This window comes from Rana temporaria, chromosome 11 (assembly GCF_905171775.1).
Source record: "Rana temporaria chromosome 11, aRanTem1.1, whole genome shotgun sequence".
In the NCBI taxonomy this organism is placed as follows: Eukaryota; Metazoa; Chordata; class Amphibia; order Anura; family Ranidae; genus Rana; species Rana temporaria.
The window spans coordinates 2,711,553-2,783,279 of record NC_053499.1 but is presented as its reverse complement, the minus strand read 5'-3'; the positions used below and the strand labels follow the sequence as shown (position 1 = coordinate 2,783,279).

At 42.6% G+C, this 71,727-nt stretch overlaps 6 protein-coding genes across 6 annotated transcripts in view; all 6 read right to left on the bottom strand.

The window, feature by feature from the left end:
- The window catches only part of LOC120917413 (vomeronasal type-2 receptor 26-like), a 17,310-nt gene extending 11,187 nt beyond the window's left edge, over nt 1-6,123 (bottom strand). The window contains exons 1-2 of the mRNA XM_040328688.1: nt 6,112-6,123; nt 4,593-4,805 (exon numbers count right to left, since the gene is read on the bottom strand). Of these exons, the coding sequence (XP_040184622.1) occupies nt 4,593-4,805; nt 6,112-6,123 (225 nt within the window). The remainder of the gene's footprint in view (nt 1-4,592; nt 4,806-6,111) is intronic.
- A 6,546-nt stretch (nt 6,124-12,669) lies between these two features.
- On the bottom strand, nt 12,670-16,797 carry LOC120916775 (vomeronasal type-2 receptor 1-like). Its single transcript, XM_040327712.1, has 2 exons — nt 16,199-16,797; nt 12,670-13,535 (listed from the first exon to the last, which is right to left on the bottom strand). Exons 1-2 carry the CDS (start codon nt 16,457-16,459, stop codon nt 12,687-12,689), a joined length of 1,110 nt encoding a protein of 369 aa, XP_040183646.1. The 5' UTR covers nt 16,460-16,797; the 3' UTR covers nt 12,670-12,686.
- A 10,355-nt stretch (nt 16,798-27,152) lies between these two features.
- Nucleotides 27,153-34,244, bottom strand: LOC120917412 (vomeronasal type-2 receptor 26-like). The gene is made up of 4 exons (XM_040328687.1): nt 34,233-34,244; nt 33,477-33,689; nt 31,827-31,950; nt 27,153-28,170 (listed from the first exon to the last, which is right to left on the bottom strand). The coding sequence occupies exons 1-4, from the start codon at nt 34,242-34,244 to the stop codon at nt 27,263-27,265; spliced, it is 1,257 nt and encodes a 418-aa protein (XP_040184621.1). The 3' UTR covers nt 27,153-27,262.
- Nucleotides 34,245-37,396: 3,152 nt separating this feature from the next.
- On the bottom strand, nt 37,397-45,598 carry LOC120917411 (vomeronasal type-2 receptor 26-like). Its single transcript, XM_040328686.1, has 3 exons — nt 45,272-45,598; nt 42,709-43,000; nt 37,397-38,245 (listed from the first exon to the last, which is right to left on the bottom strand). Exons 1-3 carry the CDS (start codon nt 45,484-45,486, stop codon nt 37,397-37,399), a joined length of 1,356 nt encoding a protein of 451 aa, XP_040184620.1. The 5' UTR covers nt 45,487-45,598.
- Nucleotides 45,599-58,435: 12,837 nt separating this feature from the next.
- Nucleotides 58,436-61,423, bottom strand: LOC120917410 (vomeronasal type-2 receptor 26-like). Its single transcript, XM_040328685.1, has 3 exons — nt 61,362-61,423; nt 60,448-60,578; nt 58,436-59,833 (listed from the first exon to the last, which is right to left on the bottom strand). Exons 1-3 carry the CDS (start codon nt 61,421-61,423, stop codon nt 58,926-58,928), a joined length of 1,101 nt encoding a protein of 366 aa, XP_040184619.1. The 3' UTR covers nt 58,436-58,925.
- A 7,541-nt stretch (nt 61,424-68,964) lies between these two features.
- The window catches only part of LOC120917409 (vomeronasal type-2 receptor 1-like), a 10,171-nt gene continuing 7,408 nt past the window's right edge, over nt 68,965-71,727 (bottom strand). The window contains exon 3 of the mRNA XM_040328684.1: nt 68,965-69,822. Coding sequence (XP_040184618.1) covers nt 68,965-69,822 — 858 coding nt within the window. The remainder of the gene's footprint in view (nt 69,823-71,727) is intronic.

The window sequence follows — 71,727 nt, the reverse complement described above, 5'->3', positions numbered from 1 at the left end:
GGACCGCTTTCATCGTACATGTTTGCTCGTGTGTACCGGGCCTTATACCTAAATGGATTTTTAAAGCCAACTTATTATCTGGAATATTCACATAACAAGGGATATTTTTTTTACTGGGATTGTAACGGTGCCGAATATAGAACAAAAAATATATACTTTACAGTAAAAAAAAATTCACATTTTATTAGAACATCAATAATTTTTTTTAAAATCCAACAACTTGTCTTTTATATGGCCATGATTTGTGTATTCACAAATATTGGTGGTGTGGCATTTGTTCCTGACATGTTTTGCCACTTGGTGCTTCTTCAGGGACCTTAGAAATCACTGTTGATACAGTTGCTATATCAAAAACAGAACAATCAATAATAAATTACACATAATACACAATAAATTACACATAATAAGGTAATTACATTATTGTGTGTAATTTATTATTGATTGTTCTGTTTTTTGATAGAGCAATTGTATTAACAGTGGTTTCCAAGTCCCCTGAAGAAGCCCTCAAGTGGTGAAACATGTCAGGAAGAGATACCACACCACCAATATTTGTAAATACACCAATTATAACCATAAAAAAAGTTGTTGGATTTGAATATGTTGAAAATAAATTTTTTAATGGTGTTCTAATAAAAAAAATTTTTTTTTTACCATAAAGTATATTCTTTCCTGGTTAGCAGATAACCTAAAATGTGTGATTTTTTTGTTTAATACTGCGAGTTACACTTATACCTAAATGGATTTTTAAAGCCAACTTATTATCTGGAATATTCACATAACAAGGGATATTTTTTTTACTGGGATTGTAACGGTGCCGAATATAGAACAAAAAATATATACTTTACAGTAAAAAAATTCACATTTTATTAGAACATCAATATATTTTTTTTAAATCCAACAACTTGTCTTTTATATGGCCATAATTGGTGTATTCACAAATATTGGTGGTGTGGCATTTGTTCCTGACATGTTCTGTCACTTGGTGCTTCTTCAGGGCACTTGAAAATCACTGTTAATCCAGTTGTTATATCAAAAAACAGAACAATCAATTATAAATTACACATAATACACAATAAATTACACATAATAAGGTAATTACCTTATTATGTGTAATTTATTATTGATTGTTCTGTTTTTCATATAGCAACTGTATTAACAGTGATTTCCATGTATAAATTACACACAATACACAAAAAATTACACATAATAAGGTAATTACATTATTATGTGTAATTTATTATTGATTGTTCTGTTTTTTTTGTTATAGTAATTTTATTAACAGTGGTTACCAAGTCCCCTGAAGAAGCCCCACGTGGCGAAACATGTCAGTAAGAGATACCACACCACCAATATTTGTAAATAAACCAATTATAACCATGTAAAAGACAAGTTCTTGGATTTTAATAGGTTGAAAATAAATTTTTAATGGTGTTCTAATAAAATCTGTTTGTTTTTTTACAAGTATATTTTTGTGGGATTTTAACAGTGCCGAAAAACATAACACAAAAAAATACTTCATAGTAAAAAAAAATAATCACATTTTATTAGAATATCATTAACATTTTTTTAAATCCAACAACTTGTCTTTTATATGGCCATGATTGGTGTATTCGCAAATATTGGTGGTGTGACATCTGTTCCTGACATGTTTTGCCACTTGGTGCTTCTTTAGGGGGCTTAGAAATCACTGTTGATACTGTTGCTATATCAAAAAACAGAACAATCAATAACAAATTACACATAGTACACAGTAAATTACACATAATAAGATAATTACCATATTATGTGTAATTTATTATTGATTGTTCTGTTTTTTGATAGAGCAATTGTATTAACAGTGGTTTCCAAGTCCCCTGAAGAAGCCCTCAAGTGGTGAAACATGTCAGGAAGAGATACCACACCACCAATATTTGTAAATACACCAATTATAACCATAAAAAAATTGTTGGATTTTAATATGTTGAAAATAAATTTTTTAATGGTGTTCTAATAAAAAAAATTTTTTTTTTACCATAAAGTATATTCTTTCCTGGTTAGCAGATAACCTAAAATGTGTGATTTTTTTGTTTAACACCGCGAGTTACACTTATACCTAAATGGATTTTTAAAGCCAACTTATTATCTGGAATATTCACATAACAAGGGATATTTTTTTTACTGGGATTGTAACGGTGCCGAATATAGAACAAAAAATATATACTTTACAGTAAAAAAAAATTCACATTTTATTAGAACATCAATATATTTTTTTTAAATCCAACAACTTGTCTTTTATATGGCCATGATTGGTGTATTCGCAAATATTGGTGGTGTGACATCTGTTCCTGACATGTTTTGCCACTTGGTGCTTCTTTAGGGGGCTTAGAAATCACTGTTGATACAGTTGCTATATCAAAAAACAGAACAATCAATAATAAATTACACATAATACACAATACATTACACATAATAAGGTAATTACATTATTGTGTGTAATTTATTATTGATTGTTCTGTTTTTTGATAGAGAAATTGTATTAACAGTGGTTTCCAAGTCCCCTGAAAAAGTCCCTAAGTGGTGAAACATGTCAGAAAGAGATACCACACCACCAATATTTGTAAATACACCAATTATAACCATAAAAAAAGTTGTTGGATTTTAATATGTTGAAAATAAATTTTTTAATGGTGTTCTAATAAAAAAAAATTTTTTTTTACCATAAAGAATATTCTTTCCTGGTTAGCAGATAACCTAAAATGTGTGATTTTTTTGTTTAATACCGCGAGTTACACTTATACCTAAATGGATTTTTAAAGCCAACTTATTATCTGGAATATTCACATAACAAGGGATATTTTTTTTACTGGGATTGTAACGGTGCCGAATATAGAACAAAAAATATATACTTTACAGTAAAAAAAAATTCATATTTTATTAGAACATCAATATTTTTTTTTTAAATCCAACAACTTGTCTTTTATATGGTCATAATTGGTGTATTCACAAATATTGGTGGTGTGGCATTTGTTCCTGACATGTTTTGCCACTTGGTGCTTCTTCAGGGCACTTGAACATCACTGTTAATCCAGTTGTTATATCAAAAAACAGAACAATCAATTATAAATTACACATAATACACAATAAATTACACATAATTAGGTAATTTTCTTATTATGAGTAATTTATTATTGATTGTTCTGTTTTTCATATAGCAACTGTATTAACAGTGATTTCCATGTATAAATTACACACAATACACAATAAATTACACATAATAAAGTAATTACATTATTATGTGTAATTTATTATTGATTGTTCTGTTTTTTGATATAGTAATTTTATTAACAGTGGTTACCAAGTCCCCTGAAGAAGCCCCAAGTGGCGAAACATGTCAGTAAGAGATACCACACCACCAATATTTGTAAATAAACCAATTATAACCATGTAAAAGACAAGTTCTTGGATTTTAATAGGTTGAAAATAAATTTTTAATGGTGTTCTAATAAAATCTGTTTGTTTTTTTACAAGTATATTTTTGTGGGATTTTAACAGTGCCGAAAAACAGAACACAAAAAAATACTTCATAGTAAAAAAAAAAATCACATTTTATTAGAATATCATTAACATTATTTTTAATCCAACAACTTGTCTTTTATATGGCCATGATTGGTGTATTCGCAAATATTGGTGGTGTGGCATCTGTTCCTGACATGTTTTGCCACTTGGTGCTTCTTCAGGGGACTTAGAAATCACTGTTGATACAGTTGCTATATCAAAAAACAGAACAATCAATAATAAATTACACATAATACACAATAAATTACACATAATAAGGTAATTACATTATTGTATGTAATTTATTATTGATTGTTCTGTTTTTTGATAGAGCAATTGTATTAACAGTGGTTTCCAAGTCCCCTGAAAAAGTCCCTAAGTGGTGAAACATGTCAGAAAGAGATACCACTCCACCAATATTTGTAAATACACCAATTATAACCATAAAAAAAGTTGTTGGATTTTAATATGTTGAAAATAAATTTTTTAATGGTGTTCTAATAAAAAATAATTTTTTTTTACCATAAAGTATATTCTTTCCTGGTTAGCAGATAACCTAAAATGTGTGATTTTTTTTTAATACCGCGAGTTACACTTATACCTAAATGGATTTTTAAAGCCAACTTATTATCTGGAATATTCACATAACAAGGGATATTTTTTTTACTGGGATTGTAACGGTGCCGAATATAGAACAAAAAATATATACTTTACAGTAAAAAAAAATTCACATTTTATTAGAACATCAATATTTTTTTTTTTAAATCCAACAACTTGTCTTTTATATGGTCATAATTGGTGAATTCACAAATATTGGTGGTGTGGCATTTGTTCCTGACATGTTTTGCCACTTGGTGCTTCTTCAGGGACCTTGGAAATCACTGTTAATACAGTTGCTATATCAAAAACAGAACAATCAATAATAAATTACACATAATACACAATAAATTACACATAATAAGGTAATTACCTTATTACATTTTCTTTCGTAAAAAAATTCTCGGAATCAAGTCGACTTTTTTTCTGGAGAACCTTTACCAGATCTCGTTCAGCCTTACCTGATTTTTCTTATTTTTCCAGCTAATTAATGTAGAATCAAGTTCAAGTTTCCAATAACCTAACCCATCGCTATGGAAAATCCCGACATATCTTGAAAACAAACTCCCATTAACAAAAACATGGTTCAGAACACCAAACTCCTTATTAAGATCTTCATTTCCTTTTTTTGCACTGGCCTTCGCATGTACCATTTTTTTTGACTGCCAGTTAAGCTGCAAAGTAAAAACATTGCTTATTACATCACAAATCACTGTTAGAGCCGGTTCACACTGGGGGGGCTCGTCAGGCGACTCAGCCGCCTGACGAGTCGCGTCCCGTTCTAGTCAATAGAACCGTTCTAATAGGAGCGACGCTCCCACTTAGGCCGTGTACAGACGACCAAACAAGTACGATGAAAGCAGTCCGCCGGACCGTTTTCACCGTACATGTCTGGCCGGGGATTTCTGTACGATGGCTGTACTCACCATCGTACAGAAATCCGCGCGTAAACAATACCCGGGGCGTGTCCGCGGAGTCGCCGCGACGATGACGCGGCAACGTGGGCGGGCCTGCCAGTTAAATGCTTCCACGCATGCGTCGAAGTCATTCGACGCATGCGAGGGATGGCGGGCGCTCGGACATGTACGGTAGGTCTGTACAGACGACCGAACATGTCCGACGGACAGGATTCCAGTGGACTGTTTTAAAACAAGTCCAGGAATATTTGCCCGCTGGGAAAAGGCCCGGCGGGCAAATGTTTGCTGGAATCCTGCCCGCTCGGGCCTACACACGACCGAACATGTCTGCTGAAACTGGCCCGCGGACCAGTTTCAGCAGACATGTTTGGTCGTGTGTATGGGGCCTCAGAAAAAGGTTCTTGTACGACTTCGGGGGTGACTCGTGGGGGCGACTCGTGGGGGCGACTCGTGGGGGCGACTTGCATTGACTTTTATACAGAAGTCATTTTGCAAGTCACCTCTGAAGTCGTCTTCAGGACGCCTTGCCGAGTCGCCCCCGAAGTCGTGCCGCCCCTGTGTGAACCGGCTCTTACTGAATTACTACATTAGTGCAGAGCTTTTCGCTCTCTCTCCCGGGGGATTTTTCTGACACGTTTAGACCATGGATTTTCATTATAATTTGGCTTTGAATACAGCACACTCCCATGGTTGGATGGAGTCGGGGCTCATTGGTTTATTGAACATTTCAGAGTATATTATCTTATCTACTCACCTTTCTTAAAGGGCTCTCTGTGGTCAGTCGAATTTACTTTCCCCTGTGTGAAGTTAAAACTCGAGGATATCTTTATCTCTAATCTAGGAGCCACTGGTCCCCTTGACTCCGTGTTGTTAGAACTGCGCTCTCTTTCTGTGAGCCTAGTTTTTTCCCTGTATTGGATAAATCTTCTTTAGCCACTTGCTGATCAAGACAATTTTTTTGCAAGATAGTGAGACCCCCTTTTTCTTGCTCTTGCAATTATTGAATCCTGAATGTGTCCTGAAGACGCCCAATGGTGAAACGCGTCGATGCACTCGGGCTCACATCATATACCATGTCTTTTATGTGTATGATTTTTAATTAGCTTGTATGTCTTTTTGTAGACCATGTACGTGTCTATTTTTCTATTAAATATTTATATTTTTTAACCACTTAAGACCCGGACCAATATGCAGGTTAAGGACCTGGCCCCTTTCTGCGGTTCAGGACTGCGTCGCTTTTGAATTGCTTTTCTTGGCCTACGTGTGAGCTATCCACCCTCTGTTTGTTTTGGACCCTTTTGGGGTCAGAGGACGATGTGCCTTGAGGTAGGAGACATGATTTTCAAATTCCCCTATTATGAATAATATCGGCTTGCAGGGGCTGTTTCCCACATACCCCCTGGTAAAAAAAATGATGCGCTGTTTTATTTATGTCTTGTATTATATTTTAGATTGTCTCCTGACGAAGCGAAAACAAAATTTGCGAAACTAGTTGAGACTAAGAGACTGTCTGTCTCATGGCTTCAATTCCTTCATCGATACCCCCCTCTTTCAATTGAAGGGCTTGTATGACCGGTGACCTGATTGTGGTCAAGTGTTTTTTGTATTGTATTTTAATGTCATATTTTTTATTCTGTTTTTGATGTTTTCTATGTGAATAACATTTTTCTAAATGTATCCAATGTGAATTATTCTGGTTGACCTCAACCAACATATGTAGTACCGGTATAGTCCTCCCCGCCCATTTGCTCCTGTCGGTGCTTCAGGGTCTGTGGGGAATCCCTGAAACCCCTCAATTTATTCTAGAATATTAGGACGATGGTACACCCCCTATTTTGTTGTATCTTTCTAACTATAAAAGGTTAAATCTCACACTGCGTCACTTTCATTGACAATTGCGCAGAGACGTGCGACGTGGCTTCCAAACAAAATTGGCGTCCTTTTTTTCCCACAAATAGAGCTTTCTTTTGGTGGTATTTGATCACCTCTAAACAAAAATAAAGCGACAATTTTGGAAAAAAATGCAATATTTTTTACTTTTTGCTATAATAAATATTTCCCCAAAAATATATATAAAAAAATGTTTTTCCTCAGTTTAGGCCGATACGTATTCTTCTACATATTTTTGGTGAAAAAAAAACGCAATAAGCGTTTATCGATTGGTTTGCGCAAAATTTATAGCGTTTACAAAATAGGGGGTAGTTTTATGGCATTTTTATTAATATTTTTTTTTTACTAGTAATGGCGGCGATCAGCGATTTTTTTCGTGACTGCGACATTATGGCGGACACATCGGACACGTTTGACAAATTTTTGGGACCATTGTCATTTATACAGCGATCAGTGCTATAAAAATTTACTGATTACTGTGAAAATGACAATGGCAGTGAAGGGGTTAACCACTAGGGGGCACTAAGGGGTTAAGTGTGCCCTAAGGGAGTGATTCTTAGTATAGGGGGGGGCTGTAGGCATGAAGTCACTGATCGTAAGGGTAGAGACGTCACGCGTCACTTCCACACAGAAGAACGGAGAAGCTGTGTTTACACTCACCTCTCCCCGCTCTTCAGCTCCTGTGACCGATAGCGGGACACTGGTGGAGATCGGGTCCACACGTCCCACGGGCGTGGTCACGGAGCTTCAGACCGGGTCACGAGTGCGCCGCCGCCGGCGTGCTCGTGACCCCGCGGCTGGGCTCTTAAAGGCAACGTACAAGTACGTGCCTGTGCCCAGCCGTGCCCTTCTGCCAACGTATATCGGCGTGAAGGGGTCCTTAAGTGGTTAACAACCTTATTGTTTACTGTGCCATTAGCTACCTCAATACCTCCCTCTCCTCCTCAGCTGACTCCTCATTTTCCGATGCTACCGTCTCTTCCGCTGCGCCGCCCAAGATCTCCAGAACCTATTCGACTTGCCAGGTGAGACGTTGCCATGCTGTGCTGCGTCTGTTGTGCCTGGAAGACAAGAACCACACCGGTCCTGCACTCCTTTCATCTTTGCGTCCACAGGCAGATCAGTGGCTAACACCGCCCAATTTGACAGTTGGTAAAGTGGTGTGCGACAACGGTGCCAATCTGCTGAGCGCGCTGAAACAGGGCAAAATTACACACGTGCCATGCATGGCACATGTCCTGAACTTGGTCGTGCAGCGATCCGTTGCCAAATACCCTGGGCTCCAGGACGTCTTGCAGCAGGCCAGGAAAATCTCGGCCCATTTCAGAAGATCTTACACGGCCATGGCTCGCCTTGCTGACATTCAGCGGCGACACAACCTGCCCGTCAGACATCTTATTTGTGACTGCCCGACGCGATGGAACTCAACATTGTATATGCTTGATAGGCTGCTCCAGCAGAAGCGTGCAGTTAATGACTACCTGTACGAACTCTGCGGCAGGACAGGTTCTGGGAGCTTGTTTTTTTTTTCACAGCACCAGTGGCTGCTTATGCACGACTCATGCAGACTTCTGCGGCCATTTGATGAGATCACCAAACTGGTAAGTCGCAGCCAGGGCGCCATCAGTGACATCGTACCTTACGCCTTCTTTCTGGAGCGTGCATTGCGTCGTGTCATTGATCAAGCCATCGAGGAGCAGGAAGATGAGGAAGTCGCAATGCTGGATGAATTCCCAGGGGGGCTACTCCACCTGAGACAAGTCAACAACGGGAGTCTGAAGAGGAGTCAGAGAAGGATGGTGCCGGGGTGGAGGAGCAGCAAGAAGAGCATGCTTTAAACCTTTCTGGGATCCCTGGTGTTGTCCGTGGATGGGGGGAGGAGAACGAGGACGACATTATTCTGGATGATGTGCAAGAGCCAGGCCGGTACAGTGCTTCCAGTTTAGTGCAAATGGGGGCCTTCATGCTCCAGTGTTTTAAGAGGGACCCCCGTATAAAAAGCATAAAGGGCAAGGACCAGTACTGGGTGGCAACGTACTTAGACCCCCGGTACAAACAAAACATGGCAGAAATGTTACCACCATCACAGAGGGCTATCAGAATGCAGCACTTCCAGGCCTTTTTTCGAGAAATGCTGCATTCTGCTTTTGCGTCCGCTGGCAGAGGAATTTCCACTCACAGAGAAACATTTTCGGGTACCAATCCAACAGCGCCTGCAAGAAGAGGGTGGTTTGAAGATGTCTTAGTCACTAATGATATGAGATCATTGTTTCAGCCGACCCATCGACAGCTGTCCTCCGGATCCAGCATCAGGGAACGCCTAGACCGACAGGTGTCCAACTACATCGGGTTAACAGCCGATGTGGACGCACTGAGAAGTGATGAACCCCTGGACTACTGGGTGGACAGGCTTGACCTCTGGCCAGAGCTTGCACAATTTGCAATGGAACTGTTGGCCCCTCATCCAGTGTCCTGTCCGAAAGGACGTTCAGCGCAGCAGGGGGGTCGTGACTGATAAGCGCACTCGCCTAGCTCACAACAGTGTTGACTACCTCACATTTATAAAAATAAATGAAGCATGGATCTCAGAGGAATTCAACACATGTGACCAGTAGACCATGTTTCATTCAAATTCTGGTGAACGCCTGTGGGCTAATTTTTTGGGCCTCTACTGGCCGACACTTTTTTCTGTATCCGGTGAATGCCTAATGTACCACCAGTCACAGAATACAAGGTTGTTTGCTGTCAGGAGAACACCTGTGGCCGTGGGCTAATTTTTGGGGCCTGTAATGGCCGACACTTACTTCTGTATCCGTTGAATGCCTAATGTACCACCAGCCACAGAATACAAAGTTGTTTGCTGTCCGGTGAATGCCTATGGGCTAATTTTTGGGGCATGTAATGGGCGGCACTTACTTCTGTATCCGGTGAATGCCTATTGTACCACCAGCCATGGAATACAAAGTTGTTTGCTGTCAGGTGAACGCCTGTGGCCGTGGGCTAATACTATATGTACTGTCAAAGTACCTGAGCTATATTGCCTCTCATACTCAATTAATACTTGTTACTAGAAATACTATATGTACTCTCAAAGTACCTGAGCTATATTGCCTCTCATATGCAATTAATACTTGTTACGACTAATACTATATGTACTCTCAAAGTACCTGAGCAATATTGCCTCTCATATGTAATTAATACTTGTTACTACTAATACTATATGTACTCTCAAAGTACCTGAGCTATATTACCTCTCATACGCAATTAATACTTGTTACTACTAATACTATATGTACTCTCAATGTATCTGAGCTATACTGCCTCTCATGTGCAATTAATACTTGTTACTACAAATACTATATGTACTCTCAAAGTACCTGAGCTATTTTGCCTCTCATACATTTCTATTAGTTGCTAGTACAACTTGTGTATTATACGTGTATCCTCAAAGTACCTGAGCTACACTATCTCTTGTATGCAATTAATACTTGTTACTACAAATACAATTTACTACGTGCTGGACAGAAGTATAAAATACTTATAGGCCTCATCCTAATTGTTGAACATGTTCGCTCTAACTTTTCTATGCTAGGGGTTGATGCTATTTCATAGCATCTCCCCTAGTGGCCTAAATATATCTCTAAATGCTAAGGTTGATATGATGTAGAGAACCCCCCAAACTCCTGTTGCTAGGAGTGACGCCTGGGTTCCCTTACTGATAATCACCTGCATGTAGTGGTGTATTGGGATATTGACCTTGAACTAATTTTAAACGCTAAGCCTTGGTCGCATGTTGTAATGCGTCCAGGCTTAGTAGCTCAACGCCTTTCTTTATGTGACACAGAGATGATGTATAGATCCTCCAAACTCCTGTTGCGAGGAGTGACGCCTGGGGCCTAATACTGAGTTGTCACATAGAGAATGGCATTGAATTCCTTGCTAACCGCAGTTGTGATTCACTCCGTTCACCAGTGCTGTTACAATGCCTAATGTACCACCAGCCACAGAATTTCAAGGTTGTTTGCTGTCAGGTGAACGCCTGTCGCCGTGGGCTAATTCTTGGGGTCTGTAATGGCTGACACTTACTTCTGTATCCGGTGAATGCCTAATGTACTCCCAGCAACAGAATACAAGGTTGTTTGCTGTCAGGTGAACGCCTGTGGGCTAATTTTTTGGGCCTGTAATGGCCGACACTTACTTATGTATCCGGTGAATAGCTTAATGTACCTCCAGCCACAGAATACAAAGTTGTTTGCTGTCAGGTGAATGCCTGTTGGCTAATTTTTGGGGCTTGTAATGGCCGACACTTACTTCTGTATCTGGTTTTTCACTTCATACTTCTGGTAGGTCAGTGTCCATGTTGTGGGACTATTTGTGCACAGCTAGTAAGTATTTTGTGGCTGCAAATATGACCTGAAGGTTTTTAATTTTCGCCTGCCATTAAAGTCAATGGTGCCCGCCGCGAACTTGCGGTTCGCGGACATTTGCGAAAGTTTGCGGTTTGCGTTCGCGAACCGTCCCGTCGGATGTTTGTCCATCACTATTGGTTAGTATGCTAGTGCAAGTGGCTAAAAGCTAGGAAAGCCCCATAGGACATGTATAAAGTTGCCTACTTGCACACATTGTTTGGGAAGTTGGGAAGTTGAGGGGAAAATGTTGTCTGTATATTTTCTGGGGGGGCAGTCGTTCGGTCAGCAGCTGAGCACTAACCCCCATCTATGGTGTAGGCTTCCTCCGGGCGGCAGCTTCACACTGCATCCTCCTTCCTCTGGTTCACGGGGGTGCGGCTTCTCCTGCGTGATGTCTCTTCCTCCTAGACCAACAGGATTGCTTCTCCTTTCAGCCAGTCAGGAAACGGGTCTCAAGAATCAGTGTGACAATAGCGAAAAATGTATTCGCTATTGTCACACAACTGGGTGGGCATGGGGACGGAGTGCTCGGTGCCTCGAGCCCACCCTTTTGTGAAGCCTATCAGAGCCTCTGGCTCTAATCACATGCTTCAAAAGAAAGAAAAAAAACCCCATTGGAATCCATGCGTCTGGCGCCCCGCATGTAGATTAAGGGACTGGACGCATGGATAGGGGGTAGCGCCCCTGCACTCCTAATGGAGCGGCCGCCACTGGAAGTTGGCTAGCCTGAATGGGGTGTAGTACTACCTGTTGGTAATTTTGATTGACATCTCACGGTGGCTAGCGCAGTGGGAGGCTTTGATTATAGAGCCGAAGGCAGCACGCCACTGAAGGTGCCAAGGTCATATTCCCACTTTAGCATTTGTTAAAAATGTATGTATCCTGTAAAACATAATAGAAAAGTGAAATCTCTTTAGGTTTTCTTAGAGGGTGGGTAAAAATGTCCCAGGTATCGGGGATGGGGGGGGGGGGCATAGAGAGCGTAGGGAGGGGATTTTTGGCTATAAAGTGCACCACTGTTTATTTTTATATTTTGATAAGTTGAAAAAATAAAGTAATTTTTGTTTTGTGTATTGTTTTTGTGTATTATGTTCACTAATGAGGCTGCACCAATTTTCCTTCCACTTTACAATTATGTGCGACTTTGTGTTGGTCTATCACATAAAATCCCAATAAAATACATTTACGTTTTTGGTTTGTAACATGACAAGAAATGTGGGAAATTTCAAGGGGTATGAATACTTTTCCAAGGCACTGTACCTGATATTACAAACAGTTAGCTACAAGTTGGTCACCTCTCACAAATCGTGAATCATTGACACATCTCCACTGAAGGAATCTAATAAAGGCCTCTCCTATTTTTGGCCACATTTGCGCTCACCTTGTGTCTGTATTTTTCTTTATCGTCTGCCTGACCTTTAAGAGAAGAATAATTCTGGGATGAGTACAGAAGACGCAGACTGTTTTCCAAGAATTCCACCGCGTAATACACGGGATCTGTAGTGCAGTTAGATGAATAATCTCCGGGGTTCGGTAAATGTTCCTGACCCGTACAATTGTGAAGAGAAATATGATAAATATCTTCATACAAAGTATCTTTTTTTTTGTTTCCCGACGAGCAGAAAAGTGTCGTCATCCACAGATTTTCAAGTAACTTGTCTTTTGGGCGGATCATTGGATGGAAACCATCAACAAAATTCTTGAAATTCTTATCGGCTTCAGACCAAAAGTTTAAGGATAAGCTACAATTCAACATCTCCGGATACTTTTCTATAAGAACAATACTTGAGGCCCAATTGGGAGTGAGGATCAATGTTATGTCCCTGAATAATCTTCTCAGTGAGGATTCAAATATTAAATCATGATATGTTCCACAGAGTATGACCACTTTTACAGCTGATTTTTTAATGGCGATATATGTACTTTCCAAAGCACGACTTTCAGGCTTTGATACACTGATACCATGATTTACTATAAAGGCCACACAGATTTTAAATTCTGACAAAAAGCTTAACAACTGAAACGATGCTCTCTCTCCACTTTCATCTGCAGATGTTATTATTCCAACCCAAGTCCATCCAAACTGTCTGATAAGTTCTGATATATAACGATACATCATAAAGTAGTCATTAACTGTACTGTAAAGAGAGGGAAACAAAGCTCTTTCACCCATTGACCCAAAAGTGACCTAAAATAAAGGGAGACGTCTTTCAACATTGAGGCAAAAAACTTACAAGAGATGTCTAAGCTTCAAAGGATTTAGGTAGACATGGCTTTCTAAAATGTCATCTTGTCCCCTACATACTGGAATGCCCACCAGTACGTGGGTCACCAACCAAGAAAACTGGTGACTAGGATTAGAGAATACATTAATAAAATGATTGTAAAAGCTTCACATTTTCTTTTTTTAAATAACAGCTAAGATATACTTACCTTCTCTGTGTAATGGCTTTGCACAGAGTTGCCCTGATCCTTCTTTTCTCAGATTCCCGACTGGTGCTTACCACTCCTGCCCCATTCCAAGTGTCCCCATAGCAAGCCACTTGCTATGGGGGATGCTCGTGTTTGCTCACTCTAAACCCTGCTTTGTGTGTCCATTGACACACAGAGTGCAGCTCGGCCTTACCCCCCCCCCCCACTCCCTCCTCACAGGTTGTCATTCTCAGCAGCAAGAGCCAACGATTCCCTCTAAAAAAACTTCCGTATGTAGCAGGCCCCTAGCACCCCAAAACCCCATATTTCTTCAGCGATGTCCACGAATGTCCAAGCCATCCGGGATACTCCTCCTGATTGGCTGAGACACAGCAGTGGCGCCATTGGCTCCCATAGCTGTCAATCAAAGTCAGTCAGCCAATCAGGGGAGAGAGGGGGTGGGCCGGGTCAGGGCTCCCTGTCTGAATGGACACACATGAGTTTGATATGGCTCCAGTGCCCTCCATAGAAAGCTGAAGACTGTTGGGGCACTTGACAGGAGGGAGGGGCTAGGAGCAGCAAAGAGGGACCCGAGAAGAGGAGGATCCAGGCTGCTATGTGCAAAACCACCTGCACATAGAAGGTAAGTGTAGCACTACCCCCAAAGGAGCTGCTGGTTTGTTTTGGGCGGTATTGTTACCTCTATTTCCTCGCCGTCTAGGGTACCAGATGAGAGTTGAGAAAAAGTTCAATGTCCACACTTTAGACTTCCTTTTCTGTGCTTTATTTGTCGAACTTGGTAAAAGAATAAAATAAGTAGTTGAAGAGGTGGAAGGGTAATATGTAATAGGTTCAGGTGTATAACTTTTGTTCGGAAACACTCCTGCTTCCAGCAACGTAGCTTTCATCGCCATTCTAGCCAGAGCGGGTATTGCGCACCCGGATAGGCCTCTCTCACCAGCCTAGCAGCAAGGATGTCACACGGAAACTTGGTAAAGTCTCTGCCACAGACCATTCCAAAGATGGAGGTATATTCGGTCCAGAATCCTCTCAGCACAGGATTCAGCACCCAGATCTCTCCCGAATAACTTCTTGTGAACTTAGAACTGACAGGTGACCATCATTCAGCCTTTCAGTAATGGTGCGTCCTTCAATGAAGTTCAAGGCCTCTCCCGAGGTACCAGCCTCATGCTCGGTGCTCTCCAAGACAGCTTCTTCATCGGGTGGCTTCCTCCCTCAGGACGGACAGCACAGGACCACTCTGCGAGCGTAGACCCAGTCTGGCTACCGGGCCTACTTAGTAGATCATAACGTGGTCCCAGGAGCCAGGAACACATGAACACACACCCCCGGCCAGGAGGGCCACACACGGGGGGTGGTGGGATGACAGACCAAGATCGGTGATGACCCCGACCTAATGACGTCTGTCCCTTAAGTACTCCTCCCCAGCATGCACAGCGGGACGATCAACTCCCCCTGATTGGCTGCTGAAGGGGAAACACCCAAAACGCCTTGACCTGACTGCTGCCACACTCGGCCTGGAATGATAACAAAACCCCAGACAACAATAGTGGTCACTCACAGTACAGCCATGGCTGGAGCAGAGGCCAACATTTAGTAAAAGATCATACAGTCTGAGTCAACTAACTCTCAGACTACCCTCTAAATTTAAAGCAGTGCCGGCTAGAAAGTACATAAGTATAACATGTTTATTATTTAACCACTAATGGACCGCCCGCTGTTATTTTGCCTCACTACTTTGAAGAGGAATATCATTGTTATGGCAGCAGCTAGCTACCATAGCCCTTGTATCTTCTTCTTTAGCGGATAAAAGTTGTCTCTGCGGCAGATTCACCGCAAGATCATTTTTATCGGCTTTATTCAGCTTTTTCAAATTTCACTGTGCCCATTACATGCCTCACTGTGCCATTACATGCCTCACAGTGCCCAATACATGCCTCACTGTGCCATTGCATGCCTCAATGTGCCATCCAATGCCTCACTGTGCCATACCTTATTGCTGTACTGCGGGCGTCCATTATTCAAAATCCGCGCTTCCTCCTCGTCGTGCTGTTCCGTGATAGGCACCTGTGTTTCACCTATGACGGAGGTCCTCTCGTCCGAAGCCGAGGATGAGAATGATAGGCGGAACACCGAACAGAGGCTCTGCTGGGAAACCAAGTGTTCCGCCTATTACGGAACACCACAAGGAGGAGGCGCGGCTTTTGAATAATGGATGCCTGAGGTCTGGTACCGGCATATAAGACGCCCCCCGGGTTCTGAGGCAAGTTTTTAAGCCCAAAAGGTTGTCTTATACGCCAGAAAATATGATATATTGCAATTGTTTCACCTATTGGTAAAAATGTTTATAAAAAAAGGACATGCAAAAAAAAAAAGAGCAGGTGAGACTTAAGACATCATTCGTGGTATTATACTCACTTGCACGTGGTTTAATACAGATAATATCTGGGCCATAGGCAGGGTTGTGGTTAAACTCTCGTCTCCAATAAAACCAGCTAATTTCTGGTGGTCTCTGCAAGAATAGTTTGGGATAGTTTTTCCCGGGCCGGATAAAATCTGTAAGACACTTTTTATGGCTTTTCTGGGATCCGAACACGAGTCATAAAGATGATATCCTAGGGTCACATTAGGCAGGATTCTTGGATTTTTATTCACTTGGTCAATGGCAAAAAAGAACATTTGAAGTTTCTTGTAGTAATGAAGCAAGGGTCTGTTGATATAATGGGTTAATAGCTTGGATACAAGAGGTCATCAGTTTCCCAACACCTAGTGGTTTAGTGACAAAATGGAAAGAAAGCTTATGCCAACCAATCTCATTTCACCCTTTAAAGTTGAACTCCTGGCAGATCTAAAAAGCACTATTGTATTTGTCATAAATTTGTAAACTGGAGTATCTTTAGGGATGAGCTACTGTTCGGGTTATCCATGAGTTCAGTCTCAACCCAAGATGTTTGCAATTCACTGAATGCAGTGAATGGACATACTAAATGGCCAGTAGTGGTCAGTTCACCCACCCGCCTGCCTGATCCTTTGGCTACTGCGAGGTCACTGATCACATATGGCCATATATGTCACAGATCAACTGCTCCCCTTTCCTGGCCATCCAGGCTGCTTCCCTGAATAATGGCCTGATATAGATTTTTTTTCCATCAATAACATTTTTATTGAGTTTATATAAAATGACTACCAAATAGTCATGGCCGCCATCGGGGGGTACAGGCATTACACCTGTCAGGGGCCCGGTCAGAGGAGGAAGAGGTCAGACGGCACTGCACTGTCATTTTCGGCTTTCGGCAGCACCCCTCGCTGCAGGAGGAGAGAGAGAAGAGGAGCTGAGATGGCACTGTAATTATTGGCACCCCCCGGGTCCCAACTCGCTGCATGAGGAGAGAGAAGAGGAGCTGAGATGGCACTGTAATCATTGGCACCCCCCCCCCCGGTCTCAACTCGCTGCATGAGGAGAGAGAAGAGGAGCTGAGATGGCACTGTAATTATCGGCACACCCCTGGTCTCAACTCGCTGCATGAGGAGAGAGAAGAGGAGCTGAGATGGCACTGTAATTATCGGCACCCCCCCCCCCCCATTCTGAACTCTCTGCAGGAGGAAAGAAAAGAGGAGCTGAGATGGCACTGTAATTATTGGCACCCCCCCCCCCCCCGGGTCTCAACTCACTGCATGAGGAGAGAGAAGAGGAGCTGAGATGGCACTGTAATTATCGGCACCACCCCCCCATTCTCAACTCGCTGCAGGAGCAAAGAGAAGAGGAGCTGAGATGGCACTGTAATTATTGGCACCCCCCCCGGTTCTCAACTTGCTGCAGGAGGAGAGGAGCTGAGATGGCACTGTAATTATAATTTTCGGCACCCCCCATTCTCAACTTGCTGCAGGAGGAGAGATAAGAGGAGCTGAGATGGCACTGTAATTATCCGAACCCCCCCTCGGTTCTCTGCTCCAGGGGGCCCATGCCTGGAAGTTGTGTAAGGGGCCCCAAAATTCCTGATGGCGGCCCTGCAAATAGTATAAAGGACACACTGATAGGCCTTTGGGGTTAATACAACAATTACATCATTATACAGAGAAAACCTTTTGCAAACGTAAGTTTAGTAGCAATATAACAAAAGCAACCACAAATTGTAACGAAAAAAACAACAATATTTTTTACTTTTAGCTATAAGAAAATATCCCCAAAATGTTTTTTTTTTTAAAAATGTCTTTATCAGTTTAGGCTGATATATATTCTTCTACATATTTTTAATAAACAAAAGTGCTTGGAGGATAGCTTCATAATGGAAAAGATGTTTTTATTACAAATTATGTGAGCAGACTGCAGTTCCTCTTTAAGCTCCCCTGAAAAATCAATTTGGCAAATTTACAATGCCCATTTTCTGCTGTAATAGGAAGAAATAGTATGGGAGGTGGCCTCTGCCCTAGGAAACATTTAGCAATGCCAAATAATGTTTTTAATAAATCAATTTTGCCAGAAGCAGTGATTTTTGTTTTTTAATGCTTACTGTGAAACATAAAAAAGGTCAAATTACTTTAAATAACATGTCTGGGGGTGTCGTGATCCTACCTGTGAAGGGGCAAATGTTTGTGATGTACAGAAAGTGAATAGTGAATCTTTTAGTGAAAAAAAACATTACTAAAAAGTATATATGAGCAGTGGCGGCTGGTGCTCAAAATTTTTGGGGGGCGCAAACAAACGAAAAAACAGAACAAAAAAACAATTGCAGCCACACTGTGCCCATCAAATGCAGCCACAGTGCCCATAAAATACAGCCACTGTGCCCATCAAATGCAGCCACTGTGCCATGCTATCAATTGTCGCCACTGTGCCATGCCATCAATTGTCGCCACTGTGCCATCAATTGTCGCCACTGTGCCATGCCTTCAAATGCAGCCACTGTTCCATGCAACGCAGCCACTGTGCCATCATTTATCACCACTGTGCCCATCAATTGTCACCACTGTGCCATGCCATCAAACGCAGCCACTGTGCCATCAATTGTCGCCACTGTGCCATGCCTTCAAATGCAGCCACTGTTCCATGCAACGCAGCCACTGTGCCATCATTTATCACCACTGTGCCCATCAATTTTCACCACTGTGCCATGCCATCAAACGCAGCCACTGTGCCATCAATTGTCGCCACTGTGCCATGCCAAACGCAGCCACTGTGCCATCAAACACAGCAACTGTGCCATCAATTGTCACCACTGTGCCCATCAATTGTCATCACTGTGCCATCAAACGCAGCCACTGTGCCATGCCATCAATTGTTACCACTGTGCCCACATTAATTGTTACCACTGTGTGAACATCAATTGTCACCACTGTGCCCTTTAATTGTTGCCACTGTGCTCTTTAATTGTTGCCACTTTGCCCTTTAATTGTTGCCACGGTGCCCATTCATTTGTCCCCATTGTCCCCACTGTGCCCTTTGTCACCGCTGTGCCCCTCCCCCCCCCCCCCGCCCGGCACTTACCTTTACTGGAGTCAGCCATCCACGTCCTCGACCCTCTCCTCGATGTCTTCTCCCACCCTCGATGACGCTTCAACCAATCAGGATACCGGTAGCCAGAACCGACCAACCTGATTGGCTGAGACGCCTGTCAGTCTTATCCAAGGAACGCACACCATGTGCGTTCCGAGGATAAGCTTCCGGGGACCCGAGGGCTGTACTCGGAAAGCCTATCAGAGCCGCTGGCTCTGATAGGCACTTCCGTACAGCCAACCAGCTGCCGTTTTTCAGATGGTCGGCGCCTCATGTCCGGCCATCTGAATAGAACAGTGCAGCGGTGACAATAACATAGATTTGTGCAATGCATGAATCTATGTAATTAGACTCAGTGGCGGTGAGAGCCAGAGGGGGCGGCGCTCCAGCGCCCTCTATGGACGAACCGCCACTGTATATGAGTTATGAAAATTATTAAATATGACATAAAAAGTATAATTAAAGAATCTTATACGTGTATACTAAATCACCAAGTGAAAGTGAATTAATAGTGCATGTAAGTGATTAATATGTATAAACGTACATAAAAAAAAAACACAAATCGCAGAAAGTGAAGTTCATAAAGAAATGTACAGAAAGTACTGATATTTACAAAGGAAAAAGGTTTTAAAAATTGATAGCAAATGACCTTAAAGGAGAAGTCCAGCCTGAGCTCATTCGGCTGGGCTTCTCCTCTGGGTCACAGGAGTGCAATCCGTTTTGCACTCCTGTGACCCGTTTTCAGCGGAGAGCGGTCTGAAGTCCTCTCTCTGCTGATGTCATCAAGATCAGTCCAGGCACCGCGTCATCCCGATTTCGGAAACCTGGATCCACCAGGTGCCTGGACTGAAGGCAGTCTCCGCCTCTCATCGAGCCGCTCCCCGCCCCCTCCACAGCTCAGCGCTCCAATGAGCACGAAGGAGCCCTACAGGTATGAGTTTCAATAGACTTTAATTTTTTATTTTTTTTTGCTCAAGTTACATACTTTAGACAGAACATGGCATGGACATTGGGCTTCTCAGGGATCGTGTACCCGCCCATGAGACAGTTGACGGTGAAGACTCCTCCGATGATGATGTCTCCATCCTGAACATATTCATAATCCTCGTACGCCGGTACGATCTCCAGGTCACAAGCTGGCGATGGATTGCAGATTCTATCTGGGCATAATATTAAACACAGAAATAAAACAAGCCACATCGTTTTACAAATTCAATATTTCAATAGATCTGAACAAATGCAGAGCAAGAAATCTGTACATGACACTGGATGGTGTGAGCTGCTAGTGCAGCAGGTCGGAGCCCTCTGTGCTCGGCTTATAAAGACGTGTAGTGCAGAGATTTAGAACTAGAAGTTTATTTAGCCGTAGTAAAGAGGAAAAAAAGCTTCTGTATTTTAGTTGCCTGAAGATGCCAGAAAAGATTTTTTAACAAATGTACATTGAATAATTCTCTATTAATATGTAAAGTGCTTTTTTTCCCTTTATTTTCATTCTTCCATGTCAATTCCCTTTTCTTCTCCACCTGATGCTCTTAAAAGTTTAATGCATTATGATAACATAAAAAAGGTGAATAATATTGGAATGATTTACAGTCAAGTCCATCTGTAGGCCGCCTACATCCATCATGTAGGGTAAGGTGACCAGATTTTTTAAATTAAATCCGGGGACATTTTTTTTTCTACTAGTAATGGACGGCAATCAGCAACTCTCTGCCCGTCGCTGCCGCCGCCCACCTCACGGCCTGTCAAGTCTTACTCTCTGGGCCCTGGCTACTATTGGGTGAGGAGCGGAGGAAGATCACTCCACCAGGGAAGGCAAGGAGCCAAGGCAGAAAAAAATGTGAGTGTAGCTGAATAGGCATACACCCGAAATGAGGAAATATTCCCTCCATCCGACCAGCACATGATTATCAGAAAGAGGCACAGATAATGGAAAAAAATACACCCCCTTATGCTAGTAGGAGCGGTGGGGTGTGTAATTCAGATTTGTTTTTTATTCTGCACTGACTGTCTTTGAAATTGCCCCAGCCCCTGTTCAAATCCAATCCGGGGACAAAGTGGTGTTGGTCCGGGGACAGTGTCCTCAATCCAGGGACTGTCCCCGGAAACCGGGGATGTCTGGTCACCCTAATGTAGGGGTCTCCAAACTATGGACCTCCAGTTGTTCAAGAACTACATTTCCTATCATGCTAGTCATGGCTGTTAATGTCAGCATTTTACAATCCCTCATGGGACGTGTAGATCCACAACAGCGGGAGGGCCGTAGTTTAGAAAGCCCAAGATTGCTAAGGCCAGGCTCCCCTTAGTGACTGGGATACGTCAGAATTAAAACCCTCATCCAAGCCTCAGAATCCTGCAGGTGCTTTCCAGAAAGTTCAGATATAGGATGATTTGTAACTCAGGTCATATCAATAGCTCACCATTATACAGTTAAGCAGCAGAAGAAGAGCTTTTTGACTCAAGAGGCCTTGTCCTGGTAGAAGAGCCCGATACTATGAGGAAGGCCTTTCTTACACAGTGGAATATTTTTGGACGGCCACCCCCCTGGGCGGTCTGGTCACCCGCAACAGCCCCCCAAGCCGCCCCCGCCCCCCCACCAGCCCCGCATTTACCACATATAGGTGGCGGGCAACCTAGCTAATAATGATAATGATAATCACAGATTGATAATTATAATCTGTGATGGTTTGGTCCCTGCAGCACCAAATCATAACACTGGGCCTTCTATCCTAGTCAGAAGTACATACTTAGAAGGTCTCAGTCTTTCACACCTACAAAAATACTACTAGTTGTCACAATTAGCTGAAATTCCATGACCAAACCAAAACCCACATTTGGGTGACACTGGAGTCCCAAGTTGTGGTGACCCAGTCCATGTTGGTAATCTGTTCTGGCTCCACCCATCAGACAGATACTTTATGTAACCATATCATCAACTAATTTTAATCTCTTTTAAACGGGTAAATACTCTACTAACCTTAGCTCTCTGCACAAACTCCTTATGGCTTTTATTCCTAACCTCATGTTATCTTTAGGGCTCTCCCCCTGTTGGGCATTCCGAGAATGGACTGCTAAAAATCTTAATCAGGAAAGACATCTCATAACTGAAAAAGAGTGAAGCCCTTTGCACAACCGTAACAAGATAAAGATCTGCCTCATAGTGAACTCTTTCGATATTCCAGATAAATCACTTCCTACAAACCAATGTCCATTATCCAGAAGGACCAAGCATGCTTATATCCTTAATGCATTTGTCAACAGACTCCGTGGACCGGCTCACATTTATCAAAATGTATCAAAATGTATCAGTCCTGGATTAGCTGCAGCTATCAAGCCCCTGATGCCGATGTTGTCGATTAAGTGCTTTCTGGATCTTGAATCTCTCAAAGACTCTCTAGGCTGCCTAGCTTTGTGGGTGTTGATTTCATCCGGAAGAATGTTTTTGGTGTAGGTTTCATGGGCTTAATTAACACCCAGGAGCAATTTTTCTACATCTGTTTGACAAGTGCACATCATAAATTTTTTTGACAGCAAGGCCAATTCTTGCTTTCATTAAGAGAACCTCTATAGGGTTAAAGTGCAAAGGCTCCACCAACACCCAAAGACCAATTTTTCCACATCTGTTACTTATATCCAAAGTCTGTGGAAGAGACACCAGAATTTACCCAAAAAATCTCTAATCTTGTTCTTCATGCACATTATGGCCTCATCATAGAGATTGACTCCCCAAGCTGTTGTTCATAAAATAAAGAAAGCTTGAATAGAAAATTTCATTTTTTGGCTTTATAAATGCTAGACATGTCCAATGTTAACCCCTTTGATTTTTTATTCATTCAATTCATATTTGGGATTCGTATGCAGGATTCATATTCCGAATTTTTAGAATTTTCTTCTAATTTAAAAATAAATAAAAATTCTTGATTCAAATTGAACCAATTGATCATTTTAAATCGGTCGAATCAAAAACGTTTTTTTTTTTTTCGATTACAATGTGGCAAAGTGAACAATCAAAAGAAAAATCTTCATCAAATGATTACAATTACTCTTTAAATCCCCTTTGGCTTAACTAAAACAGCATTATTTTGAGATGGTACTCAAATAACACACACATGGGTAGATTTACGTACAATTGCCTAACTTTAGGGCGGCCAAGCCTAGTCTTTTTAGGCAACACCGCCGTAAATTAGTTAGGCTATTAGTGATTCTCAAACCACTTACCTTCAAATTTTCGGCGGCGTAGCCTAAAACGAGCGGGCGTAAGCGCGCCTAATTCAAATGACTTGGAGGGGGGCGTGTTGTATGAAAATGAGGCTTGACCTCACGTTTTCTGAAGTTTTTTGACACTGCGCATGCGCCGGGCGACTACATTTCACAGTGCGCATTGCGGCTAAGTAGGCCGTACGGGCCTACTGATTTAGACGCGTACGTAAACGACGTAAATCCCGATTCGCGGACGACTTGCGCAAATGACGTAAAAAATTCAAACCTCGCGGCGGGAACGGCGGCCATACTTAACATTGTTATTCCACCTCATAGGTGGAATAACTTTAGGCGGCCTATCGCGTACGGAAACGCAATCTAAGCCGTCCTATCTTAGATATGTTTAAGTGTATCTCTGTTAGAGAATACACTTAGGCCGGGTACTCACGAGCAAACATGTACGGTGAAACCGGTCCGTCGGACCGTTTTCACCGTACATGCCTGCCAGAGGGCTTCTGTACGATGGTTGTACTAACCATCGTACAGAAGTCCGCGCGTAAACATTACGTGGGGCGTGTCCGCGTCGTCGCCGCGATGATGACGCGGCGATGACGCGGCGACGTGGGCGGGCCTGCCATTTAAAGGCTTCCACGCATGCGTCAAAGTCATTCGACGCATACGAGGGACGGCGGGCGCTCGGACATGTACGGTAGGTCTGTACTGACGACCGTACATGTCCGAGCGGGCAGGATTCCAGCGGACGGTTTTAAAACACGTCCAGGAATATTTGTCTGCTGGGAAAAGGCCCGGCGGGCAAATGTTTGCTGGAATTCGGCCCGCTCGCGCCTACACACGACCGAACATGTATGCTGAAACTGGCCCGCGGACCAGTTTCAGCATACATGTTTGGTCGTGTGTACGGGGCCTTAAACATAGGTCGGCTTAGATTCAGAGTTAGGTCGGCTTATCTGTAGATAAGCCGGCCTAACTCTTTGTGAATCTACCTAACAGTCTATTAGCTGGATTCAAAGGGCCATATTCTCGTAGATCCTGCGGTGGCGTCGCGTAAGCCATTTACACTACGCCGCCCCAACTTACAGGAGCAAGTGCTGTATTCCCCAAACACTTGCTCCGTAGTTTGGGGCGGCGTAGTGTAATTGGCCCGGCGTATCCCCACGTAATTCCAAGGGGGCGGTTTGTATTTAAATTAAGCGCTCCCCCGTGCCGTTCGAACTGCGCATGCGCCGGGCTTAAAATAGCCCAGTGCGCATGCTCCAGTTCTCGACGGAAAACGTCAATGACGCCGACGTCCGCTCAACACTAGTGATTAGCTGTCATTGGACATGGCTGATCACATGGTAATGAGTTTCCGCCGGAGGCTCTTTACCGAGATCGGAGATGCAGGGTGTCAGACTGACACCCCGCATCACCGATCGCCACACTGCGCGCCCCCACGGGTGTGCGCCGGCATGAAATCCTGCAGGACGTCAATAGACGTCCAGTCAGGATTTCACAACCACTTCCCGGACGTCAATTGTCTATTGACCGGGCGGGAAGTGGTTAAAAATTTACCCATCTGATTTTTCCAGTTCGTGTCCCAGAAGACTTCAAAGGGTGTTCATTATGCGGCTCCAATGTTTGAAAGTTTTGCTGTGAACCGATCCATCTCTAAAAAAAATATTTAACCCCTTCCCGACCAGCCAACGCAGTTTTACTGTGGCAGGTTGGCTCCCCTGGGTGAAACGACGTTACCTTACGTCGTTTCGCCTTTTGGCCACTAGGGGGCGCCCGCGCGCCCGCAGCTCGCCGCCGTAGCCAATGCGAGTGCCCGGCGGGCACAGATCCTGGTTCTCTCAGGGGAGAGGAGTCTGATCGTGTGTTCATACTAAGTATGAACACCAATCTCTCTCTCTCCTCCTAGTCAGTCCCACCCCCCTACAGTTAGAACACACCTAGGAAACACAGTTAACCCCTTGATCACCCCCTAGTGTTAACCCCTTCCCTGCCAGTGACATGTATACAGTAATCAGTGCATTTGTATAGCACTGATCGCTGCATAATTGTCACTGGTCCCAAAAATGTGTCAAAAGTGTCTGATCTGTCTGCCGCAATATCGCAGTCCCGATAAAAATCGCTGATCACCACCATTGATAGTAAAACTAATTTTATAATAATAAAATCTACATAAATCTATCCTCTATATTGTAGACGCTATAACTTTTTCGCAAACCAATCAATATACGCTTATTGCAATTTCTTTTACCAAAAATATGTAGAAGAATACGTATCGGCCTCAACTGAGGATAATTTATATATTTTTTTGTTAAAATTGGGGATATTTATTTTAGCAAGAAGTTAAAGATATTGGGGTAGATTCAGGTAGGGAGCGCGTATTTGTGTGCGGGCGTAACGTATCCTATTTATGCTATGCCTCCGCAACTTTGACAGGCAAGTGCAGTATTCACAAAGCAAAGTTGCGGCGGCGTAGCGTAAATTGGCTGGTGTAAGCCCGCCTAATTCAAATGTGTAAGATGTGGGCGTGTTTTATGTAAAATCATCGTAAACCCACGTAAATGCCGTCCGTGAAAGCATCCCAGTGCGCATGCTCCAAATTAACTCGCAAAAAGCCAATGCTTTCGACGTGAACGTAAATTACGGCCAGCCCTATTTGCGAACGACTTACGCAAACGACGTAATCGACGGAAAATTTGACGCTGGCCCGACGTCCATACTTAATATTGGCTGCGCCTCATATAGCAGGGGTAACTTTACGCCGGAAAAAGCCTTACGTAAACGGCGTATCTGTACTGCGACGGCCGGGCGTACGTTCGTGAATAGGCGTATCTAGCTGATTTACATATTTTAGGCGTAAATCAACGTACACGCCCCTAGCGGACAGCGTAAATATGCAGTTAAGATACGACGGCGTAGGAGACTTACGCCGGTCGTATCTTAGCAACATTTAAGCGTATCTCAGTTTAAGCATACGCTTAAAGTTGCGACGGTGCAGATTCGGACTTACGACGGCGTATCTACAGATACGCCCGTCGTAAGTCTTTCTGAATCCGGGCCATTGAGTTTTTTTCGAAATTGTCGCTCTTCTTTTGTTTATAGCGCAAAAAATAAAAACTGCAGAGGTGATCAAATACCACCAAAAAAAAGCTTTATTTGTGGGGAAAAAAAGGCGTAAATCTTGTTTGGGTACAGCGTCGCACGACCACGAAATTGTCAGTTAAAGCGCCGGAGTGCCATATCGCCAAAAATGGCCTGATCATTGAGCAGCCAAATCTTCCAGGGGTTAAAGTGGTAATGATGAATTCATGATTACAGAGCTGAAATCATTTTTATCTTTCATATCTGTCTGGAGTTCAGGTTTTAAAGCGGAGTCATTTTTTCATCTTTCCATCTATTAAATCTTCTGCCCTTGTAGTTGTTTTAATTTTGGATAGTAAATTTTACAAACAAAATCACATTAAACAAAACACAACCCAAGAAAAGAAAAGAAAAAAAAAGCACACCCTAAAGACACCTTAAAGAGAGTTTTCTTTTTAATGATTTGGAAACATTTATATATTGATGATTGGATTCTTTATTATGTTTTAAGTATTTGAAATTTGATTGACATAATGCACATTTACTTATTTTTTTTAATAATGTTCTCTTACACTACAAGCGGGAATTAAATAAATAATTTTACTTTTTGCAACCTTTGCCTAATTAAAAAAAACTTATAATAAAAAAATAAATACATAACTGTCTACTTTTTTAAGTCTTTAAATAAAGAACGTTTATATATTTCCTTTACTGTGCAGATAGCGTTTTGTATTCAGTTCTGGTCTACAGAGAATTATAAAGCATTTTGTAAGAAATATACAATATAAGAGACCGTTATTGGAAATCAGGATGGCGAATATCTCCACCGCCACCGTGTATTTCCCTTTGGTGCTCAGATAGGCCGGGATCATGGCAATCCAGACACTGCAGAACACCAGCATGCTGAAGGTGATGTATTTGGCTTCATTATAACTGTCCGGTAATGTCCTGGCAAAAAAAGCAATAATAAAACTGACAGCAGCCAGGATCCCCATATACCCCAGGACAGAGTAGAACCCGATAACTGACCCTTCATTACACTGAACGATGATCTTCTCCTGGTAGGAGTGTGTGTCCAATTCCTGGAAGGGAGGAGAGATGGACAACCAACTAACACAGATTATAACCTGAACATTGGAACAAGCTAAGACTATACAGGTGGGCAGTTTTACTCCAATCCATTTTTTCCACACGCTGTTGGGTTTGGTGGCTTTGAAGGCAATGCAAACCATAATAGTCTTGGCCAATACAGAAGATACGGCTATTGTAAAGAGAATTCCAAAGGAAACTTGGCGTAGCAAGCAGGTTACATCCACAGGACGACCCAAGAAGAGGAACACACAGAGGAAACCCAACATGATGGAGACCAGGAGGACGAAGCTGAGGCTCTTGTTATTGGCTTTCACAACTGGCGTGTCCTGGTGTAAAATAAAAACGACGAGGACTAAAAGAGTCTTCCCAAAACACAACAGTGAGACGACTATAAATACTAGTGAGAGCGTGTCATCAGCGAAGGGAAGAAATTCTGATTGTTTGGATATACAGCGAGTTCTGTTCTTATTTGGCCATTCATGATCGGGGCATTTCATGCAGTTTTCACTATCTGGAAAACAAAATAAAATCAATGAGCACTGTGAGCACTTACCTTGTCTTGGTTTACTCGTATGGGCGTAATCAGATATTAATATTTGTCAAATATCTAATAAACTAAGTTTTTCTTTTCCAGGTTACAATCCTCTCTAAAGACAAAACATGAACCACTTGCTGATCGAAATACATAATAAAACAGCCTGTCAGCAAATGGTTATAACAAGATCATGGTTTAGATTTTTTTTCAGAAGTGGATCAGCTTTCTTTTAGAAGTGATCTGCATAGCTTTACACCTGCCTGATAACTTTTATGACACTGTAAACCCCCCCATCCTGTGGTGGTTCCCAGGTACTCCACTCTTTCAGGGACATCACTGGACCCTCTTATGTCTAAAATCATCCTATGTCCACTAGGGGCATAGGATGACTGAGAAATGATATCTTGGACTACCTGAGCCAGAACTAAAGAACTATTTTGATTCTGAACTCAACAGGTTAATTGTAAGAGTGACTCCTTCATACTGTTAGATGCTAATGCCATCGCCTCCAGCCATCTCTCTGTTCTCTGTGCTAATTGACCCCGCTATTGTATGAAGATGTCCTGTTTTTACACTTATGATAAGGTGTATTGTATAGCAGGTGAGCGGAGACGTGACGTCTACTCTGACAGGTCATATCTCAGAGTCACCTCGTCTGGGTAAATGATTAGTTAATTAGCTCATGTTAATTTATGTTCTGGTGGCCTCCTCTTTAAACTGTATATAAGACTGTATTCTTGGTTCTATTAAACACTCCATATTTAGCACACAAACAAGTCTTGTCTTGTTGTGTGTTGAGAGCAGCTGGAATATCTGATATCTATATCCAGACTGATAGGAAGCTGTATATGACGGAAGCACTCAAGCGGAGTGTGGGACATTCCGTTACAGTGATGATGATGCAAGATGTGTCAGCTCTACCCCCTCCTCCTCCTCCTCCATGCCCTCCTCTGCTGAATTGTCCTATAAAACTCAAGGACCCGCTAAGCGTTCAAGGGCCTATTCAATGTGTCACTTTAAGGCCTCGTACACACGAGAGGATATCCACTGGAAACGGTCCGCCGGACCGTTTCCAGCGGATAAATCCTCTGGCGGATTTGGATCTGATGGCTGTACACACCATTAGATCGAAATCTGCGCGGAATACATCCGTGGTGACGTGTCGCGCCGTCGCCGCGACGATGACGCGGCGACGTGCGCGACGCTGGAAGGTAAATACTTCCACGCATGCGTCGAATCATTATCGCATGCGAGGGAGGGGAGCGGACGGACTGATCCGTTGAGTCTGTACAGACCACCGGATCAGTCCGCTGGACTGGATTCCAGCGGATAGATTTCTTAGCATGCTAAGAAATTTTTATCCGCTGGGAATCCATTGGCTAGATTTTTATCCGCCGGGAAATGTCCGCTCGGACATACACACGACCGGATCTATCTGCTGGAACTGATCCGCAGATCAATCCCAGCAGATAGATCTGGTCGTCTGTACGAGGCCTTAAAGGTGCCCTGCAGTGCTTCAGCTGGTCAGTCTAGGGGACAGGAACCACACCAGAGCAGAGATTCTTGCAGCTTTACAGGGACAGGCCTAGAGGTGGTTCACACCACACTAGCTGGAGCCAGAAATGGTGGTGTGTGATAATGGCACAAACCTCCTGTCCACCCTTAGACAGGGAAAGTTGACACATATGCCATGCCTGGCACATGTCCTCAATTTAGTGGTGCAGCATTTCCTAAATAGGTACCTAGGGTTGTAAGATCTAATAAAGCAGGCATAGAAGAGTCTGTAGCCATTTCATGCGGTCATTCACAGACAGAGCTCTGTTGGCAGAAATTCAGCCGGAATTCCACCTGCCATAAACCGCCTGGAACTCGACTTTGACAATGCTGCAGTGGCTGCACATGCAGCAGAGGGCTGTCAATGAGTACCTGTGTGAGTATGGCACAACGACAGGCTCAGGCTGTCTCATTTTTTTTTTAACGGCTGCTCATAAAGGATGCATGCACTGTACTGTCACCATTTGAGGAGGCAACAAGGAGGGTGAGCCGTGACGCAATCCCTGTTGTGTCCCTACTAGACTGCAGACTGAACACATTATGGCATTATGGACAGGGGACTCCAGGCAGAGTAGCAAGAGGAAGAGGAGGACTTCCTTTCCTCTCAAGGTCCGCTTCATGCAGACATCATTCTTCCTACACCACAGAACACACACGAGGAGAGGAAGGAAGGGGAGGAGAATTCTGGCAGTTTTGGAAGAGTTGAAGCAGAGCAAGACATACGTCAATCCTTAATAGATGGTTTTCCATCCCCAGAATCCTTGGGAGTAGTACGTGGCTGGGAGGAGGCAGTTTCAGATACTGTAAAGTCAGTGACCCCGATGACTCTACTTCTTATGCCTCTGCAAACTTGTGGTGCATGGGCTCCCTCATTCTCCAAAGCCTGCTAAAGCATCCCAGAATGCATGGCATCAAGGAGAAGGATCACTATTGGTTGGTAATCCTCCTTGACCACCGTTACAAGGGCAAAGTGTCGGAACTCATCCCATCCCCACAGAGGGAGGAGAAGAAAAAATCTCTTGAGGACACCTTAAAGAGGCGTTTATGCAACGTCTTTCTGACTCTGGTAGTTTACAGTCTGGTGGAAAACATAGCTTTAAGGCTTCTGTTGTTCAAGAGAGAAGCGGTGGAGAAGGCGCCCACCTCAGGGATGCTTTTCACTGGCTAAGACTTGCCCAGTATGCAATTGAGCTGCCATGCATTCAGTGTGCTTTCCGAACAGTTATTCAGTGCTGCCGGAGGTTTTGTGCCAGATAAGAGTACGCATCTGTTAACAGACTCCGTGGACCGGCTGACATTTATCAAAATGTATCAGTCCTGAATTAGCAGCAGCTATCAAGCCCCTGATGCCGCTGTCGTTGATTAAGTGCTTTCTGGATCTTGAATCTCTGAAAGACTGTCTAGGCTGCCTAGCTTTGTGGGTGTTGATTTCATCTGGAAGAAATTTTTTGGTGTAGGTTTCATGGGCACAATTAACACTCAAGGACCAATTATTTGTCACCTGTTTGACAGGTGCATATAATATAGATTTTTGACAGACCAATTCTTGCTTTCATAAAGAGTACCTCTATAGGGTTACGGTGTGAAGGCTCCACCAACACCCAAAGACCAATTTTTCCACACCTGAAGAAACATCAGAATGTATCCCAAAAAAAATCTATAATCTTGTTTTATATGCATTACATTGTGGCCTCATCATACAGACTGGCTCCAGATCCAGGAAGTATCAGCGATCACTGGCGCTGCCCGCTCTGAGTCACCAGCAAGCAGCTCCACGGATGCACTTCCTTCACGGACGCTCGGCAATTTGTGCCTAAATGCCTGTTATTACCTTACTCTTGTGAGTACTTATATCCATTTGTGCATTCAATTTACTGTTATACTGCACTTAGAGTGGCGCCTGTGTGTTTTTTCTCCAGGGGGGCCTCTGCTTTTAGAAAACATATATTGTTTTAGTCATTTTTGAGTAATTTTCGAGCAAAAAATGGTGATTTTATCATGTATGTGATTTTTTTTTTATTCCCCCGGACAGCAGGTGGTAGACATAACACCCCCCAGTAATATTTGATACCCATTACCTGTAATATTGGACATTTCTCCATATGCACACGTGACACAACTATGACAACAAGATTGTATGGTGAAGCCGGGAACTTTCCGGTATCCTGGCAAACAACTTTCTGAGCACTGAGCTTTTGGAACCTAACGGAAAGCAACATGTTGTATTATATATGGAAGTTCATTAGATGAATCTATAAAACTAAGAAACTTCTTCTATGGTTGAAACGTTTTAAGTGATGTGCCCTCACCTCTATCCTACTGTTATCAGATAACTCTTTTTCTCTTTTTCTATGGACTGTGGACTTCAAAAACTCTTTTTTCTAAAGTCCTCTGGAAATCAATTTTTCTTTGGTTACAGTAACTAGCAACATTTTTTCCTGGTAAGCAGATGACTTGGAAAGTGTGATTTTTTAATACTGTGAGCTACTCTTATACCTAAATGGATTTAAAGCCAATGTATTATCTGGTATATTCACATAACAAGGGATATTTATTTTGTGGAATTTTAACAGTGAAAATATTTAACAGCGAAAATATAACAAAAACATATATACTTGACATGTTTTGCCACTCAAAAAACAGAACAATCAATAATAAATTACACATAATACACAATAAAATACACATAATAAGGTACCGTATTTATCGTCGTATATCGCGCACTTTTTTCCCCTTAAAATAAGGGGAAAATCGTGGGTGCGCGAAATACGCCGATAGCCGCTTCCCGCGCTCAGTTTGAATTCCTGCGCCGACATATACCGAGTGCAGTACACTCGGGTACATTCGGCTAGGCTCGGCTTCGCTCGTGCTCACGCATAAACGTCACAGAGCGTGAGCGCGAGCGAAGCCGAGCTTTGCCGAATGTACCCGAGTGTACTGCACTCGGTATATGTCGGCGGAGGCGTTCGAACTGAGCGCGAGAAGCGGGGACTCGACTTGAGGCGTGCGCTGGAGAAGCCGGGAGGACACCACCGAGGCCGCAGACAGACGTCGGACCGGACGATGGACGCTGGAAAGACACCAAGACTGTAAGTAATAAAATCATATAACTTTTTTTTTACAGGAATTTCGGGGGCAACTTTAGGGGTGCGCGGTATACCGCGATAAATACGGTAATTACCTTATTATGTGTAATTTATTATTGATTGTTCTGTTTTTTGATATAGCAATTGTATTAACAGTGGTTTCCAAGTCCCCTGAAGAAGCCCCCAAGTGGTGAAATGTCAGGAAGAGATACCACACCACCAATATTAGTAAATACACCAATTATAACCATGTAAAAGACAAGTTGTTGGATTTTAATATGTTGAAAATAAATTTTTAATGGTGTTCTAATAACATTTGTTTGTTTTTTACCATAAAGTATATTTTTGCTATGTGAATATCTCATTCCGTCGAAAAAAAAAAATCCACGTTTTTCTTGTCGGAAATTTTCGATCGTGTGTACGCGGCATTAGAGATATGAAAATGTAATGTCTACCCTAAAGGAAAATGTGGGAGAAAAAGACTCTTACGTAATTCTTGCTTTATCTTAGGGCAAGATGAGTCCTCGCCATGCGGGGAATAGTTCTGATAGTTGATAGTGTTGATTTTGGCATATGAATGAATGACCTACATTTTTAGGACTTTTTTTCTGTAGCACCTTACCAGATCTCGTACAGCCTTACCTGATTTTTCTCATTTTTCCAGTTAATTAATGTAGAATCAAATTCAAGTTTCCAATTACCTAACCCATTGCTATGGAAAATCCCAACATGTGTTGTAAACAAAATCCCATTAACAAAAACATGGTTCAGAACACCAAACTGCTTAATAAGATCTTCATTTCCTTTTTTTGCACTGACCTTCGCATGTGACATTTTTTTCAAGTACCAGTTAAGCTGCAAAGTAAAAACATTGCTTATTACATTACAAATCAGGGTTATTGAATTACTACATTAGTGCAGAGATTTACGCTCTCTCTCCCGGGGGATTATTCTGACACGTTTAGACCATGGATTTTCATTATAATTTGACTTTGAATACAGCACACTCCCATGGTTGAATGGAGTCGGGGCTCATTGGTTTATTGAACATTTCAGAGTATATTATCTTATCTACTCACCTTTATTAAAGGGCTATTTGTTGCCCTCTGTGGTCAGTCGTATTTACTTTCCCCTGTGTGAAGTTACAACTCGAGGATATTTTTATCTCTAATATAGAAAACCACTGGTCCCCTTGACTCTGTGTTGTTAGAACTGCGCTCTCTTTCTGTGAGCCTACGTCTTTTCCTGTATTGGGTAAATCTTTAGCCACTTGCTGATCAAGACTAATTTGTTTGCAAGATAGTGAGACCCTCTTTTTTCTTGCTCTTGCAATTATTGAATACTGAATGCGTCCTGAAGAAGCCCAACGGCGAAACGCATTGATGCACTCGGGCTCACATCATATCCCATGTATTCTATGTGTGTGATTTTTAATTAGCTTGTGTGTCCTTTTGTATACCATGTATGGCCCGGATTCACAAAGCACTTACGCCGACGTATCTCGAGATACGCCGCGTAAGTGTAAATATGCGCCGTCGTATCTGTGCGCCGTGCCCACAAAACTAGATACGCCTGAAAATAAACGTAGTTGCGCCTGGCGCATCATATACGCGGTTTGCGTAAGTCGTACGTCCGGCGTAAAGTTATTCCCCATCTAGGAGGGGCAAATCATGCAAAGGTATGGACCAGGGAACACAAGCCGTCGTATCTTTTGTCGTTTACGTAGTACGTGAATATGACTAGGCGTAGGTTACGTTCACGTCATAGGCAGTGATTCGACGTATCTTAGGCAGTTGTTCCGACATGATTCTGACCATGCGCACTGGGATGCGGCCACGGGACGACGCATGCGCCGTTCATTTTAAGTACTTCTATGGCGCTTGGCCCATCATTTGCATGGTGTCACGCCTCATTAGTATGGCTCACGCCCACTTCCACCTACGCTGGCTTACGCCGAGGAAACCCAGCATATCTTTAAGAGCGAGTGGGAGTGAGTGCTTTGTGAATCCAGTGCTTGCCTCTGTGCGTTGCGCCGGTGTAGCGTATATTTATATTTTTTTACATCCTTGTTGTTTACTGTGCCGTTAAATTCCGATTTGGGATTACCTTCGGGGTTCCCTCCCTCCCTTTTTTTGTAATATTATTATTAACGGATGTGGCAATGTAAGTGCTGTCTTTTCATAATTACACTAGGTAGACGTAAACCCGGTAACTAAAATAGGTTCACACGTTAATAGCATTTCAAAAGTCAATTTCAATATATTTTTTTTATTGAATTTCAAACAAAGATAAACACTGCATAGCAACATAATTACAGTGCAAAACACATAGATAAAAATGATAATTGTACAGTGTTATAGTATACAAAGAACAAAGTATGGACACTGCAGAAAATTAAACAGAGTGAGAAGCAGTGGTGGCCCGTCCATTAGAGGCGCACGGGTGCCGCTACCCCATCCATGTGTCCAGCCCCTTAATCTACATGCGGGCTGCCGGATTTCAATGTTTTTTTTTTTTGAAGCACGTGATTAGAGCCAGAGACTGAGACTTCAAAAGAGACTTCAAAAAAGGGTGGGCTTGGGGGGCGCACAATAGCCAATGTATATTCGCTATAGTAACACTCATTCTCCTCCCGATCCAGATTGGATCGGATTGGCCGCAAGGAGGAGGAGGGAGGAGACACAAAGAAGCAGATAGAGAGAACAGCCCAGAGAGAAGCCGCCCGAGAGATGGGGTAAGTGCAGGACCCCGACTACTGACTGACTGACTGACCCGAGGGTGTGGGGGTGGCCCCTGTGACCTGGCTGGCCGACCAACAGAGCGTCCGAACAGGGTGGTTGGGTTCTGAGTGCCGTCGGTGATACGACCGATGGGAGGGGGGGTTGTTTGGTGGGTGTCGTCCGTGATCCAACCGACCAGGGGGGTGTTGGGGGTTTTGACTGCTGGTGGATCGTTTGCCCCCCTCCAAAAAAAACACCATCCGCCACTGGTGAGGGTGGGTGGATCGTTTGCAGCCCCCCCCCCCGGAAAAAAAACATCAGCCACCAGTGGTGAGAAAGTTGTTTATTGACCCATGTGCTCCATGATTGGAAGAATTCCGAGAACATAAGGGCATTAAATGCTAAAATACCCTTAAAAGTATAGTTGGAGTTGACCAGATTTAATACCTCTGAGACGTTGGGGGATAAGTTTAGTTTCTAAAGTCTAAGGATAGTCTACCTTTCTGCCGCCACAACATGGGCGACAACTGGCCTATGGGCAGGAAGGTAGAGGTCAAAACCAATATTAAGTACATAAAATCACACACATAGGTTGGACTTGTGTCTTACTTTCAACCTCGGCTACTATGTAACTATGTAAGTAAGTCAAGGGCAGGCTGAGGTTTGGTTAGTATGCTAGTGCAAGTGGCTAAAAGTTGGAACACCCATGACCAAAAGCTGGTAAGGCTAGAACAGGCCCATAGGACATGTATAAGGTTGCCTACTTGCCCACATTTTTTTCAACAATGTTGGGGAGTTGAGGAGGAAACGTTGTCGGTATATTTTCTGGGGGGGCAGTCATTCGGTCAGCAGCTGAGCGCTAACCCCATCTATGGTGTTGGCTTCCTCCTTTTCCTCTGGTACACGGTGGCGCGGCTTCCCCTGCGTGACGTCTCTTCCTCCTAGCCCAACAGGATTGCTTCTCCTTTTGGCCAATCAGGAAACGGGTCTCAAGAATCAGTGTGACAATAGCGGAAAATGTATTCGCTATTGTCACACAACTGGGTGGGCATGGGGGCAGAGTACTCTGTGCCTTGAGCCCACCCTTTTGTGAAGCCTATCAGAGCCTCTGGCTCTAATCACGTGCGTCAAAAGAAAGAAAAAAAACCCCATTGGAATCCATGCATCTGGCGTAGATTAAGGGACTGGACGCATGGATAGGGGGTAGCTCCCCTGCACTCCTAATGGAAGTTGGCTAGCCTGAATGGCGTGTAGTATGACCTGTTGGTAATTTTGATTGACATCTCACGGTGGCTAGCGCAGTGGAAGGCTTTGATTATAGAGCCGAAGGCAGCACACCACTGTGCGGGTGAGAAGGAGGTGCCAAGGTCAGATTCCCACTTTAGCATGGAGCTAGATTTGTTAAAAATGTATGTATCCTCTAAAACATAATAGAAAAGTTAAATCCCTTTAGATTTTCTTAGAGTGTGGGCAAAAATGTCCCAGGTATCAGGGGTGGGGGGGCATAGAGAGCATAGGGAGGGGATTTTGGGCTATAAAGTGCACCCAGTTTCTTTTTGCTAAGTAGAAAAAAATAAAGTAATTTTTGTGTTTGTGTATTAAGTTCACTGATGAGGCTGCACCGATTTTCCTTCACAATTATGTGCGACTTTGTGTTGGTCTCTCACATAAAATCCCAATAAAATACATTTACATTTTTGGTTGTAACATAACAAAATGTGGGAAATTTCAAGGGGTATGAATACTTTTCCAAGGCACTGTACCTGATATTACAAACAGTTAGCTACACGTTGGTCACCTCTCACAAATCGTGAATCATTGACACATCTCCACTGAAGGATTCTAATAAAGGCCTCTCCTATTTTTGGCCACATTTGCGCTCACCTTGTGTCTGTATTTTTCTTTATCGTCTGCCTGACCTTTAAGAGAAGAATAATTCTGGGATGAGTACAGACCACGCAGACTGTTTTCCAAGAATTCCACCGCGTAATACACGGGATCTGTAGTCCTGTTAGATGAATAATCTCCGGGGTTCGGTAAATGTTCCTGACCCGTACAATTGTGAAGAGAAATATGATAAATATCTTCATACAAAGTATCTTTTTTTTTGTTTCCTGACGAGCAGAAAAGTGTCGTCATCCACAGATTTTCAAGTAACTTGTCTTTTGGGCGGATCATTGGATGGAAACCATCAACAAAATTCTTGAAATTCTTATCGGCTTCGGACCAAAAGTTTAAGGATAAGCTACAATTCAACATCTCCGGATAGTTTTCTATAAGAACAATACTTGAGGCCCAATTGGGAGTGAGGATCAATGTTATGTCCCTGAATAATCTTCTCAGTGAGGATTCAAATATTAAATCATGATATGTTCCACAGAGTATGACCACTTTTACCGCTGATTTTTTAATGGCGTTATATGTACTTTCCAAAGCACGACTTTCAGGCTTTGATACACTGATACCATGATTTATTATAAAGGCCACACAGATTTTAAATTCTGACAAAATGCTTAACAACTGAAACGATGCTCTCTCTCCACTTTCATCTGCAGATGTTATTATTCCAACCCAAGTCCATCCAAAAAGTCTGATAAGTTCTGATATATAACGATACATCACAAAGTAGTCATTAACTGTACTGTAAAGAGAGGGAAACAAAGCTCTTTCACCCATTGACCCAAAAGTGACCTAAAATAAAGGGAGACGTCTTTCAACATTGAGGCAAAAAACTTACAAGAGATGCCTATGCTTCAAAGGATTTAGGTAGACATGGCTTTCTAAAATGTCATCTTGTCCCCTACATACTGGAATGCCCACCAGTACGTGGGTCACCAACCAAGAAAATTGGTGACTAGGATTAGAGAATACATTAATAAAGTTTTTGTGAAAGCTTCACATTTTCTTTTTTTAAATAACAGCTAAGATATACTTACCTTCTCTGTGTAATGGCTTTGCACAGAGTTGCCCTGATCCTCCTTTCCTCAGGTCCCCGACTGGTGCTTACCACTCCTCCCCCATTCCAAGTGTCCCCATAGCAAGCTACTTGCTATGGGGGATGCTCGTGTTTGCTCACTCTAAACCCTGCTACAGAGTGCAGCTTAGCCTTGCCCCCCCCCCCCCGCTTCCTCCTCACAGGTTGTCAGGTTGTTATTTTCAGCAGCAAGAGCCAATGATTCCCTCTAAAAAAACTTCTGTATATAGCAGGCCCCCAGCACCCCATACCTCTTCAGCGATGTCCACGAATGTCCAAGCCATCCGGGATACTCCTCCTGATTGGCTGAGACACTGGCCATTGGCTCCTGTAGCTGTCAATTAAAGTCAGTCAGCCAATCAGGGGAGAGAGGGGTACTGTGACTTTGCTTCAGTGCCCTCCATAGGAAGCTGCTGACTGTGGGGGCACTTGACAGGAGGGAGGGGCCAGGAGCAGCAAAAAGGAACCCGAAAAGAGGAGGATCCAGGCTGCTCTGTGCAAAACCACCTGCACATAGAAGGCAAGTGTAGCACTACCCCCAAAGGAGCTGCTGGTTTGTTTTACCTCTATTTCCTCGCCGTCTAGGGTACCAGATGAGAGTTGAGAAAAAGTTCAATGTCCACACTTTAGGCCCCGTACACACGAGAGGATCCATCCGCTGAAAAATCTCAGCGGATCAGTTTCAGCGGATAGATCCCCTGGTGTGTACATTCCAGCGGATATTTATCCGCGGATATTTCCGATTTCCAGCAGATAAAAATTTGTTAGCATGCTAACAAATCTATCCGCTGGAATCGGCTCCAGCGGATCGATCCGGTGGTCTGTACAGACTCACCGGATCGATCCGTCCGAACCCCTCCCTCGAATGCGGCATAATGATTCGACGCATGCGTGGATTTCCTTATATGACAGCGTCGCGCACGTCACCGCGTCATCATCGCGGCGACGGCGCGACACGTCACCGTGGTTGACTTCCGCGCAGATTTGGATCCGATGGTGAGTACATGCCAACGGATCCAAATCCGCCAGAGGATTTATCCGCGGATACGGTCCGGAGGACCGTATCCGCGGATCAATCCTATCGTGTGTACCAGGCCTAAGACTTTTTTTTCTTTGCTTTATTTGTCGAACTTGGTAAAAGAATAAAATAAATAGTTGATAGGTAATAGGTTCAGGTGTATAACTTTTGTTCGGAAACACTCCTGCTTCCAGCAACGTAGCTTTCATCGCCATTCTAGCCAGAGCGGGTATTGCGCACCCGGATAGGCCTCTCTCACTAACCTAGCAGCCAGGATGTCACACGGAAACTTGGTAAAGTCTCTGCCACAGACCTTTCCAAAGATGGAGATATATTCGGTCCAGAATCCTCTCAGCACAGGATTAAGCACCCGGATCTCTCCCGAACAACTTCTTGTGAACTTCGAACTGACAGGCGACCATCATCCAGCCTTTCAGTAACGGTGCGTCCTTCGATTAAGTTCAAGGCCTCTCCCGAGAAACCAGCCTCGTGCTTGGTGCTCTCCAAGACAGGTTCTTCATCGAGTGGCTTTCTCCCTCAGGACGGACAGCACAGGACCACTCTGCAAGCGTAGACTACCGGGCCTACTTAGTAGATCACAACCCCGGACCAACGTGGTCCCGGAGCCAGTAACACTTGAACACGCACCCCCGGCCAGGAGGGCCACACACAGGGGGTGGTGGGTTGACAGACCAAGATCGACGACGACCCCGGACTAATGACAGCTGTCTTTTAAGTACTCCTTCCCAGCATGCACAGCAGGACGATCAACTCCCTCTGATTGGCTGCTGAAGGGGAAACACCCAAAACGCCTTGACCTGACTGCTGCCACCCTCAGCCTGGAATGATAACAACACCCCAGACAACAATAGTGGTCACTCAGAGTACAGCCATGGCTGGAACAGAGGCCACAATTTAATGAAAAACATACAGTCTGAGTCAACTAACTCTCAGACTACCCTCTAAATTTAAAGCAGTGCCGGCTAGAAAATAGCAGGCCGCTACATAAGTATAACATGTTTGTTATTTAACCACTAATGGACCACCCGCTGTTGTTTTGCCTCACTATTTTGAAGAGGAATATCATTGTTTTGGCAGCAGCTAGCTACCATAGCCCCGGTATCTTCTTCTTCAGCGGGCTGTCCGCTTTCAGATAAAAGTTGTCTCTGCGGCGGATTTACCGCAGGATAATTTTTATCGGCGGAGGAAGAGGCTCACCCTCCCACCGCGCTCTGGTGCCCTCCAAAGCTTACCAGAGCCATCGTTAGCGGCGGAGGCGATCGTGTCCTCTTCCTGGCTTGGTATGGAGACGACTGAGGGGAAGATGGCCCCCATCCGTCTCCATATCATTGCAGGGCGGAAGCGATGTCAAAACGTCACTTCTGCCCATAGGTCTTAAAGGGACTTTCTTTAATGTAATTTTTTTTGCATTATAGTGTAAATATGAGATCTGAGGTCTTTTTGACCCCAGATCTCATATTTAAGAGGACCTGTCATGCGCCGGCATATGAAAACGGTGTTCAAACCACACAAGTGAGGTATCGCCGCGATTGGTAGAGAGAGAGAAATAATTCTAGCCCTTGATCTCCTCTGTATCTCAAAACATTCAACCTGTAGATTTTTTTTAAACAACACCTATGGAGATTTTTAAGGGTAAAAGTTTGTCGCCATTCCACGAGCGGGCGCAATTTTAAAGCGTGACATGTTGTGTATCAATTTACCCGGAATATCATTATCTTTCACAATATAAAAAAATGGGCTAATTTTACTGTAGTCTTATTTTTTTTATTAAAAAAAATATATTTAAAAGTGTGCTTGTAAGACCGCTGCGCAAATACGGTGTGACAGAAAGTATTGCAACGACCGCCATTTTATTCTCTAGGGTGTTAGAAAAACATATATATATATAATGTATCGGTAGGATAGTGCTTCATTGTTGGTGTCAATAGGAAGAATATTGCCCCAATAAGAATAAAGGGAAGCAAAGGGCCTCAATTTAGAAACCACTGGTCGCCGTCTAACACAACATTCCCGTGCTCGTGTACGAACGCTGCAACTCTCTCAGCTCCCTCCTGGCCCGGATTCAGGTAGATTTGCCCCTTAGTTACGGAGGCGCAGGGCAGCGTTTTTGCCCTGCGCCCCCGCAAATTTCCTGCACTACCCGCGATTCACGGAGCAGTAGCTCCGTAAATTGCGTGTGCGCTGTGTAAACTTGCCCTGCATAAGGGCGCCTAATGTAAATGATCCCGTAGGGGGCGGGAATCATTTAAATTAGGCGCGCTCCCGCGCCGAGCGTAGAGCGCATGCTCCGTCGGGAAACTTTCCCGACGTACATTGCGGCAAATGACGTCGCAAGGACGTCATTTGCTTCAAAGTGAACGTGAATGGCGTCCAGCGCCATTCACGAATCACTTACGCAAATTACATAAAATTTGAACGTCGCGACGCGGGAACGACGGGTATACTTTAGCATTGGCTGCCCCTGCTATTAGAAGGGGCAGCCTTACGCTAAACACGCCGTACGGAAACAACGTAAATTGCATACGCAGGGCTCGCGCAACATTGTGAATCGGTGTTAGTATGCAATTTGCATACTATACGCTGACCACAATGGGAACGCCCCCTAGCGGTCATCGCAAGAATGCAGCCTAAGATATGCGTGGCATAAGAGCCTTATGCCACGCAAATTTTAGGCTGCAGTCAGCGTTACGATGTTCCTGAACCAGGAGCATTCGTAACGCCGGGGCAAGTAAGCAATTGCGCTGTGTAACCTATGGTTACACAGGCGCAATTGCTTCTTGAATCCGGGCCCCTGTCTTTTTCCTGCAGCTCACTGCTGCTTTGTCGCTCGGGCCTCTGTGTGTCCTGTCCCAGACAGCACGGTGCAGACACGCACCTCTCTGCTCCTTTTCAACACACATGGACTCCTCGGTGTGGTGGAGCCCTGAACTCTAATCCTGACTCTCCTAAGAGTACCATCAGTGCCTGTTCTCTACAAAACCGGACCAGAATGTCTTTTAACACTGTGACAGAGCGCCATACAGTCACAATATATATACTGCACTTGTTTCACCTATTGGTAACATTTTTATAAAAAAAAGGACATGCAAAAAAAAAAAGAGCAGGCGAGACTTAAGACATCATTCATGGTTTTATACTCACTTGCACGTGGTTTAATACAGATAATATCTGGGCCATAGGCAGGGTTGTGGTTAAACTCTCATCTCCAATAAAACCAGCTAATTTCTGGTGGTCTCTGCAAGAATAGTTTGGGATAGTTTTTCCCGGTCCGGATAAAATCTGTAAGACACTTTTTATGGCTTTTCTGGGATCCGAACACGAGTCATAAAGATGATATCCTAGGGTCACATTAGGCAGGATTCTTGGATTTTTATTCACTTGGTCAATGGCAAAAAGGAACATTTGAAGTTTCTTGTAGTAATGAGGCAAGGGTCTGTTGATATAATGGGTTAATAGCTTGGATACAAGAGGTCATCAGTTTCCCAACACCCAGTGGTTTAGTGACAAAATGGAAAGAAAGCTTATGCCAACCAATCACATTTCACCCGTTAAAGTTGAACTCCTGGCAGATCTAAAAATCACCATTGTATTTGTCATAAATTTGTAAACTGGAGTATCTTTAGGGAGGAGCTACTGTTCGGGTCATCCATGAGTTCAGTCTCAACCCAAGATGTTTGCAAATGGCTGAATGCAGTGAATGGACACACTAAATGGCCAGTATTGGTCAGTTCACCCACCCGCCTGCCTGAACCTTTGGCTACTGCAAGGTCACTGATCACATATGGCCATATATGTCACAGATCAACTGCTCCCCTTTCCTGGCCATCCAGGCTGCTTACCTGAATAATGGCCTGATATAGATTTTTTTCATCAATAAAGTTTTTAGTTTAGTTTTTAAAGTCAGGGCCGCATTCAGGGGGTACAGGCATTACACCTGTCAGGGGCCCGGTCGGCGGAGGAAGAGGTCAGATGGCACTGCACTGTCATTTTCGGCTTTCGGCAGCACCCCTCGCTGCAGGAGGCGAGAGAGAAGAGGAGCTGAGATGGCACCCCCCCGGTTCTCAACTCGCTGCAAGAGGAGAGGAGGAGAGAGAAGAGGAGCTGAGATGGCACTGTAATTATCGGCACCCCCCCGGTTCTCAACTTGCTGCAGGAGGAGAGAGAAGAGGAGCTGAGATGGCACTGTAATTATTGGCACCTCCGGAGCTAAGATGGCACTGTAATTATCGGCACCCCCGGGTTCTTAACTCGCTGCAGGAGGAGAGAGAAGAGGAGCCAAGATGGCACCATAATTATCTAATTATCGACACCCCCCGGTTCTCAACTCGCTGCAGAAGGAGAAGAGGAGAGAGAAGAGGAGCTGAGATGGCACTGTAATTATCAGCAGCACCCCCCCCCCCCCACCCGCTCTAGGGGGCACATGCTTGAAAGCTGTGTAAGGGGCCCCAAAATTCCTGATGGGGAAGGTGGGGTAGGCCTTTGGGTTAATACAACAATTACATCATTATACAGAGAGAAAACCTTTTTCAAACATAAGGTTAGTAGCAATATAATGAAAGCAACCACAAATTGTAACATAGGAAGTCAATCACCGCTTTTTTGTGACATAAACACAAAAAGAGCGATAATTCATGAAAAAAAAAAACAATATTTTTTACCTTTATCTATAATAAAAATCCCCAAAAATGTTTTTAAAAAACAAATTTCTTCATCAGTTTAGGGCGATATATATTCTTCTACATATTTTTAATAAACAAAAGTATGGAAAAGATGTTTTTATTACAAATTATGTGAGAAGACTGCAGTTCCTCTTTAAGCTCCCCTGAAAAATCAATGGGGAGGGTCAAATTTGTCAAATTTACAATGCCCATTTTCTGCTGTAATAGGCAAAGGTGTATAAAAAAAAATTGTATGGGAGGTGGCCTCTGCCCTAGGAAACATTTAGCATTTTGAAATAATGTTTTTAGTTAATCAATTTTGCCAGAAGCAGTGATTTTTTATTTTTTTAATACTTACTGTTAAACATAAAAAAGGTCAAATTACTTTAAATAACATGTCTGGGGGTGTCGTGATCCTACCTGTGAAGGGGAAAATGTTTGAGATGTACAGAAAGTGAATAGTGAATCTTTTAGTGAAAAAAACATTACTAAAACATATATATGAGTTATGAAAATGATTAAATATGACATAAAAAATATAATTAAAGAATCTTATATGTGTATACTAAATCACCAAGTGAAAGTGAATTAATAGTGCATGTAAGTGATTAATATGTATAAACGTACATCAAACAAAACACAAATCACAGAAAGTGAAGTTCATAAAGAAATGTACAGAAAGTACTGATATTTACAAAGAAAAAAGGTTTTAAAAATTGATAGCAAATAACCATAAAGGAGAAGTCCAGCCTGAGCTCATTCGGCTGGGCTTCTCCTCTGGGTCACAGGAGTGCAATCCGTTTTGCACTCCTGTGACCCGTTTTTAGCGGAGAGCGGTCTAAAGTCCTCTCTCTGCTGACATCACCAAGATCAGTCCTGGCACCGCGTCATCCCGATTTCGGAAATCTGGATCCACCAGGTGCCTGGACTGACGGCAGTCTCCGCGTCTCAGCGAGCCGCTCCCCGCCCCCTCCACAGCTCAGCGCTCCAATGGTACGTACTACAGGTATGAGTTTCAATAGACTTTCTTTTTTTTTGTTACATACTTTAGACAGAACATGGCATGGACATTGGGCTTCTCAGGGATCGTGTACCCGCCCATGAGACAGTTGACGGTGAAGACTCCTCCAATGATGATGTCTCCATCCTGAACATATTCGTAATCCTCGTACGCTGATACAATCTTCAGGTCACAAGCTGGCGATGGATTGCTGATACTATCTGGGCATAATATTAAACACAGAAATAAAACAAGCCACATAGTTTTACAAATTAAGTATTTCAATAGATCTGAACAAATGCAGAGCAAGAAATCTGTACATGACACTGGATGGTGTGAGCTGCCAGTGCAGCAGGTCGGAGCCCTCTGTGCTCGGCTTATAAAGACGTGTAGTGCAGAGATTTAGAACTAGAAGTTTATTTAGCCGTAGTAAAGAGGAAAAAAAGCTTCTGTATTTTAGTTGCCTGAAGATGCCTGAAAAGATTTTCTAATAATGTACATTGAAGAATTTTCTATTAATATGTAAAGTGCTTTTTTTCCCTTTATTTTCATTCTTCCACGTCAATTCCCTTTTCTTCTCCACCTGATGCTCTTAAAAGTTTAATGCATTATGATAACATAAAAGAAGTGAATAATATTGGAATTATTTACAGTCAAGTTCATCTGTAGGCCACCTACATCCATCATGTAGGGTAAGGTGACCAGATTTTTTAAATTAAATCCGGGGACATATTTTTTTTACTAGTAATGGCCTGCCACCAGCAACTCTCTGCCCGTCGCTGCCGCTGCCCACCTCACGGCCTGTCAAGTCTTACTCTCTGGGCCCCGGCTATTATTGGGTGAGGAGCGGAGGAAGATCACTCCACTAGGGAAGGCAAGGAGCCAAGGCAGAAAAAAATGCGAGTGGAGCTGAATAGGCATACACCCGAAACGGAGGAAATATTCCCTCTGTCCGCAAAGCACATGATCATCAGAAAGGGGCACAGATAATGGAAAAAAATACACCCCCTCAAGCTAGTAGGAGTGGTGGGGGGTGTAATTCAGAATGTTTTTTTCAATTCTCCATTGACTGTCTTTGAAATTGCCCCAGCCCCTGTTCAAATCCAATCCGGAGACAAAACTGGGGACAGACGTGGTCTGGGGACAGTGTCCTCAATCCGGGGACTGTCCCCGGAAACCGAGGATGTTTGGTCACCCTAATGTAGGGTTTTCCAAACTACGGCCCTCCAGTTGTTCAGGAACTACAATTCCTATCATGCCTAGTCATGTCTGTGAATGTTAGCGTTTTCTAATGCCTCATGAGACGTGTAGGCCCGCAACAGCTGGAGGGCCAAAGTTTGGAGAGCCCGGTATTGTTAAGGCCAGGCTCCCCCTAGTTACTGAGATACTTCAGAATTAAAACCCTCATCCAAGCCTCAGAATCCTGCATGTGCTTTCCAGAAAGTTCAAATATAGTAAGATTTGTAACTCAGGTCATATCAATAGCTCACCATTTCACAGTTCAGCAGCGGAAGAAGCGCTCTTTGGCTCTTTGTCACGTACCTGGTAGAAGAGCCGGTTACCATGAGGAAGGCCTATCTTACACAGTGGAGTGGAGGATCATGTCAATGTCAATGTTTTTTTTGTAAATGAAAAGCAAACTTATGGTGAGGAGGAAGAAGATGATGAGAAGGAAGGCTTTACATTTGTTTTTAGCACATTCCTTCTGTGCTTTATGAAATTAAAAATGATGGGAGAGAACTGAAGTCCCCAAACATGTGACAATCACACCAAAGTCTTTGATTGCCAATACCACACATTCTATGTTATCGAGAAAAAGCCTTTAGATAGAAAAAAAGCCCCATGCACCATTGTTAGAGCCACTAACTCAAGAAGTTTCCTTTTTTTCCATGAAGATCTAAAGTATATTTCTAGCTAAAACTTTGGGCCAGATCCACAGACGAAGTACGCCGGCGTACTTTCAAATTTCCCGCGTCGTATCGTTGTTTTGAATCCTCAAAACAAGATACGACGGCTTCTGGGCTAGATCCGACAGGTGTACGTCTTCGGATCTAAGATGCAATACTTCGGCGTCTGAAGTCGTCCGTGAATAGGGATGGACGTAACTCACGTCTAAGTTCAAAAAATGACGTCGTTGCAACGTCATTTCGCGCAAAGCATGGCGGGAAATTTCTGGACGACGCATGCGCATTTCATTCGGCGTGGGGACGCGCTTCATTTAAATGAAACCCGCCCCCAACCCGCCAAATTTCAAATCCTTCGCCAGAAATACACTACGCCGCCGTAACTTACGGCGCAAACTCGCTGAGGATTCGAATATACGCCAGGTAAGGTACGGCGGCGTAGTGTATCTCTGATACGCTGCGCCGATGCACATGTATGTGGATCTGGCCCTTTGTTTTTAGGTTTGGACACAGAAAGGCTCTATCTTGCTGTCTGTGTAAAATTGAGAAGGTTTCATTTTACTTCCTGTCCTGCTTATAAAATTTTCACTGAAACAGGAAGTGAAAGTTTCCTAAATGTGCAATTCGTTTTGTTACAAATTTAAGTTTTTACCAAATTTTCATAGTTTAGAGATTTGGATGTATCTGAATTTTCGAATTACAATAGTAACTCATTTCAATGAATCCACAGTAAATTATAACAAAGCAAATTATCCAAATTCAAAACTGACTTTGAATTCAAAAATGAATTTGAATTCCAATTCAAAAATAAATTTGAATTTGAAATGGAAATATATTGCAATAAATTCAGTAAGATATGAAAGTGAAATAACATGATGATTCCTACTTGGGCTCCTTTATAGAATATAATATAATATAGGTTAAACAAGAATAGAAAAGAATACAACAGAAACAAAATGATTATAATAGAATAAAATAAAATAGAAACAATATAGCAATCTTCCAAAATTCTAATTAATTAAAATTGGAAAAGAATTGGAAAGTAATAAAATAGAGACCGTAATATCTGCCTTCCAAAATTAGAATTTTGAACAAAAGAAAACTAACTATTCTTCACAATTTTATTTTTGATTGATTCTATAATTTTGATTCAAATTCTATTTGAATACTTCGGATGTGTTGAAAAAAATTTGAAGCATGGCGGGAAATTTCTGGACGACGCATGCGCATTTCATTCGGCGTGGGGACGCGCTTCATTTAAATGAAACCCGCCCCCAACCCGCCAAATTTCAAATCCTTCGCCAGAAATACACTACGCCGCCGTAACTTACGGCGCAAACTCGCTGAGGATTCGAATATACGCCAGGTAAGGTACGGCGGCGTAGTGTATCTCTGATACGCTGCGCCGATGCACATGTATGTGGATCTGGCCCTTTGTTTTTAGGTTTGGACACAGAAAGGCTCTATCTTGCTGTATGTGTAAAATTGAGAAGGTTTCATTTTACTTCCTGTCCTGCTTATAAAATTTTCACTGAAACAGGAAGTGAAAGTTTCCTAAATGTGCAATTCGTTTTGTTACAAATTTAAGTTTTTACCAAATTTTCATAGTTTAGAGATTTGGATGTATCTGAATTTTCTAATTACAATAGTAACTCATTTCAATGAATCCACAGTAAATTATAACAAAGCAAATTATCCAAATTCAAAACTGACTTTGAATTCAAAAATGAATTTGAATTCCAATTCAAAAATAAATTTGAATTTGAAATGGAAATATATTGCAATAAATTCAGTAAGATATGAAAGTGAAATAACATGATGATTCCTACTTGGGCTCCTTTATAGAATATAATATAATATAGGTTAAACAAGAATAGAAAAGAATACAACAGAAACAAAATGATTATAATAGAATAAAATAAAATAGAAACAATATAGCAATCTTCCAAAATTCTAATTAATTAAAATTGGAAAAGAATTGGAAAGTAATAAAATAGAGACCGTAATATCTGCCTTCCAAAATTAGAATTTTGAACAAAAGAAAACTAACTATTCTTCACAATTTTATTTTTGATTGATTCTATAATTTTGATTCAAATTCTATTTGAATACTTCGGATGTGTTGAAAAAAATTTGAATCCAGTCAAAAAACAAATAACTGAAATTAAACTAAATTAAATGAATTTTGTTACAAATGCAACAAAACAAAATTAGTAACTTAATGAATCGATCCAAAACAAAACAGATTTTTTCATGGGCTAGTACAGAGGTATTGAATAAGGAGACCAAACAACAATTTGATACAACATTTTTATTTAACTTTGGTAAAATTGGCCACGGTGTCATCCATAAAATGTGGGGGCGGGGTTACAAAAATGTTCTCAATAAATAAATTAAATTACAAAAGGCCAAATTGGCTAAACTTAAAACTTTAAAATCAAATTAATTTCTGTCCATCCAGCAAAAGCTGGACGACTACTCCCCCCATACAGACGACCCCATGACTTATTATGACAAACTGACAGGTAAGGGTGGGCGGGCGGGCGATGCTGCTTGTCAGGAGATGTGACTGAGCAAATCGCCTCAGCCTCTCCCTTATATAGGCTCGTCCAGTGCGGGTTTTACCTCACGCGAACGGACCTATCAGAGAAGGGGGCTGCCGCAGCTGACCAATCAGAGGCTGTTACTACCCCAGAGCGCGGCAGCCCACTTCTCCCTCTGCTCTATCCCATGCAGGCTCAGCATACTGCCGTAGCCTCACATGGGCTAGTACAGAGGTATTGAATAAGGAGACCAAACAACAATTTGATACAACATTTTTATTTAACTTTGGTAAAATTGGCCACGGTGTCATCCATAAAATGTGGGGGCGGGGTTACAAAAATTTTCTCAATAAATAAATTAAATTACAAAAGGCCAAATTGGCTAAACTTAAAACTTTAAAATCAAATTAATTTCTGTCCATCCAGCAAAAGCTGGACGACTACTCCCCACCGGCCGGGGCCAACCGCGAAGCTGTTGGCCGAGGCCCCCCCACCACCGTGGCTGATTCGATCATGGACTGGATACCCATATTAAAAATGTCCAGGCCAATGCCTGACAGATGAATTTGGTCAACCCGAAACAACCCAGGCAAAAAACCCTCTAACTCGGAATGACGAAAGGAAGAGCCACCAATTGAAGGCATAAAACTATGAATCGTCCTATTTAGCCGTCTGCGGATTCTATCCACGTGGAAAAGGGTGCCGTGCGGCGACCATAACAGCCTGGGAACCATCTCAGAATATACTAACACTGAACCTGGGAACATTTGAGTTATGGAATAGAGATCCCTTTTCATTTCACATAACAAGTCCCATGTGTTGAATTTACCCAAGTCATTAGCCCCCACGTGGATAACTATCACTTGGGGTTGAGGCCAGACAGAAGACAAATAAGCTAGGTGGTCTTTTAAATTGCGCCACCGCATACCTCTAACACCTGACCATAAAATTAAAAATAAATCAGGATCAAGCCCCAGGTTAGCAGAGTATGATCTGGATCCGGAGTGCTTGTAAGCCCAGAACACGTAGGAGTGACCTATGACCCAAGCGATATTCCTGGATAAATCTGAAAGAGAATCATAAAGTTAGAAGACTGGGACGAACATATAACTTATATCTATTGCTGCCCCACCTGCCCACTTTTTTAACCTTACTCTCTGAAAAACCTATAGAATCAGCTGTGGTGGCAGCGCCAATTCGGAAAGAATGGGAAGAAAATTGGTACCCAGATAAATTCAAGCGCTTCAAACAGGAGGCCAAAACAGCTGAGAACTGGTACCTAGTTAGAGAGGACAAGTCTTCATGAATAAAAAAGGAATCGTTACTCAATGGTCTGACCAAAAGATAATTACGAACATGAAACACGGGACAGATAGCCTCATTAGGAGAACTGGATAAAGAAAACCACTGGCCAACCTGAGAGGACTTTGATCTGGACAAAAACAGACGGACAGAACCGACGTCAAACTGAACATGAGAAAAACGGAGAAATGAAAAAGCGTTTCTATTTGCTGCAGTAAACTCACCTAACCGAAGGGCTCCAAAGAATGCTATAGAGAAAGCAGCCTTAAAAAGCAAAGATTCGAAATTGGATGAGCAGACATCTTGAAGGATCTGAAGAAGATCGATCAAAATGGGGATAGATATGGGACGCCTATTATCTAAAGAGGGCCTAGACTTTTTGAGGCCCTTCAAAACCTGGGTGACCTGAAAGAAAGAGGTAAGAGCAGGAAGGCCTGCAAACTTAAGGAAAAAAGAAACTCCAGCCAATATTTTACCTATGGAAGCCGGGGACAGATTAGACTGAATGAGAAAGGACAAAAAAGACAAAGCCACGTAAGAAGACACATCTAGTGGATCCAAACCCAATGGTTGACAGAAAGAGCACCATTTGTGCCATGAAAGCCTATAATCCCTCCAGGTGTTTTCCGCTACTGAAGCCTTGAGATTCCGGAATATTATTCCCAAATTAAGCCCCAGAGGAAGTCTGGGCAAGGGGTGCCATGTTGATCCGCTGATGGCGCCAACTCTCGGAATCTCTTGAACTGTGAACGAGATAAAGAATCTGCTATGTTATTTTCTTTACCTGCAATATGCTCAGCTCTCAACCATATATTACAGTTCATACAATGAAGTACAAGGAAACGCAATAACCTCAGAACGGGATCAGACTTAGAGGACAGAGTATTGATGGCAAAAAAGACACCTTTATTATCCGTATGAACTAAGATTCTACGATTCCTAAAGATGTCTTCCCACACAACCACCGACACAATCACTGGAAAGAGCTCCAACAGAACTAGATTTTGAAGTATCTCCTTCTGGAGCCAATCAGGGTGCCAGGACTGGGCGCACCAGCGCCCATCCAAGAAAGCCCCGAACCCAGCAGAGCCAGCTGCATCGGTGAAGAATTCCAACTGAGAACTATTAATAAAGTCCATTTGCCAGGCCGAGGAACCATTAAACTCATTTAAAAAAGCATCCCAAATTCTTAGATCATCCTTGATGCTTTTTGAAATTCGGAAATGAGCGTAAGGGTTCACCATACCTTTTATGGCTAACGAGAACCTGCGCGAAAATACCCTCGCCATAGGGATGACTCTGGCTGCAAAAGCAAAAAGACCCAGCAAAGATTGTGCCTCCTTTAAGCACACCTTCTTACTGACAAGAAAGGTTGCAATCATAGACTTCATTTTATGTATCTTCTGTTGTGGCAATCTGAATTCCATTCGTTCGGAGTCAACCGTGATCCCCAAAAATTCAATAACTGTCGTGGGAAAAACTGTTTTCTCCTGGGCCAGAGGCACGCCAAAGTCATGACAAACGTCAAAGAAAACCTGTAAAGCTTCCATACACACTGATGACCCCCGGGGACCTAAAAACAAGAAGTCATCTAGATAATGTAGGATAAGGCCTTGAGGGATAACGACTGACACGACCCAATGTAAGAAGGAGGAAAAAGCCTCGAAATAAAAGCATGACATAGAAAACCCCATTGGCATGCATTTATCAAAATAATATTTATTCAAAAATTGAAAACCCAAAGAATTGAAGCCTTGTGGATGCACGGGAAGAAGGCGGAAAGCCGACTTAATATCAGCCTTTGCTAGCACAGCCCCTTGCCCTGCTTGCCTCAAAAGACACAAAGCCTCATCAAATGAGGCGTAGCAGACTGGAGCCTCCACAGAGGCAACTTCGTCATTGAGTGACGAATGCGGTGGGTAAGATAGGTGGTGGATCAGTCTGAACGCACCCAGCTCTTTCTTGGGTACGATGCCCAAAGGGGACAACCGGAAATTAGAGAATGGCGGGTCATTAAAGGGGCCAGCCACCCTACCCTCAGACAATTCTTTGCAAATTTTCTCAAGCACTAAGTTAGAGTGCATGGATACCGATAGTAAATTTTTAACTGGTGTACACCCTGAACCAGTAAAGGATGGCACTAAGAAACCATTGGCAAAACCTTCAGTTAGCAGAGCCGCCATCCTGTGGTCTGGATAGCGCTCGAGCCATGGGCGCATTCTTGCCAGGCTCACCGGAGTCGGGGCCTTTCCCATGTGTGTCCTTGGGTCCTGAATGAGAGGAACTAGCGGCAGCTTTACGAAAACATCTGCTCGCCGCGTGAGTACCGCCACAATAAGAACACTCATGTTTGTATCTACAATTCAATAAGAATTTACATTGACCCTCATTGAATGCAAAGCATACACCCTTCCTGACTGGACTCTGACCATTTGAAGCGGGGCGAGGGGTGAACTGGGGCCTAGGTGGCAGCATAAGGTTTAACCATAAACCAACGTCCTTAGCCCCCCAATGCAGCGATGGGTGCACAGCTAGTTTTTGACGGAAATTCTCGTCATATGAGAACCATGCGGAGCCGCCAAAGTGGCGAAAGGCCTCCGCAATAATATCCAGGTGTTGGAATAAACCTGAGCACTTCCCCGGGAAGCGTTCTCCCATAACTGCTGAATAGATACAGAACGCTTGCAGCCAGTTTTGAAATGTCTTAGGAACCGCTCTCCTCCTATCTTCCTCTGTTCTTTCGCTGGACTGCCTGTCAGATTTAGCCAAAAACTCCTTAGAAGCAGGGAGAAGTGATAATATATCGAGATATTCACCCCTCCAAATTTTTTCTTTGACTGACTTAGACAGATGAAAACCCAGCGGGGATAAACTGCAAGGGAGGGGTTCCTTAAAGGAAGACTCGCTGACCATAGCAGCCGAGGATCTGAGGGGTAAAGTATTATTAACAGCAGGACACCTCACACTCGATCTGACAGTAACATCCTTATTTAGCAGAGAGGGATGACCAGCCTCATGCCACACCACACCAACCTCCTCCATATCAATAGCATTATCGCTATTTCCAGCACCAGTCTCCTGTGCACTCTGACTTACTGTGCATGCCTGAGTACTCAGACTCTCACCTGGTTGCACATACATATTTACATTTTGTGAGGTAAAATCCGCATCATGTATACCTTTGAACTGCTGCACAATGACAGACAAAGATTCAATTAGACTAGAAAATGCAGATAACTGGTTAACATTACTGAAAACAACTTCAGGTAAAACATGCTCACCCAAGTCCCCAGGAGGGGGGGAAGAGGCAGCGCTGCTCCCTTGCTGGCAAGAAGCACCTCTTGTTGCAGCTCCCTCAGCTTGAGGAGCTAAATTATTGGTCTTACATTTCTTTTTTCTTCCAGGCTGTTTCCTGGGGGCGCCCACGCTCATCTCTGGTACTGCAGCTGGGCTGACAGATAAAACAGAGCCACTCTCCTCAGACAGGCAACGCTTCAGCCACTCTTCACCTCCCCTGCTCTCCGCCTTCTCTAGGAGTCTACATAAGAGCTCCTCACGGCTGTCCTGCACAGCGCGCTTCATCCTGAGAGAGAGGGAGAGGCGGGCGATGCTGCTTGTCAGGAGATGTGACTGAGCAAATCGCCTCAGCCTCTCCCTTATATAGGCTCGTCCAGTGCGGGTTTTACCTCACGCGAACGGACCTATCAGAGAAGGGGGCTGCCGCAGCTGACCAATCAGAGGCTGTTACTACCCCAGAGCGCGGCAGCCCACTTCTCCCTCTGCTCTATCCCATGCAGGCTCAGCATACTGCCGTAGCCTCACATTCTGCACATGTCTACTAAAGATAGCCACAGAGAGGAAAAAATAAATAAAGCTGTTGTTTTGTTACAAATTTTAATTATTTAGAGATTCGGATGTATCTCAATTTCCAAATTAGAATAGTAACTAATTTCAATGAATCCAAAGTAAATTGTAACAAAGCAAATTATCCAAATTCAAAACTGACTTAGAATTCAAAAATGAATTTGAATTCAAATTCAAAAATGAATTAGAATTTGAAATGGAACTATATTGCAAAATATGCAGTAAGATATGAAAGTGAAATAACACGGTGATTCCTACTTAGGCTACTTTATAGAATTTAAAATAATATAGAATAAAACAGAATAGAAAAGAATGCAACAGAATTTGTTTTATTAGAATAGCATGAAATAGAAAGAATATAGCCATCCTCCAAAATTCTAATTTAAAATTGGAAAAGAATTGGAAATGAATAAAATAGAAAGAGTTATATCTACCTTCTGAAATTAGAATTTTGAACAAAATAAAACTAACTATTCTTCACAATGACTTTGGATTGATTCTATAATGTTGATTCAAATTTGAAAAAAATATTATAATCCATTTAAAATCAAATAAAGGAAATTAAACTAAATTAAATGAATTTCATTACAAATGCAACAACACAAAATTAGTAACTTAATGAATCGATCAAAAACAAAACAGATTTTTTAATTTTGTGCACTAAAGACAGCCACGGAGAGGAAAAAAATAAAGCTGTCAGGGAATATAATCATTCTATCTTCTGCCCTCAAACAAAATGGCTAAAAATACATTTAAACTTTTTATTGTGTTAAATAAAAAACAGACTTTTAAACAGTTATATTTAAAATACACAGAATAATAGTATATAGGCCAGTTTAAGAGAAATTAGAAATTAGAAATGTTATTATCAAAATAAGTCTTTCATGTCATGATAAAATGTTAGGATTGTGATATGTAAATTGAATAAGTAAATTAAGGTATAATTTAATCAATGAAATAGTACATTTAAAATAATGATACTGCATTCTGTTTCAGGACCTGACTTATAAGTCATCGAAAGAAGAAAAATGTAATATTTCTAGACCTTCCAGATGAAAACAAACTCTTGAAGCTTAAGAATATCAGTTCTGGGAAAAGATTTCACACAAAGGCCTTCAGAGAAAAACTCAAGACCCATCTTTTCTGAAGGCTAAATAGAAGGAAAATGGATGCCAAGCGCCTTGAGGCGATTCAGTTTGCATTTGTAGCGCTATATAAGTTATTCACTCATTCACTCACTCACAAGAGATTCATTTGTTATAATTATTGTTGTCTTTTTATGTTCAATAAAGTTCTTCCAACTTTACAGAGTGCAGGAAGAAGAAAAAAAAACGAAACCCTCAAGACCTCTAATAAGAGAGAAACTTATAAAAAAACAATTGACTTTTAAATTTTTGACTACTGATGAAATAATTAATCTATCAGATATATTGCACTTTTTATATATATATATATATATATATATATATATATATATATATATATATATATATATATATATATACATTTTTATGTGACGGATATGTTTATCATATCAAGATGAGATATTTTTTACACATCAATTTTTACAAACACATGTAGTGTACTTTCAGAGTTGAAAGGGTTAAACCTCTTTACAATAGAGTCACTTTAGTTAGGAAGAACATCTGATGTTAATTAAGATAAGAGTATATCTTTTTATTAAAGTGAATCTGTGAATTTACAGGTTTTTTCTTTCGATTCAAATTGTACAAAACGATAATTTCAGTGGAATCGAAAACTTTTGATTGTTTTTTTCAGATTCCAATGTGGCAAAGTGAACAAACAAAAGTAAAACTTCAAATGATTCCAATGACTCTTTAAATCACCTTTGGCTTAACTAAAACTGCATTATTTTGAAATGGTACTTTAATAACACACACAGTCTTTGATTTCAGCAATATGTGTACAGTTAGGGCCCTTTCAGATGTGCAGACCGTATGTCCGCATTTTCATCCATCCGTTGCGGATGAAAACGGGACATACATTGGTCCCTATGTGTGCGGGGACCGCCCTGTCAGCCGACGGCTCAGCTGGGATTTTACGGAGGATCCCCACTGAGCTTTTGCGGACACACGGAGCGGATCATTACTGATCCGTCCATGTGAAAGGGCCCTTAGGCCCCATACATACGATAGAATTTATCCGCGAATACGGTCCAGCGGACCGTTTCCGCGGATAAATCCTCTCGTGGATTTCGGCGGATTTTCATGCGATGGTGTGTACTCACCATCGCATTGAAATCCGCGCCGAAATCCTCTGGCGATGACGTGTCGCGCCTTCGCCGCGATTATGACGCGGCGACGTGCACGACGCTGTCATATAAGGAATTCCACGCATGCGTCAAATCATTACGACGCATGCGGGGGATCCCTTCGGACGGATGGATTCGGTGAGTCTGTACAGACCAGCGGATCCATCCGTTGGGATGGATTCCAGCAGATGGATTTGTTGTGCATGTCAGCGAATATCCGATCTGCTGGAATCCATCCCAGGGGAGATATATCCGCGGATAAAGATCCGCTGGAGTGTACACACCATAGGATCTATCCGCTGAAACCCATTTGCTGGGATTTATCTGCGGATGGATTCTATGGTGTGTATGGGGCCTTAGAGTTCAACTGAAGTTTAATGTAAGTTCAATTTGAATTTTAGTACGAATTTTGTTTTCTTATCTTGGTAAAATTATTTTTTCATTGTAATTCAGGTATTCAGTTATATCCGAATCTCTGAATAACGAAAACTCATCCAAATATTAATTTTGAATGAAATGAACTGCACATGTCTAAAAAATGCAATTATTGCTGCAGCAGGTTTTATATACAACACAGATGTACCACTTTACAGGCAGACTAAGGGGTTCACCCAGGTCACTATATTTAAAAGGAATTTTTCATTTTTATAGTTATTTCTTATTTTGACAGTTTCACTTTAAAGCGGGAGTTCACCCGAAAAAAATTTTTTTTAACCTTAGATTGATGCTCATTTTGTCAAGGGGAATCTGGTATTTTTTTTAAAATCGAAGCCGTACTTACCGTTTTAGAGATAGATCTTCTCCGCCGCTTCCGGGTATGGTCTTCGGGACTGGGCGTTCCTATTTGATTGACAGGCTTCCGACAGGCTTCCGACGGTCGCATACATCGCGTCACGAGTAGCCGGAAAAAGCCGAACGTCGGTGCAGCTCTATACGGCGCCTGCGCATCGACGTTCGGCTACTTTCGGAAAATCGTGAAGCGATAGATGTGACCGTCAGAAGCCTGTCGGAAGCCTGTCAATCAAATAGGAACGCCCAGTCCCGCAGCCCAAACCCGGAAGCGGCGGAGAAGATCGCTCTCTAAAACGGTAAGTACGGCTTCAATTTTAAAAAAACTACCCGATTCCCCTTGACAAAATGAGCCTCAATCTAATGTTAAAAATTAACTTTTCGGGTGAACCTCCACTTTAAGCATCGGTAAATCACTGCACATTTAAAAATTATGTTTTTTACAAACTTTTTTTCATTGATACATGTCCCCCAGGGCAGTACCCAAACCCCCATAATAATTGTATGCCCAATTACTTGCATACAAGCCTTCAAAATGGGAACTTTGGATTTTCTCAGTTCGGGTCCCATAGACTTCAATGGGGTTTGTCATATGGCTCCGAACTTTAGCAATCTTTAAAAGTTCTGCCGGGAACTGAACAGGGGGCCGTTCAATCCATCTTTAAAAAATACATTTAATGCTGTATTATTTACGAGCTGCAAGAATTTGTATCTTTCATATCTGTCTGGAGTTCAGACTTTAAGTTTTATGACACCGATAGAGATGTGTGTGTCTTATGGGCGTGTTTGTGTGATTTGGAAACATTTATATCTTGATGATTGAATTCTTTAACATATTTTAAATATTTGAAATTTGATTGACATAATGTACATTTGCTTATTTTTTAATAATTGTTCTCTTACACTACAAGTGGAAATTAAATAAGTCATTTTACTTTTTGCAACCTTAACAAATTAAAAAATAATAATAATAAAATAAATAAATAAATAACTGTCTACTTTTTTAAGTCTTTAAATAAAGAAAGTTTATATATTTCTTTGACTGTGCAGATAGACTTTTGTATTCAGTTCTGGTCTACAGAGAATTAAAAAGCATTTTGTAAGAAATATACAATATAAGAGACCGTTATTGGAAATCAGGATGGCGAATATCTCCACAGCCACCGTGTATTTCCCTTTGGTGCTCAGATAGGCCGGGATCATGGCAATCCAGACACTGCAGAACACCAGCATGCTGAAGGTGATGTATTTGGCTTCATTAAAACTGTCCGGTAATGTCCTGGCAAAAAAAGCAATAATAAAACTGACAGCAGCCAGGATCCCCATATACCCCAGGACAGAGTAGAAGCCGATAACTGACCCTTCGTTACACTGAATGATGATCTTCTCCTGGTAGGAGTGTGTGTCCAATTCCTGGAAGGGAGGAGAGATGGACAACCAACTAACACAGATTATAACCTGAACATTGGAACAAGCTAAGACTATACAGGTGGGCAGTTTTACTCCAATCCATTTCCTCCACACGCTGTTGGGTTTGGTGGCTTTGAAGGCAATGCAAACCATAATAGTCTTGGCCAATACAGAAGATACGGCTATTGTAAAGAGAATTCCAAAGGAAACTTGGCGTAGCAAGCAGGTTACATCCACAGGACGACCCAGGAAGAGGAACACACAGAGGAAACCCAACATGATGGAGACCAGGAGGACGAAGCTGAGGCTCTTGTTATTGGCTTTCACAACTGGCGTGTCCTGGTGTAAAATAAAAACGACGAGAACTAGAAGAGTCTTCCCAAAACACAACAGTGAGACGACTATAAATACTAGTGAGAGCGTGTCATCAGCGAAGGGAAGAAATTCTGATTGTTTGGATATACAGCGTGTTTTGTTCTCATTTGGCCATTCATGATCGGGGCATTTCATGCAGTTTTCACTATCTGGAAAACAAAATAAAATCAATGATCACTGTGAGCACTTACCTTGTCTTGGTTTACTCGTATGGGCGTAATCAGATATTAATAGTTGTCAAATATCTAATAAACTAATGCCCCATACACACGATCGGAATTTCCGATGGAAAAAGTCAGACAGACTCTGCTCACTATTAACTTTAAATGAAGAACCTGTAAAGGCTTTAAAAGTGTCACCCGTGAATAATTTTTAGGCTCTGTAGTTTGTCGCCATTTCGGAGCTGTTCTCAATTTTAAATCTTGGCACGTTTGGTATCTATATACTCAATGCAACAACATATTTTATGTCTAACAAAATATTTGTATATAATATCTTTTTTTTGTACGCACAAAAATTCATTCAAATTGATTTTTTTTCCCGAAAATTTGCATTTTCCCATATATCATGTGACATAAAAAATTGCAACAGCCACCACTTTATTCTCCAGGGGGGGAGGGGGGGCTCTGCTTTTAGAAAATATATATTGTTTCTGAACCATTTTCTAGCAAAACATTTTGATTTTATCATGTATGTGAAAAATGTACAAATTCCCCCGGAGAGCAGATGGTAAAAATAACACCCCCCCAGTAATATTTAATACCCATTACCTGTAATATTGGACATTTCTCCATATGCACACGTGACACAACTATGACAACAGGATTGTATGGCGAAGCCGGGAACTTTCCGATATCCTGGGAGACAACTTTCTGAGCACTGAGCTTTTGGAACCTAACAGAAAGCAACATGTTGTATTATATATGGAAGTTCATTAAATGAATCTATAAAACCAAGAAACTTCTTCTTTGGTGGATATGTTTAACCACTTAAGACCCGGACCAATATGTGCAAAAGTTATAGCGTTTACAAAATAGGGGAAAGTTTTATGGCATTTTTATAAATATTTTTTTTTTACTATTAATGGCGGCGATCAGCGATTTTTTTTGTGACTGCGACATTATGGCGGACACATCGGACACTTTTGACAAATTATTTGGACCATTGTCATTTTCACAGCGAAAAGTGCTATAAAAATGCACTGATTACTGTGAAAATTACAATGGCAGTGAAGGGGTTAACCACTAGGGGGCACTAAGGGGTTAAGTGTGCCCTAAGGGAGTGATTCTACCTGTAGGGGGGCGTGGCTGTAGGTGTGACGTCACTGATCGTCGTTCCCTATGACAGGGAATAGACGATCAGTGACACTGCCAAAGAGAAGAACGGGGAAGGCGTGTTTACACTCACCTCCTCCCGTTCTTCAGCTCCTGTGACCCGATCGCGGGACACCGGCGGCGATCGGGTCTGCGGGTCCTGCGGGCGTGGTCACGGAGCTTTGCGACCCACGCCTGGGCTCTTAAAGGCGATGTACAGGTACGTGCCTGTGCCCAGCCTCGCCATTCTGCCGACATATATCGGCGTTAGGCGGTCCTTAAGTGGTCAAAGTGATTTGCCCTCACCCCTATCCTATTATTTCAGAAGTCCTTTTTTCTAAAGTCCTCTTTTTTATTTTGTTACAGTAGCTTGACAACTGTCAGGGAAATGGCCGTAGTGTGGGCAACTCCGCCAGTAACCGCCATGGTCGCGCCAGTCATGTTCTTCAGCGTGCACACTGCGGCGCACGGGCGCGCACGCCGTGACAATTGTAGGAGCATTCCCCGGTCTATTTAAACCTGCCACTGCACCCCAGTTACCTTCTGTTAGCATCTATCCGGTCTGCAGCAGCAACGGCAATCCGTGCACCTTTGGGCACGGCACTCCCTGTCTCATCTCCAGGGGTACGGTGCACTTAGCCGCAAGGGGCGCCCTCTCAGCAACCCGGCCTCACACCCGAGACTGACAACAACATTTTTTCCTGATTTTTTAATACTGTGAGCTACTCTTATGCCTAAATGGATTTTAAAAGCCAACTTATTATCTGGAATATTCACATAACAAGAGATATTTTTTTAGTGGGATTTTAACAATGCCGAAAATAGAACAAAAAAAATCTACTTTATTGTAAAAAAAAAAAAAAAAAATCACATTTTATTAGAACATCATTGAAAAAATGATAAAACCCAACAACTTGTCATTTATATGGTCATAATTGTTGTTTTCGCAAATATTGGTGGTGTGGTATCTGTTCCCGACGTGTTTCGCCACTTGGGGCTTCTTCAGGGTACTTGGAAACCACTGTTAATACAGTTGCTATATCAAAAAACAGAACAATCAATAATAAATTACACATAATAAGGTAATTATTATTGATTGTTCTGGTTTTTGATGTAGCAACTGTATTAACAGTGGTTTCCAAGTCCCCGGAGTCAATACTTTGTAGAACTGTTTTTCACTGCAGCTGCAAGTCTTTTTGGGGGTGTCTCTACCAGCTTTGCACATCTAGAGAGGGACATTTTTGCCCGTTCTTCTTTGTAAAATATCTCAAGCTCTGTCAGATTGGATGGAGAGTGTCTGTGAACAGCAATTTTTGAATCTTGCCACAGATTCTCAATGAGATTTTATGTCTGGATTGTGACTGGGCCATTCTAACACATGAATAGGCTTTGATCTAAACCATTCCATTGTAGCTCTGGCTGTACTTTAGGGTAGTTGTCCTGCTGGAAGGTGAACCTCTGCCCCGGTCTCAAGTCTTTTGTAGACTCTAACAGGTTTTCTTCAAAGATTGTCCTGTATTTGTCTCCATCCATCTTCCCATCAACTCTGACCAGCTTCCCTGTCCCTGCTGAAGAAAAGCGTCCCCATCACATGATGCTGCCACCACCATGCTTCACAGTGGGGATGGTGTGTTCAAGGTTATGTGCAGTGTTAGTTTTCTGCCACACACTGAGGTGATTTACTAAAGGCAAAAAGACTGTGCACTTTGCAAAGTGTAAATCAACTGCAGAGTGTTTTGCTTTTAGGCCAAAAAAAATCAATTTTGGTGTCATCTGACCAGAGCGCCTTCTTCCACATGTTTGCTGTGTCCCCTCCCCCACATGGCTTCTCACAAACTACAAACAGGACTTCTTATGTCTTTTTTTCTCCAATGTCTTTCTTCTTGTCACTCTTTCATCAAGGGCAGATTTGTGGAGAGACCACTAATAGTTGTCCTGTGGACAGATTCTCCCCCCCTGAGCTGTGGATCTCTGCAGCTCCTCCAGAGTTACCATGGACCTCTTGGCTACTTCTCTGATGAATGCTCGCCTTGCCCGGCCCGGTCAGTTTAGGTGGACGGCCATGTCTTGGTAGGTTTGCGGTTGTGCCATACTCTTTCCATTTTCCGATGATGGATTGAACAGAAGCTCCGTGAGATCTTCAAGGCTGAGATACGTTATGCCCGCAGAAAATTATGCCGGGCTATCTGAATCTAGCCCGTAATGTCTACCCTAGAGAGAAATGTGGGAGAAAAGACGTAATTCTTGCTTTATCTTAGGGCAAGATGAGTCCTCGCCATGCGGGGAATAGTTGATAGTGTTGATTACGGCATATGAATGAGTGACCCACCTTTTTAGAACTTTTTTCTGTAGCACCTTACCAGATCTCGTACAGCCTTACCTGATTTTTCTCATTTTTCCAGTTGATTAATGTAGAATTAATTTCAAGTTTCCAATAGCCTAACCCATCACTAAGGAACATCCCAACATGTCTTGTAAACAAACTCCCATTAACAAAAACATGGTTCTGAACATCAAACTGCTTTTCAAGATCTTCGTTTGCTTTTGCACTGACCTTCGCATGTGCCAATTTGTTTGACTGCCAGTTAAGCTGCAAAGTAAAAACATTGCTTATTACATTACAAATCACTGTTACTGAACTTCTACATTACAGTAGGTAGATATAAACCCAGGGCCAAATCCTCAAAAGGGATACGCAGGCGGAACTGCTGTTCAGCCTGCGTATCCCTGTGCCTATCTTTGGAACTGATCCTCAGAATCAGTTTCCCATAGTTAGGCAGAAGATCCGACATCTGTAAGAGACTTACACTGTCGGATCTTAGGATGCAGTACTGCATCCGCCGCTGGGGGCATTTCGAGTCGAAATGCCGCTTTGCGTATGCAAATGAGGACTTACGGAGATCCACAAAGCTTTTCAGCTTTGTGTTTTCTGCGTAAGTTTACGTTTGCATACGTAAAATTAGTTCTGCTTTTACAAGGTGTAAACTAGTAACACCTTGTAAAAACAGATCTTTTTTTCGATCGCCGCGTTTTTTTTTAAATTTTGATTTTTTTTTCCCGGCGCGTAACTTTTTTTTTACCCGACGCAACTTTATTGTCCCGTCGCAATCCACAAAGCCCGACGTAACGTAATTTTGCGCGCTGCCCGTCGGGAAAATGACGTCACGAGCATGCGCAGTACGGCCGGCGCGGGAGCGCGCCTCATTTAAATTGTCATCGCCCCCTGCAGAAGAGGACCGCCTTGCGCCGGAGACATTTAAGTTACACGGCCTGAAATTTCTAGGTAAGTGCTTTGTGGATCGGGCACTTAGGTAGAAATTTTAAGTCAGTGTAACTTAAATGGGAAAAAATAAGTTAGGCAGGATTTTTGAGGATTTGGCCCCCGGTAACTAAAATATGTTCCTACATTAATAGCATTTCAAAACTCAATTCTTCCCACTGACTGGAAAGTTATTTCTAATGCCGCGTACACATGATCGGAATTTCCGATGAAAAAAAGTCAGACGGAATTTTTTTCATCGTATATTCCGACCGTGTGTGTAGCCCCATCTGATTTTTTCTCCGTCGGAGTTTAGAAATAGAACATGTTTTATTTTCTTCCGATGAAAAAAAAATCCTATCGGAAATTCCGATCGTCTGCGCGGAACTCCGACGGAGAAAAAAAAACACGAATGCTCAGAATCAAGTCGGCGCATGCTCGGAAGCATTGAACTTAATTTTTCTCGGCTCGTAATGTGTTTTACGTCACCGCGTTTTGGACGGTCGGAATTTGGTCTGACGGTGTGTATGCAAGACAGCTTGGACGGAATTCTGACGGAAAATTCCATCGGATGTGCAGGGCGTAGGGTTCCTCTCTGTTGAAAAGGTTAAAAGGCTGTTCTAGGAAAATAGCAGTGAAATGGTTGACTACACGGAAAAGGTAGAGGGAGGTGCCAAGGTCAGGTTCCCACTTTTGCATGGAGCTAGATTTGTTAAAAATGCATGAATCCTGTAAGACATAATAGAAAAGAGAAATACCTTTAGGTTTTCTTAGAGGGTGGGTAAAAATGTCCCAGGTTACGGGGGGGGGGGTGGGGGGTGGCATAAATAGCGTAGGGAGGGATTTTTAGCTATAAAGTGCACTACTGGGTTTTTGTTTTGTGTATTATTTATGTTCATTATGTTCACTGATGAGGCTGCGGCGATGGGCACTGATGAGGCGCCACTAATGGGCACTGATGAGGCGGCATTGATGAGAGGGCACTGAAGGGCACTGTTGAGGAGGCACTAACATGCAACGCTGATGGGCACCGATGGAGCAGCACTGATGAGCACAAGAAAGGTGGCACTGATACAGTACGGGGCATTGATATGCGCTTTCAGGCGCCTTACAGGCGCTTTTATTACAGCCACAGCGCCTGAAAAACGACTGAAAAAAGACAGAAAAACGCCCCAGTGTGAAATGGGTCTTGAGGAGGCGGAATACAAATACAAATTTATTTGTAAAAAAAAATGAAAACCATTTAACATTTTCCTTTCTCTTCACAGTTAAATAGGAAATATTAACCCTTAAGGCCCGGATTCACGTAGCACTTACGCAACGTATCTCGAGATACGCCACGTAAGTGTAAATGTGCGCCGTCGTAACTGTGCGCCCATACCCACAGAACTAGATACGCCTAAAAATAGGCTTCCTACGACCGACGTAAGTTTCCTACGCCGTCGTATCGTGGGCGCATATTTACGCTGGCCGCAAGGGGCGCTTCCATTGATTTACGAATCGAATATGCAAATGAGGGAGATACGCTGATTCACGAACATACTTGCGCCCGGCGCATTAATATACGCGGTTTACGTAAGTTGTACGTCCGGCGTAAGGTTAAGCCTCATAAAGCAGGGGTAAGTCATGTTAAGGTATGGACCAGGGAACTGCCGTCGGATTTTACGTTGTTTACGTAGTAGTACGTGAATAGGGCTGGGCGTAGGTTACGTCACGTCGTAGGCAGTGATTCGACAGATCTTATGGAGTATTTTAGTCGTGATTCTGAGCATGCGCACTGGGATGCATCCACGGTACGGCGCATGTGCCGTTCGTTCGGCCCATCATTTGCATGGGGTCACGCTTCATTTAAATGGATCACGCCCACCTTCCAGCTACTTTGAATTAGGCCGGCTTACGCCGAGGAATTTACGTTACGCAGGCGCAACGTTGGGAGCGAGTGCTTTGTGAATACTGTGCTCGCCGCTCTGCTATACGTCGACGTAGCGTATATTCGCTACGCCGGCATAACTATGCACCGCTCTACGTGAATCCAGGCCTAAGAGAGCCGGTTCACACAGGGGCGGCACGACTTCGGGGGCGACTCGGCCAGGCGACCTGAAGACGACTTCTAAGGCGACTTGCAAAATGACTTCTGTATACTGTAGAAGTCAATGCAAGTCGCCCCGAGTCGCCCCCGAAGTCGTACAAGAACCTTTTTCTTGCGTCGCTCCTATTAGAACGGTTCTATTCACTAGAATGGAGCACGACTTGTCAGGCGGCTGCGTCGCCTGACGAGTCGCCCCAGTGTGAACCGGGTCTAAAAGCTATATAATTAAAATAACATTAAAATAAAAATGAAAATAAAAATAAATATAAAAACAAATAAAAATACAAATAAAAGTAAATATCAAATAAAATAAAAATAAATAAAAATAAAATAAAAAAAATACAAAAAAAAAAAAAAATCAATAATTTTCTAAAAAACAATTAATATGCAATTCCACATTCATTTCATTAGGTTTAAGCATATCTAATTAAAATATCCAATATGTTTCATTTCATGATACCTCCCTTCTTAGGTTCAAATTCCTCCAATTTTGATCTATCTTGTCTATGGCATAAAATTTCTATTTTTGTGGGTCTCTATTATGCATTTGTCTAAAATGTAATGAGGCGATGTGGTGTCTTAATCCCTTTTTAATATTTCTAATGTGTTCCCCCTAATCTAACTGAAAGTTTTTTAGTTGTTCTACCCACGTACTGTAGGACGTATTCACATTCTAGAACATAAGTGACATGCGTACTACAGCACGCGATCAATTTATCTATTTCATATTCCGACTTATTTTTATTGGATTGGAATTGGTTGATCTTTCGCGGTCCTCCCGTTAACATATTAAGCGGATCTTTACCAGCGTTTTTCGGGCGCTGGCAGTGTGAAAGGCTTTCATATTGGGATTGCAGATGCAGCTTTTTTCGGGCGCTTTTTTTTTTAAAGTCAAAGCGCCTGAAAAACGCCCCAGTGTGAAAGGGGTCTTAAGGGGGCTGAATACAAATACAAATTTATTTGTAAAAAAAAAAAAAAAATGAAAACCATTTATCATTTTCCTTCCACTTCACAATTATGTGCGACTTTGTGTTGGTCTATCACATAAAATCCCAATAAAATACATTTACGTTTTTGGTTGTCACATGACAAAATGTGGGGAATTTCAAGGGGTATGAATACTTTTCCAGGGCACTGCACCTGATATTACAAACAGTTAGCTACACGTTGGTCACCTCTCACAAATCGTGAATCATTGACACATCTCCACTAGATATGTGCATTCCCGTTCGTACGAATGTTATTTTCGTACGAAAATGTTAATTTTCGTACCCGCAGAATAATGTGTACATACGAAAAAATTAAAGCAGCACCAAAATACGAAAACTACGGGATTACGAATGAGCCGCATAACGAACAATCGCAAATACGAACGAACGATCTGACGAAAATACGACAAAACGAAAACGGCAAAAGAACGAAAATTAGATCTATAACAAAAGATTTGCATTCTGTATCCTGTTTGAATCCCCTCTCTGCTCGTATCCTCAGCCGCATGTCCACACGACACCTACAACAAAAGATTTGCATTCTGTATTTTGTTTGAATCCCTTCTCTGTTCGCACCCTCAGTCGTATGTTTATATGACATCCACAACAAAAGATTTGCATTCTGTATCTTGTTTAAATCCCTTCTCTGTTCGCACCCTCAGTCGCATGCTCACACGACATCCACAACAAAAGATTTGCATTCTGTATCCTGTTTGAATCCCTTCTCTGTTTGCACCCTCAGTCGTATGCTCATACGACATCCACAACAAAAGACCCGCACCCTGTATTTTGAATTCCTTTTTTCTGTTCGTATTTTGGATTCAACAGAATGCAAATCTTTTGCCACAGATGTCACACGAACACACGACCGAAAACACCAAAAGAAAAAGGACCCAAAACACAGAATGCAAATCCCTTGCCACAGATGTAATTTTCGTTTTTTTGAATGGGCAGTGAGTGTAGTTAGTGAAGCAGCTTCAGTAAAGCCAAATAAACTTTTCTGTGGATTTTCATCTGAAGGGAGATCAGTTGGCCAGACTTTTGAACCCAAAAATGGTTTTCTGATGGAGTTTAAAAACTAACAAATTTTCTGAGAACGAACGGAAAACGATAGTTTTTATGTTTGTTGTTAAAAAACAATCGTAAATATATCGCGGGATTCGCCGCGTGTTGAAAGTGCCGCGAATCCCGCGATATATTTACGAAAGTACAAAATGACGAAAATCCTTTTTCTGTTCGTATCTTCAGTCGCATGCCCACATGACATCCACAACAAATTGTCATAGATGTCACACGAACACACGACCGAAAACACGAACAGAAAAAGGAATCCAAAACACAGAATGCAAATCATTGACGAAAATTCACAAAAATTATTGTCTAAGAAGTAACGAACATGAATTAAACAGAATAACGAACCATCCCGCATGTACGAAAATAAAACGGTAACGAAAATACGAAACGATCGGAATACGAAAAAATATCGTCGTACGAAAAACGAACGGGAACGAACAGGAAAACGGGCGTCTTACGAAAAACGAACGGAAACGAACCTACGGAACGATACGAAACAGAACAAAAAAAAACAAATTTTTTTTCTGTGCACATGTCTAATCTCCACTGAAGGAATCTAATAAAGGCCTCTCCTATTTTTGGCCACATTTGCGCTCACCTTGTGTCTGTATTTTTCCTTATCGTCTGCCTGACCTTTAAGAGAAGAATAATTCTGGGATGAGTACAGAAGACGCAGACTTTTTTCCAAGAATTCCACCGCGTAATACACGGGATCTGTAGTGCAGTTAGATGAATAATCTCCGGGGTTCGGTAAATGTTCCTGACCCGTACAATTGTGAAGAGAAATACGATAAATGTCTTCATACAAAGTATCTTTTTTCTTGTTTCCTGACGAGCAGAAAAGTGTCGTCATCCACAGATTTTCAAGTAACTTGTCTTTTGGGCGGATCATTGGATGGAAACCATCAACAAAATTCTTGAAATTCTTATCGGCTTCGGACCTAAAGTTTAAGGATAAGCTACAATTCAACATCTCCGGATAGTTTTCTATAAGAACAATACTTGAGGCCCAATTGGGAGTGAGGATCAATGTTATGTCCCTGAATAATCTTCTCAGTGAGGATTCAAATATTAAATCATGATATGTTCCACAGAGTATGACCACTTTTACCGCTGATTTTTTAATGGCGTTATACACACTTTCCAAAGCACGACTTTCAGGCTTTGATACACTGATACCATGATTTGCTATAAAGGCCACACAGATTTTAAATTCTGACAAAATTCTTAATAACAGAAACGATGCTCTCTCTCCACTTTCATCTGCAGATGTTATTATTCCAACCCAAGTCCATCCAAAAAATCTGATAAGTTCTGATATATAACGATAAATCATAAAGTAGTCATTAACTGTACTGTAAAGAGAGGGAAAAAAAGCTCTTTCGAGCCGATCACCAATTGACCCAAAAGTGACCTAAAATAAAGGGAGACGTCTTTCAACATTGAGGCAAAAAACTTACAAGAGATGTCTAAGCTTCAAAGGATTTAGGTAGACATGGCTTTCTAAATTGTCATCTTGTCCCCTACATACTGGAATGCCCACCAGTACGTGGGTCACCAACCAAGAAAACTGGTGACTAGGATTAGAGAATACATTAATAAAACGATTGTAAAAGCTTCACATTTTCTTCTTTTAACCGCTTGACGTCCTGGGCTTTGTGGGGGTATATCTGAATGATGGGGGCAGCCAGGCCCGTCAGAACAAGACAGACAAAACAAGCAACTGCTTGGGCCCCCCCCCCCCCGAGCTGGCCTCTTCCAAGTTCCTCCTGCAGTTCCGGCCGGTGCTCAGTGCTCACTTCCTTTCAGTCCGGCCAGGAACAGCAAAATGAATCTCCTGCTGCGCGGTATGCGGTAGGGGGGGTTAAAAAGAACATGGGGGGGAGGCAGGCATTCAGAAGTACTACCCGACGCTTATCAGAAGAAGCACTACCCGTTCGGCGGAGGCAGCAGCGCACCCCCCCGCGCTTATCAGTACTACCCAGTTTATAGCAGAATCAATGAGCATTTAAAACAAAATGCTTCCACAGCTTGCACAGCGACAACCCCCTGACCCCCCCCCCCGCTTCCCGCTTATCAACTTGCAATGACAGAAGAAGTAAAGAAGTACCTCTCGGTGTTCGGCGGCAGCTGCATCTGTCCCCCACCAACCCATCCCCCACCCCCTGCTTCTCAACTTGAAGCTCAGCAACACCCCGTCCCCCGCTTCTTGCTTGGGGCACCCAAATTCCTTCAAACGGCCCTGGGGGGCAGCTACAGGCATCATTCAGATATTGCCGGTTTCAACCGGTGATTCCCTGCACCATAAGAACGATCATAGCGGCTGTTCCGCCACTTAACCACTTAAAGCGGGAGTTCACCCATTTGTGGTTTTTTTCCTGTTTTCCCCATAGCTGGATGCTCGTTTTGTCTAGGGGAATCGGCTATTTGTTTTAAAATATGATCCGTACTTACCCGTTTTCGAGATGCATCCTCTCCGTCGCTTCCGGGTATGGGTCTTCGGGAGCGGGCGTTCCTTCTTGATTGACAGTCTTCCGAGAGGCTTCCGACGGTCGCATCCATCGCGTCACTAGTAGCCGAATGAAGCCGAACGTCGGTGCGGCTCTATACTGCGCCTGCGCACCGACGTTCGGAAAATCGTGACGCGATGGATGCGACCATCGGAAGCCTCTCGGAAGACTGTCAATCAAGAAGGAACGCCCAGTCCCGCAGCCCATACCCGGAAGCCAAGGAGAAGATGCATCTCGTAAACAGGTAAGTACAGGTCATATTTTAAAACAAATAGCCGATTCCCCTAGACAAAACGAGCATCCATCTAAGGGGAAAAAGTGTTCTCCATGGGTGAACCTCCGCTTTAAGACCCGGACCTTTATGCAGGTAAAGGACCTGACCAGTTTTTGCGATTCGGCACTGCGTCGCTTTAACTGACAATTGCGCGGTCTTGCGATGTGGCTCCCAAACAAGATTGGTGTCCTTTTTTTCCCACAAATAGAGCTTTCTTTTGGTGGTATTTGATCGCCTCTGCGGTTCTTTTTTTTTGCGCTATAAACAACAACGACAATTTTGAAAAAAAAACCAATATTTTTTACTTTTTGCTATAATAAATATCACCCAAAAAGATACGTATTCTTCTACCTATTTTTGGTTAAAAAAAATCGCAATAAGCGTTTATCGTTTGGTTTGCGCAAAATTTATAGCGTTTACAAAATAGGAGATAGTTTTTTTGCATTTTTATTATTTATTTATTTTTTTACTACTAATGGCGGCGATCAGTGATTTTTTTTCGTGACTGAGACATTATGGCGGACACATCGGACAA

Bases quoted from the DNA above. Each gene is read 5' to 3' on its own strand.
- LOC120916775 (XM_040327712.1), bottom strand. From the start codon at position 16,459: ATGTTCTTTTTTGCCATTGACCAAGTGAATAAAAATCCAAGAATCCTG. The intron at 13,536-16,198 runs GTGAGTATAATA...CCTTTATTTTAG, and splicing joins CTGTATTAAACCACGTGCAA to GTCACTTTTGGGTCAATGGG.
- LOC120917411 (XM_040328686.1), bottom strand. From the start codon at position 45,486: ATGTGGCTTGTTTTATTTCTGTGTTTAATATTATGCCCAGATAGTATC. The intron at 43,001-45,271 runs GTATGTAACAAA...TTATATCAACAG, and splicing joins CATGCCATGTTCTGTCTAAA to ACCCTTGCCTCATTACTACA. The intron at 38,246-42,708 runs GTGAGTATAAAA...CCTTTATTTTAG, and splicing joins CTGTATTAAACCACGTGCAA to GTCACTTTTGGGTCAATGGG.
- LOC120917412 (XM_040328687.1), bottom strand. The intron at 31,951-33,476 runs GTAAGGCTGTAC...GCTTTCCGTTAG, and splicing joins GGAAAAATGAGAAAAATCAG to GTTCCAAAAGCTCAGTGCTC. The intron at 28,171-31,826 runs GTAATGGGTATC...TTTGTTTTCCAG, and splicing joins AGAAATGTCCAATATTACAG to ATAGTGAAAACTGCATGAAA.
- LOC120917410 (XM_040328685.1), bottom strand. From the start codon at position 61,423: ATGGCGGTTACTGGCGGAGTTGCCCACACTACGGCCATTTCCCTGACA. The intron at 60,579-61,361 runs GTAACAAAATAA...GCTTTCTGTTAG, and splicing joins CTGACAGTTGTCAAGCTACT to GTTCCAAAAGCTCAGTGCTC. The intron at 59,834-60,447 runs GTATTAAATATT...TTTGTTTTCCAG, and splicing joins TCCAATATTACAGGTAATGG to ATAGTGAAAACTGCATGAAA.